The sequence below is a fragment of the Neophocaena asiaeorientalis genome, unplaced genomic scaffold, assembly GCF_003031525.2.
Source record: "Neophocaena asiaeorientalis asiaeorientalis breed wild unplaced genomic scaffold, Neophocaena_asiaeorientalis_V1.1 scaffold136, whole genome shotgun sequence".
NCBI lineage: Eukaryota > Metazoa > Chordata > Mammalia > Artiodactyla > Phocoenidae > Neophocaena > Neophocaena asiaeorientalis.
Genome location: NW_020185333.1, coordinates 5,330,865 through 5,402,953, shown reverse-complemented (window position 1 = coordinate 5,402,953; position 72,089 = coordinate 5,330,865). Strand labels below are relative to the sequence as shown.

The 72,089-nt window shown below is 38.6% G+C and overlaps 1 non-coding gene across 1 annotated transcript; it reads left to right on the top strand.

Annotated features, from left to right (window-relative positions):
- The first annotated feature begins 42,764 nt into the window (after positions 1–42,764).
- Positions 42,765–42,871, top strand: LOC112393273 (U6 spliceosomal RNA). The gene has a single exon (XR_003001873.1). It is a non-coding gene; the product is annotated as a U6 spliceosomal RNA (small nuclear RNA).
- Positions 42,872–72,089: the final 29,218 nt, after the last annotated feature.

Genomic DNA, 72,089 nt, shown 5'->3' with positions numbered 1-72,089 from the left:
ACAAGCAAGCCAATCCAAAAATGGGCAGAAGACCTAAATAGACATTTCTCCATAGAAGATATACAGACTGCCAACAAACACATGGAACAATGCTTAACATCATTAATCAGTAGAGAAATGCAAATCAAAACTACAATGAGATATCATCTCACACCAGTCAGAATGGCCATCATCAAAAAATCTAGAAACAATAAATGCTGGAGAGGATGTGGAGAAAAGGGAACACTCTTGCACTGCTGGTCGGAATGTGAATTGGTACAGCCACTATGGAGAACAGTATGGAGGTTTTAGTGGGAAGCAGCCCCATAGCACAGGGAGATCAGCTCAGTGCTTTGTGACCACCTGGAGGGGTGGGATAGGGAGGGTAGAAGGGAGGGAGACACAAGAAGACGACATATGGAAACATATGTATATGTATAACTGATCCACTTTGTTATAAAGCAGAAACTATCACACCATTGTAAACAATTATACTCCAAGAAAGATGTTGAGATGCAAGAGGGAAGAGATATGGGAACATATGTATATGTATAACTGATTCACTTTGTTATAAAGCAGAAACTAACACACCATTGTAAAGCAATTATACTCCAATAAAGATGTAAATAAATAAATAAAAATAAAATAATAGGCGGGCTTCCCTGGTGGCGCAGTTGTTGAGAATCTGCCTGCCAATGCAGGGGACACGGGTTCGAGCCCTCGTCTGGGAAGATCCCACATGCCGCGGAGCAACTAGGCCCATGAGCCACAACTACTGAGCCTGTGCGTCTGGAGCCTGTGCTCCGCAACAAGAGAGGCCGCGACAGTGAGAGGCCCATTCACTGCAATGAAGAGTGGTCCCCACTCCCTGGAAGTAGAGAAAGCCCTCGCACGGAAACGAAGACCCAACCCAGCCAACAATAAATAAATAAATAAATAAATTTATGTTTTAAATAAATAAATAAAAAAAACTCCAAAAAAAATTTGTGTGGGAAAATTGGATATCCACATGCAAAAAAATGAAATTGGACCTTTATATTACACCATACAAAAAAATCAACACAAAATAGATTAAAGACTTAAATGTACTACCTGAAGTTGTAAAATTCAAGAATAAAATATAGGGACAAATCTTCATGACATTGGTCTCGGCAATGATTTCATGACACCAAACACACGGATAATGAAAACAAAAATGGATACATCAAACTACAAAGCTTTGAAAAGTATAGGGAATCATAAACAAAGTGAAAAGCGACCTACAGAATGGGAGAAAATATTTGCAAACCATATATCAGATATGGGGTTAGTTTCCAAAATATATAAGGAATTTCTAAAACAATAGCAAAAAATTAATAACAGAATTTTTAAATGGACTAAAGACTTCAAGAGACATTTATCTGAAGAAAACATACAAATAATTTATAGATATATGAAAAGACACTCAACATCAATTGTCATCAGGGAAATGCAAATCAAAACTGGAATGAGATATCACCTCATACCTGTTAGGATGGCTATTATCAAAAAAACCAAAAGACAACAAGTGTTGGTGAGAATGTGGAGAAATTTGTACCCTCATACACTGTTGGTGGGGATGTAAAATAGTGCAGTCACTATAGAAAACAGTATGGAGATTCCTCAAGAAAGTAAAAATAGAACTACTGTATGATTCAGCAATCCCTCTCTGGGTATTTATCCAAGAGAATTGAAGTCAGGATCTCGAAGAGACATTAGCATTCCAATGTTCACTGCAGCACTACTCATCAAAGCTAAGATGTGGTAACAACCTAAATGCCCATGGATGGATGAATGGATAAGAAAATGTGGTATATATATTCAACAGCATATAATTCATACTTTAAAAAATAAGGAAATTGGGCAATATGTGACAACATGGACAAATTGCAGGATATTATGCTAAATAAATTAAGTAGTCACAGAAGGACTAATACTGCATGATTCTACTTATATGAGGTATCTAAAATAGTGAAACTCATAGAATCAGAAGGTAGAATGGTGTTCACTAGGGGCTGGGAAGAAGGAGGAAATGGAGAGTTGCTGATCAGTGGGCATAAAATCTCAGTTATGCAAGATGAATAAGTTCTAGAGATATGCTGTACGACATTGTCCCTATAGTAACTCTGTTGTATTGTGCATTCAAAAACTTAAGAGAGTAGATCTCGTGTCAGGTGCTCTTACCACATTTTTTTTTAGAAAGTGAATGTAGGCTTGTAGAAGTGAGATCTCACACACAGAGCATAGTGATTGCAATTTCTTCAGATTGAAAGCAGACCAATAAGTACCAAATCTCCAAAAATTTTCTTTTGAAGAGTTTTAGCATAGCATGATCTTTTTTAGAAAAATCTAAAAAGTCATAGGAATCTATGAAATAGAAATACACTATATATGAAAAGAATATACATTTTATAAATTACCTTTAATTTCATATTGGCACTTTATTAGTCTGCTCAACAAATATATCTTGAATACATAATATGTGCCAGGCTCTGTGCAAAGAAGTGAACAAAATAGACAAGGTTTCTGCCTTCATGAGACTTATAGTCTAGACTGGTGTTGATTAATAAATGTGGTAGCTACTACACACATGTGACTACTGAGCACCTACAATGTGGCTAATACAAACTGAAACATGATGTACCCAGGAGACTGGAATGGAAGACCCATCTGTCTCCTTCTCCAAATCCAAGAAAAAGAAATCTTTTTCCAAGGAGGAGCTGGTTACTAGTGATCTTGAAGAGACAGCTGGCAGTGGAACTCTTCCCAAGAGGAAGAAATCTTTCCCCAAAGAAGGACCAGTTAGTGACCCTGAAGAGTCAGGAAACAAGCGTGTCTCTAAGAAAAAGAGGAAATTCTCTTTCAAGGAGGAGCCACTCAGCAGTGAACCTGAAGAGGTTGTTGCCAGCAAGAGCAGTGGCTCTAAGAAAAAGAAAAAGCTCTGAAAGCTATCCCAGGAAAATTAGAATGGACATTTCCCTAGTGAGGCATAACTTGCAGAGATATTTCCCAACCCATCCCCTATAGCCCAATAAAAATAAAAACAAAACAAAGAAACGAAAAGAAATGCTATAAGTGTAAAATGCATTCTGAATTCCAAACACTTAATACCAAAAAAAGTTAAATATCTCATTAAATTTTTATATTGATTACCTGTTGAAATAATAATATTTTGGATATAATAGGTGAAGTAAAAATATTATTTTTTAACGTCATTTGTGCTTACTCTTTTGTCATGTACCTGTCTTCATCCTTTACCCATTTTTCTGCTAGTTTGTTGGTCACTGTTTTCTTACATATTTGTAAATGCTCTTTAAGCAATGAAGCAAAGAATCTTGGGGAAAAAATTAAGTCCGATTATCTCAATACTCTTCAAAATCTGCCTTTGGCTTTCCTTCCCCTCAGAGTAAAATCTAAACTTTACAGTTTCTTCCAGATCCTGTGTGATCTGCTCTTCCGGTTCTCTGACCTCCTCTCTCATCACCCTCCTGCTGCTAATATGTCCCAGCCACATTAATCTCCTTGCTATTCTTCAAACATGCTAGCTATCCTCCTAACTCAGCCTGCCTGAATCTCAATTCCATCAGGTAGCCATATGGCTGCCTCCCTCACTTCCTCCAGGACTCTGCTCAAATGTCACCTTATGCATGAGTCCTTCACAGACACTTTATGTTAAATAACATTTACCAGAACTCCCAATACTCCTAGCCTGCTTTATTTTTTTTCCATAGTACTTCTTTCCATTTGGCATAACACCTATACTTTTATTTATGTACTTATTGTCTAACTCTTCACAACTAGTAAGTAAACTCCATGATGGTAGGGACTTTGTCCTAAAATAGTGCATGGCACATAATAAGAACACAATATTTGTTTGTTGAATAAAAGAAAAAACGAAGAGAAATATGAACCAGCGTGGGGGCGTGGGGGGGAGATAGACTAAGCAAAGACACAGACATTACCTCTATACCAGGAGAACTGAATATGGGGATGTTTGTGAGGAACTGTGATGGGACTGATGGAAGAAAAAAGAAAGTTTAAGTAGTATAAGGAAATGAATATAAATGATTGCATACTGTGGTAAATAAATGACAGAGAGAGAGAACTCATATCTGAAAATGTTTAGCGAATACCGTAATTGGCATAATAATGGCTCTTCATCCAAGCCTATTCAGTCTTTATCCCACATGTCCTAGATGGCCAAGAGAAAGGTAACAGAGGCTGGATGAAGGAGGAACATATTCTGACTTTTGGATACTTATTTAATTGTGAGACAGCAGTTTTTTGATTGTGCTATCTATCCTGCCTCCAAATATACAATTCAGCACTCAGGGTTGTCTCTGGAAACCATCTCCTGAGTTGTTGGGTATTCAAGTGTAAAAAAGATAAACTAGCATTAAGAAAGGAGAAATTTCCTCTAGAAGGTCATGTCTTAATAAACGAGGGCTATAACACCAGGAAAAATCTATTTCAAAAATTAAAATCAGAAGAAAGAAGAATTTTATGCTAAAAAGGAGGGGGGTCAGAAGGGAGACTGGCCACCAACAAGATAAACTATAGAAAAACAATCACAATTGTGTGAATCATTTCCAGAAGCATGTGAGTCAAAAGTGATGTGCACGTCTGAAGAGCTAGGCACCTGCAGAGGAATCCTTCTAGAGCAAGGAAAAAACAATCTTAATAAAAGTTTATATTTATTGAACATTTGCTATGTGCCAGGTCCCTCCATAAACCTTTTATCCATGTTAATTCATTTAATTTTTACCATAGCCTTATCAAGTAAATATCATTATCTGAGAGACAGAGAGATTAAGTAACCTGTCCAAGGTTACATAATTACAAAATAGAACATCAAAAGAAGAAAAACACAGTTTCTGCATTTTAAGAGGCAATAATAACCCAAAAATATTTCTTTAGATACAGTTGTGACATCAGACCTGCTGCATGAAATACTCTGTGCCAGGTGCCAGAGGGGCAATGATTAAGAAAGAATATGCAGGAGACTGGCCAAGATGCCAGAGTAGGAAGAGCCCTAGGTCATTTCCTCTCATGAGCACACCAAAATCACAACTATCTGCAGAACAACTATTAATGAACAGGACCAGAATCTACCAGAAAAGATCTTCCCAAACTAAAGACATAAAGAAGGAACCACAACAACATGGGTAGGAGGGGCACCCTCGATATAATCAAGTCCCACATCCCCAGGGGGGCAACCCACAAACTGGAGAAAAATTGTATTGTAAAGGTTCTCCCACAGGAGGGAGAGTTCTGAGACCCACATCAGGCTTCCCAGCCCAGCGGTCATGCACTGGGAAGATGAGCCACTGGAGCATTTGGCTTTGAAGGACAGCAAGCCTTAAATTTGGAAGTCCCAAAGGACTGGGGTAAATACAAACTTTACTCTTAAAAGATGCACATAAAATCTCATGCACACTGGGACCCAGGGCAAAAGCAGTAATTTGATAGGAGCCTGGGACAGATCTCCATGCTGGTCTTGGAAAGTTTCCTGGAGAGGCAAGAGTGGCTGTGGGTCATATTGGGGACACAGACATGGTCGGCAGCCATATTTAGGAACGTTATACCATGGGAATACTGATTTGGGTGGGTGCCATCAGGGTATCCTCCCTCTAGCTCATTAGTGATAAGACCTGGCCCCACCCAATAGCCTGTAGGTGCCAGTGCTGGGATGCCTCAAGCCAAACAACTAACTGGGCAGGGACACAGCCCTACCCATAATCAGACAGGCCACCTAAGACTTCCTGAGCCCACAGCCACCTCTAGACATGCCTCTAGACTTGGCCCTGCCCACCAGAGGACCAACACCCAGCTCCACCCACCAGGGGTGCTCTCCAGGAAGCCTGCACTAGCCTCCAGACCAGCCTCACCCACCAGGGGGCAGACATCAGATGCAAGAAAACCACAATCCCACCACCTGCAGAACCAGCCTGCCCCCAGCAGGCCAGACCCTACACTGGGACCAGCTGGGCTCCTAGTTTGCCTACTAGGAAGCCAACACAAGTTTCTGGAAACCCCAGATCCCATACCCAACTGTGTCAGGAACAAGCCTCCCACCCTACCAGTGATCTGACACCAGTCCTGGGATCCATGGGCCCTGCAGCCAGGTTCCAGGACCTGGCTCTGCCTGCAAGTCATCCAGCACTAACTCCAGAACCTGGTTTCAACCACTGGTGGGTGGAAAACAGCTCTGGAGTCATCTGGACTCTGATTCCACCCACCAGTGAGCCAGCACTAGCTCTGGAGCTGCCTGGGAGTCTGCAGTCAGCCACCTTGTGACCTGGCCCCACCAACCAGCAACCAACAGCATGTGCACAAGGCAGGGCCTGGCAACCAAAAGGGCTAGAGGACAACAAAGCCTACAGACCACCCACACAGACAACTTGCAACAACAGAAGGACCCACACAGCCCTCTTATGAGGAACTCACATAGCATATAGCTTGGGTGATGAGAGGGGAGTGCGATGCTGGGATGCAAGGGACATCTACAGAAAGTCATTTCTCAAAGGTCAAGAAATGTAACTAACCTACAACATACATAAAAATACAAATAGCAAGTGAGACAGCAGAGGAACATATTCCAGATGAAGGAACAAGATAAAACACCAGAAAAGCTAAGTGAAGTGGAGAGAGGCAATCTATCCAAGAAAGAGTTCAGAGTAATGATCATGAAGATGATCAAAGAACTTGGGAGAAGAATGGATATACAGAGTGAGAAGTTAGAAAGTTTTTAACAAAGAGTTAGAAAATATAAAGAACAACCAAACAGAGATGAAGATACAATAACTGAAGTGAAAAATACACTAAAAGGAATCAATAGTAGACTAAATGTTACAGAGGAATGGATCAGTGAGCTGGAAGACAGAGTAGTGGAAATCACTGCTGCTGAACAGAAAAAGAAAAAAGAATGAAAAGAAATGAGGACAGTTTAAGAGAGCTCTGGGACAACAGCAAGCACACTAATAGTCTCATTATAGAGGTTCCAGAAGGAAAAGAGAGAGAGAAAGGGGCTGAGAACATATTTGAAAACATAATAGCCGAAAATTTCACTTATCTGGGAAAGGAAACAGTCACCCAAGTTCAGAAAGCACAGAGAGTTCCATACAGGACTAACCCAAAGAAGAACACACCAAGACACATAGTAATTAAAATGACAAAAATTAAAGATAAAGAGAGAATATTAAAAGCAGCAAGCGAAAAGCAACAAATAACATACAAGGGAATTCCCGTAAGGCTATCAGCTGATTTTTCAGCAGAAACTCCGCAGGCCAGTTGGGAGTAGCACAATATGTTTAAAAATATGAAAAGGAAAAACCAACAACCAAGAATACTCTACCCAGCAAAGGTCTTGTTCAGGTTACATGGAGAGATCAAACACTTTTCAGACAAGCAAAAGCTGAAAGAGTTTAGCACCACCAAACCAGCTTTACAACAAATGTTACAGGAGCTTCTATAGGCAAAAAAGAAAAGGCCACAACTAGAAACAAGAAAATTACAAAATGAAAAAGCTCACCAGTAAAGGCAAACATACAGTAAAGGCAGGAAATCATCCCCACACAAAGCTAGTATGGAGGTTAAAAGACAAAAGTAGTAAAATCATCTATAGTCACAATAAGCAGCTAAGGGATACACAGAACAATTAGATGTAAAATATGGTATCAAAAAAACAGCACTCTTGAGGGAAGGAGAGTACAAATGCAGGGTATCTAAAATGAATTTGAAATTAAAACACCTGGAAACTGCAAACCAAAAGTCTATTAATAGATATACACACAAAAAAGAAAAAGGAATCCAAACATAACACTAAAGATAGTCATCAAATCACAAGAGAAGAAAATAAAAAAAGAAGAAAGGGGAAAAAAATCTATAAAAACAAATCCAAAACAATTAAGAAAATGTCAATAAGAATATACACATTGATAATTACCTTACATGCAAATGGACTAAATGGTCCAACCAAAAGACATAGAGTGGTTGAATGGATACCAAAACAAGACCCATATATATGCTGCCTACCAGAGACTCACTTCAGATCTAGAGACACATAAAGTTTAAAAGTGAGAGGATGAAAAAAGGTATTCCATGCAAACGGAACTCAAAAGAAAGCCACCAGAGTAGCAATATTCATATCAAACAAAATAGACTTTAAAATAAAGACTGTTACAAGAGACAAAGAAAGATACTACATAATGATCAAGGGATCAATCCAAGAAGAAGATATAACAATTGTAAATATTTATGTACCCACCATAGAAGCACCTCAATACATAAGGCAAATATTAATGAGCATAAAAGGAGAAATCGACAATAACATAATAATAGGGGATCTTGCACCCCTCTTACATCAATGGACAGATCATCTAGACAGAAAATCAATAAGGAAACACTGGCCTTAATTACTCAATGACATTAGGCCAGATGAACTTACTTGAGTATTCCATCCAAAAGCAGCAGAATACACATTCTTTTCAAGTGTACAGGAAATATTCTCCAGGATAAATCACATACTGGGTCACAAAACAACCCTCAGTAAATTTAAGAAAATTGAAATATTAAGCATCTTTTCCTACCACAATTCTATGAGACTAGAAACCAACTACAAAAAATAAAAACAAAACAAAAATACCCCATAAACACATGGAGGCTAAACAATATGCTCCTAAACAACCAGTGGATCACTGAAGAAATCAGAGGACATAAAAAATAGCTAGAGACAAATGAAAACGAAAATACAATGATACAAAACCTATGGGATGCAGCAAAAGCAGTTCTAAGATGGAAGTTTATAGCAATATAAGCTTACCTCAGGAAACAAGAAAAATCTCAAATAAGCAACCTACCTTACACCTAAAGGAACTAAAGATAAAAGAACAAACAAGCCCCAAAGTTTAGAAGGAAAGAAATCATAAAGATCAGAGCAGAAATAATTGAAATAAAGACAAAAAGAAACAATCAGTGAAACTAAGAGCTGGTTATTTGAAGAGAAACAAAATTGATAAACCTTTAGCCAGACTGACCAAGAACAAAAGGAAGAGGGCCCAAATCATTAAAATCAGAAATGAAAAAGAAGTTACAACCAACACCACAGAAATACAGAGGATCATAAGAGACTACTATGAAAAACTATATACCAATAAAATGGACAACCTAGAAGAAATGGAAAAATTCATAGAAAGGTAAAATTTCCCAAGGAACCAGGAAGAAATAGAAAATATGAACAGACCAATTACTAGTAATGAAATTGAATCAGTAATTTTAAAACTCCCAACAAACAAAAGTCCAGAACCAGAAGGCTTCACAGATGATTTCTACCAAACATTTAGAGAAGAGTTAACACCTATCCTTCTGAAACTATTCCCAAAAATTACAGAGGAAGGAACACTTCCAAACTCATTCTATGAGACCAGCATCACCCTGATACCAAAACCAGACAAAGATCTCACACAAAAAAAGAAAATTACAGGCCAATAACACTGATGAACATAAATCCTCAACATTCTCAACTAAATATTAGCAAACTGAATCCAACAACACATAAAAAGGATCATACACCATGATCAGGTTGGATTCATCCACGGGTCACAAGGATGGTTCAACATACACAAATCAATTAATATGATACACCACATCAACAAAAGAAAAGACAAAAACCACATGATCATCTCAATAAGTACAGAAAAAGTTTTTGATAAAATTCAACATCCATTCATGATAAAAACTCTCACCAAGGAGGTATAGAGGGAACATATCTCAGCATAATGAAAGCTATTTATGACAAACCCACAGCCAACAAAATACTCAATGGTAAAAAAGCTGAAAGCCTTCCCACTAAAATCTGAAACAAGACAAAGATGTTCATTCTCACCACTTCTATTCAACATAGTATTGAAAGTCCTAGGTACAGCATCAGACAAGAAAAAGAAATAAAAGGTATCCAAATTGGAAGGGAATAAGTAAAATTGTCATTACACGCCAAGGACATGATACTATATATAGAAAACCCTAACAAGACTCCACATAAAAACTACTAGAACTGATAAACAAATTCAGCAAGGTAGCAGGATACAAGATTAACAAACAGAAATCTGTTGCATTTCTTTACACTAACAATGAAATATTAGAGATGGAAAGTAAAAAAAAAAAAGTAATCCCTTTTAAAAATCACATCAAAAAAAAACAACCTACTTACAAATAAACCTGACCAGAGAGGTGACAGACCTATATGCTGAGAATTAGGAAATTAAAGATGATTCAAAAAAATGGAAAGATATCCCATGCTCTTGGATTGGAAGAATGAATACTGACATATACATCAATGGAACAGAATAGAGATCCCAGAAATAAACCCACATACTTATGGTAAATTAATCTACAACAAAGGAGGCAGGAATATACAATGGAGAAAAGACAGTTTCCTCAATAAATAGTGCTGGGGAAACTAGACAGCTACATGTAAAAGAATGAAATTACAACATTCTTTAATATCTAACATTCACAAAAATAAACTCAAAATGGATTAAAGATCTAAATGTAAGACCAGAAATTATAAAACTCCTAGAGGAAAACATAGGCAGGATACTCTTTGGCATAAATTGAAGCAATATTTTTTTGGATCTGTCTCCTAAAGCAAAGGAAATTAAAGCAAAAAATACATGAATAGGACCTAATTAAACTTAAAAGCATTTGCACAGCAAAGGAAACCATCAACAAAATGAAAAGACAACCTACTGAATGGGAGAAAATATTTGCAAATGATAGGACCAATAAGGGGTTAAATATCCAACATATATAAACAGCTCATACAACTCAACATCAAAAAACAAACAACCTGGGCTTCCCTGGTGGCGCAGTGGTTGAGAGTCCACCTGCCGATGCAGGGGACACAGGTTCGTTCCCAGGTCCGGGAAGATCCCACATGCTGCGGAGCGGGTAGGCCCGTGAGCTATGGCCGCTGAGCTTGCGCATCCGGAGCCTGTGCTCCGCAACGGGAGAGGCCACAACAGTGAGAGGCCCGTGTACCGCAAAACAAAATGAAAAAAAAACAAAAACAAAACAAAAAAAACACAACCTGATTACAAAATGGGCAAAAGAACTGAATAGGGCTTCCCTGGTGGTGCAGTGGTTAAGAATCCAACTGCCAATGCAGGCAACACAGGTTCGAGCCCTGATTTGGGAAGATCCCACATGCCGTGGAGCAACTAAGCCCGTGCACCGCAACTACTAAGCCTGTGCTCTAGAGCGCGCGAGCCACAACTACTGAGCCCGTGTGCCACAACTACTGAAGCCCGCACGCCTAGAGCCCGTGCTGTACAATGAGAAGCCATCCCAATGAGAAGCCTGTGCACCGCAACAAAGAGTAGCCCCAACTCACTGCAACTAGAGAAAGCCCGTGTGCAGCAACAAAGACCCAACACAGCCAAAAAATAAATGAATAAAAATAAATAAATTTATTAAAAAAAAAAAGAACTGAACAGACATTTTTTCCAAAGAGGAAAGGCAGATGGCCAACAGGCATATGAAATGATGCTCAACATCGCTAATCATCAGAGAAATGCAAATCAAAACTACCATGAGATATCACCTCACACCTGTCAGAATGGCTATCATCTAAAAGAACACAAATAACAAATGTTGGCGATGATGTGGAGAAAAGGAAACCCTTGTATACTATTGGTGGGAATGTAAATTGGTACAGCCACTGTGGAAATCAGAATGGAGGTTTCTCAAAAAGCTAAAAATAGAACTGCCACACTACTCAGCAATTCCACTCTGGGTATATACTTGAAAGAAATAAAAACATTAATTCAAAAAGGTACATGAACCTCAATGTTCATAGCAGCTTTTTTTTTTTTTTGCGGTACGCGTGCCTCTCACTGTTGTGGCCTCTCCCATTGCAGAGCACAGGCTCCAGACGTGCAGGCTCAGTGGCCATGGCTCACGGGCCCAGCCGCTCCGCAGCATGTGGGATCTTCCTGGACCAGGGCACGAACCCGTGTCCTCTGCATCAGCAGGCGGACTCTCAACCACTGCGCCACCAGGGAAGCCCCCATAGCAGCTTTATTTACAATTACCAAGATATGGAAGCAACCTAAGTGTCCATCAACAGATGAGTGGATAAAGAAGATGTGATATATATCACACACACATATACATACAATGGAATACTACTCAGCCATAAAAAAAAAGAATGAAATTTTGCCATTTGCAGCAATTTGGATGGACTTGGAGGGCATTATGCTAAGTGAAATAAATCAGACAGAGAAAGACAAATACTGTATGATATCACTTACATGTGGAATCTAAAAAAATAAAACAAACTAGCAAATACAACAAAAAAGAAGCAAACTCACAGATATAGAGAACAAACTAGTGGTTACCAGTGGGGAGAGGGAAGAGGGGAGGGGTAATATAGGGATAGGGAATTAAGAGGTACAAGCTATTATGTATAAAACAGGCTATAAGAATATATTATATGACATGGGGAATATAGACAGTATTTTATAATAACTGTAAATGGAGTATAACTTTTAAAAATTGTGACTCACTATATTGTACACCTGCAACTTATATAATAATTGTACATCAAGTATAGTTCAATTAAAAAAAAAAAGAACATGGATTCCTAAAGAAGTTAAACGTTGAGTTACCCTATGACCCAGACATTCCATTTCTAGGCATAAACCCCCACAAAATGAAAATACATGTCCTCACAAAAACTTGTGCCTAAATGTTCACAACAGTGTTACAATGGCTGAAAAGTACAAGTAATTCAATTGTTCTTCAACTGATAAAATAAGGAGCCACACAGGTGTGAGGACTCCAAAGAAAAGTTAGAGCTAGGAGAGCAGAAGGTGCTGGAGATGAGAACAGAGGGACCAGATCACATAGAGCCTTATAGGCCAAGTTAAGATATTTATTTTTTAATATTAAATAAAAGAGGAGGCAAAAGAATTGAAAACAGGGACTCAGTTATATGTGAATGTTCACTGCAGCATTATTCACAAGTCAAAATGTGGAAACGAACAAAGCATCCTTCAAGAAATGAATGAATCAATAATTTGTGGTATATTCTTAAAATGGAATATTATTCAGTCATGAAAAGGAATGAAATTCTGATATATACAACATGGATAAATCTTGGAAATATTATGAAAAAAGCCCGATACAAAAGGACAAAAATTGTATGATTCCATTTGTATGAAACATCTAGAATAGATAAATTTATAGAGAAAGAAGGTAGATTATATGTTAGTAGACACTGTGATGAGGGGAAGTGAGAAGTTATTGCTTAATGGTTACAGAGTTTCTGTTTGTGAAGATGAAAAAGTTTTAGAAGCAGATAGTGGTGATGGCTGCACACTATGAATTTCACAGAATTGTACACTTAAGATAGTTAAAATGGCAAATTTTATGTTATATCTATTTTTACCATAATAACACATTAAAAAAAGAAAAAAAGGGAAGCTATTGGACTTCCCTGGCTGTCCAGTGGTTAAGACCCTGTGCTTCCAATGCAGGGGGCACGGGTTCAATCCCTGGTCAGGGAACTAAGATCCCAAGTGGCACATGGTGCCGCCGGAAAAAAAAAAAAAAGGAAATCCATTAACAAGTTTACAATAGGCTGTGTAGGAGTGTGGGGCATGACATGATCAAATTTAGGTTTTGCAAAGATCACTTTGGTTTTAGGGTTTTAGTATAGAAGAAGGATTGAATGAGTTCCAGGATATATGTGAGGAGACCAGTTAGATTTGCAGTGGGGGTGGACAGAAGTGGACAGATTTGAGATGTACAAATTTTATTTTTTATTTATATAAAGTTTGGCTTGGTGATTGGGTGAGAGGTAGGGAGGTAATAAAGATGTCAGTCTAGGCAATGTTGGAATAAGTCCAACTGTGAGTATGATGCATTGTGTGATGTCCGTGGAGTGACATCAAGTAGAGAGTTTGTCATATGAGTCTGGAGCCCAATGGAAATGTATAGACTAGAGATATAAAACAAAGACTTGAATCTCTCTTCTAAAAACTGTGATATTGTTGAGACCACAAGACACGACAATATGGACAAGTTAGGAAAAGATACAAAATTATAGTTGATTAAATACCAAAATGTTTGGTATCCAATAATAATTTTTTAAAACTATGGAAATATAGAAAAGCGAAAGACAAATGTAGTCCAGAATTAGTAGAATATATTACTAGAGGGATGGAATTAGTGGTCCCTGGGAAGATAGGCAAGATTTGGTTTATCTGAGAGAAGGCACAAATTTCAACAGGGCCAGTGGTGGAAAAGCTGTACTAATTAGTGAGAGACTTAAAAGGCTCAGCAAATATAGAACTAAAGAAACAACTGGGGCTACGATAGATGGTATAACACAGTTATACATCACCACCCATTGGGCACTTCAGACCATGGACTTAAGTCCAGGGAAGGCCAGGTGTGCTGGCCTCTCACCCCAGTGCCTCTGAAGCAGCCTGGCTTCCTAGCAGGACTCCAGCTCTCCTGCTGAACCTCTGTTCTGAGAGCCAACCATCACGCCCAACTTGGCGCTAAGAGCCTCACCACTCTGCAGAGCACTCTTGCTGTTCCCTGTAGGTGAGGCCACCTGGCCTTGGGAAAGAGCCATTAAAGACCCAGGGCTATCAATGACTGCCACAGAGTCAGCTAATGGAGGTGAGCCAATGAGAAAGCAATGTGCAAAGAGGAGCATCACTCTGGGGCTCTGAGCACAGCGGATCCCTTTCAAGCACAGTGATGCCTAATACATCCCTACTTCTGAATCAGTGTGTAGGTTATAATCCTAGATCCACTGCATGGAACTTGGCATAATGAAGGTCTGATGCAGTGTAACAGGTTTAGTGCCTCTATCCATACCTACCTGTTAAGACTTATGGTTTTGAGATGGTAAAATGCACTGAATCAGATGAAATTTCAAAAAGGAAGAAAATATCTATTGTTGAAGAAACTGTGAAACCAGCACCATATATATATATATATTTTTTTTAAAGCAATTTGGCAGTATAGTAAATTTTCCTTAAAATTGGCACAGTCATTCTATCTCAAGGAAATGATCCTTAAGAAATAATCTAAAACACAAAAATAAGTTTTATGCACAAAGATGTTCATTATAGAATTATTTAAAATAGTGAAAAGTTGGGAAAATCTTTTTTTTTTTACATCTTTATTGGAGTATAATTGCTTTACAGTTGTGTGTTAGTTTCTGCTTTATAACAAAATGAATCAGTTATACATATGTTCCCATATCTCTTCCCTCTTGTGTCTTCCTCCCTCCCACCCTCCCTATCCCACCCCTCTACATGGTCACAAAGCACGGAGCTGATCTCCCTGTGCTATGCGGCTGCTTCCCACTAGCTACCTATTTTACGTTTGGTAGTGTATATATGTCCATGCCACTCTCTCGCTTTGTCACAGCTTACCCTTACCCCATATCCTCAAGTTCATTCTCTAGTAGGTCTGTGTCTTTATTCCTGTCTTACATCTAGGATCTTCATGACATTTTTTTCCCTTAGATTCCATATATATGTGTTAGCATGTGGTATTTGTCTTTCTCTTTCTGACTTACTTCACTCTGTATGACAGACTCTAGGTCCATCCACCTCATTACATATAGGTCAATTTCGTTTCTTTTTATGGCTGAGTAATATTCCATTGTATATATGTGCCACATCTTCTTTATCCATTCATCCGATGATGGACACTTAGGTGTTCAGCAATTAGGGAGTGGTTAAGTGAATTAAGACATTACCATGCATTATAATACTAGTCACCAAAAATATTTTCATAAAGATTATTTTTATTTGTTAAAAATGTTTATATTTAGCATTAAGGCACAAAACCAAAACAGAAAAGCTGTATATAGAATGTGAGTTTAAATATGCTAAGAAGAAAAAAAGACAACGGTTAAACAACAAAATAAATAGTAAGTTATTTCTGTGGTTCATGGAATTACAAGTGACTTTTTAAATCTCCAGGACTTTACAGATTTTCGGCAATGAGCAGACGTTTATTTTGTCATTGTAAATAAATAAACACCTAATTAGAAAAAGCAGAAAACAAAAATGGGAGGGTAAATTATGATTGAATTATTTTACTTATATGGGATTCAGAATGATGCTACAATTTGTCCTGTCTGTTGACCACAAACACTGCCTTTCTTCTATGCAAAGTCATCCCCTTTCGTCCCATATCAAGTCAGTGGAATACCACTGTCAGAGGAAGCCCCAGGGCAGGCAATCTTTTTATGTTTGTCCTCAGGGAAGCTGGCTGGCCTGGGTTTGGGAGGAAGCTTTCCCGCCTCATGAGTGTCAAACTGATTTCAGCATGGTCCCTGTGCTATCACACCTAGTGTTGCAAGGTGCAAGGTCGGGGGGGCAGCCTAGACTGACAGCTGGTGTGTTGGGCTTTACCAACCTTGCTGAGTGGCTAGCCAGCTTGAAAAGGCAACAGGAAGCAGATGGCCAGCAGTCCCTTCTTTTGCTGGCCTGTGAGAACCATCTGGAGAAAAAGAAATTGATCCACCCCCTGGAGAGGAAGGTGCCAGTAATAAATAACTCTGATCCTCACATTTTACAATGTACAGTGTCCAGGGAGGAACTCAGGAATACCTGCTTCAGGAGCTGATGGGAAAACAATCCCAAGCATCACAACTCACAGGATATATATGGCAACCTTACTGGAGGGAGCAGCTTTCTGTGGGCCAGGAGCCCACAAGCCTCCACAACCTCACTAAAACAATCAGGGACTCAAAGTGGCATCGTGAATGCCAGTGAAGCAGACACAGAGAATGCAGAAAGTTCTTTCTTCTCCCAGGACCGCAGGCCGGACCATGACCACGCTATGTGGGATTCTCCATCCCCCTGCATTTGCCTCTCAGTCTCCAAGTTGCCCTCCATGCTGCTGACTTAAAGTAGGTTCAGCAAGGAACCATTTGCAGCCTCAGAACAGTCACTCCAAGTGGCTTCAGATGCTTTCCCTTTGATTTAAATTTCTGGCTCTCCACATGGAGGCTATAATCCCCAGTTCTTTAGTGGTGGGAGTACCTGTGTTCTGGAAGTTGAAATGTAAATAAAGGGGTGCTCAAGTGACGGCCAGAGGAACAGAGAGAAAGAGGTGAAATGAGATACTCAGTCTCCTGCTTCTGAGGGTCAACGTGATGTTCCTTCCTTGTGCTTTCCTGCAACTATGTAGCCCACAGATGGCCAGGTAGACACCGCTCCCTGGTTAAGGGCCTCCCAAGCCTCTTAGCCACCACCATGCGCAGCCCAGTGTAAGCCCATATAGTAACTCTGGGCAAACAGAAAAAATACCCCCTCCAGGCTGATGCAGCCCCTCTCCAGGGCACGTGATATGGGGGGAGGGAACAAGGCCTGAATTTCAGACCTCAGTCATCCCTCTGGTTGTGTTAACGCAGTGACCAACCAGCACAACCATATGCAGAGACCCTGCCTGTAAGGTTTAGCCAGACTGTCTTCATAACCAACACAAAAATAGGGCCCAAATTTTATCATTGGCATAACCTGCTCTTCACTCAAGGACCTCAAAAACCATGGTTTAATAATGCATGCATGCATGCATTCACTTATTCAAAAAACAATTATCAAGGACTTACTCTGTGCTAGATGTCAAGATAAAATGTTGAGTGAGCCATGATCTCTACCTATAAAGTCTTCCATATGGTAAGGGAAATAGAAGTAAAAAAAAAAAAATTAAAATACACACATATATGTATATATCATACATATATATATATATGTATCTCACATATTTGAGATACATAACAAGTGTTTGATAAGCATGGGAGGAAAAACCTCTGCAAGTTAGGGAAAAAGTAAAGGCATTTTAGTTGATTTTTAAAGCTGTGGGTTAGACTTTGCCTTTCTATCAGAAATCTTACATTTATGGGGGGTTGGAAAAAAACACAGCTCAAAATCTACATTTTGCAGCTTCTCAAGTAACTCTGCATGGCCATGTGACAAAGTTCTATACAATGAGATGTAAGAATATGATGTGAGACTTCCAAGAAGTTTCCTTAAAGGGAAAGGAAGGAATATTTCTTCTTGATGTCAGTTTGGAACTCAAATGTGATCATTAGAGCTCTGGAAGCCACCTTGGGTTCTGAGCATATTTAAGAAGTATGGAAGCAAGTGCTGACAATGGTAAGACAGAAAGAGAGGAGTCTGGGGCTGAGATAATTGTGGGGCTGCCACACCATCCTCAGACTGCCTATCTCTCAACTTCTTTTATGTGAAAGGAATTCAAATTTATTTCTTGTGTGAGCCACTTATAACATTTTTTTTCTGTCCCATAAGTCCAAATTTAATTCTAACGACATAGAGACTTAAAAGGGCATGTTGTGTTTTTTAAAATAACATAATATTCATAATGGTTAGCAAGAGTGGATAAGGAGTATAGTAAAAAAAATATAGATAGGTATTCTGGAAGTAGTTTGATTAGATTTGGGATGTCACTTGAAGGAATTTGGATGTCTTTGCATACAAAAGGGGCATAAGCATAATTGTTTCTTTGGAAACTGTATAAAATGAAGGTGGATTAGAGAGGGGAGAAATCTGTGGCAAGGAAATCATTTAGAAAACTGTTGCTAGAGTTCAGGTGACAGATAAAAAAGGGTAGAGGAAGGTAGAAGCAATAAGGATGGAAAGGATGTGACCAGTTCAGAAGATAGTTCTGAGGTAGAATTAAAAGACCTGCCCTCCCAACGGATAAGGAGGATGGAGTTCATGATTCCATCTTGGTGGATGGTCATAGCATTAGCTAGAACAGGGATGCAGTAGGAGAAATAGATCAGGAGGCAGGTTCTAGTTAAGCTCCCCTATTAACTATTTGTCTTATGATGTTAGGCAAGTCACTTAACTACCGTACCTCCAAGAGTTAAAGTCAAAGAAGTAACAAAATGGGCACTGTGATGAGGTAAAGACGGGAAGTGAAGCCTAAGGGGTTTCCCTGGGCTTGTTAAGGTGACTAGTAAAGTGTCTTTTCTGATGACTTGCTAGGTTACAAAAGCAGAGGATGAGGTATCATGGAAAGCTGCACAAACATCAGGGAGCTAAATTTTCTTATGTGTTAAAGAAACATCCACTTTCTACCAGATCTTTTTGTTTCTACCCTAATTTGAAATTCAGCTTATGAGAACAGAACAAAATAGAACTGACTTCAGGGACTGCTAGGAATTCAGTTCTGTTGAATGGTCTTCCTAAGAAAGATGTACTATTTTTCACATTTGTTTAGAATAAACCCAATACCCTTGTCCACAGATGAATTATGACCTCTAACAGTCACTTAGAGTGTGGTGCTGCAAGAGAAAAATACCCCCCTAGTGTTTCTGCAATTGGTTTCTGCCTTTTTTTTTTTTTAATAAGCCCATTCCATCATCCCATTCAGCCTAATTCCTATTGCTGACTGTGTTCTGCAATCAGTTCTCAACTCACAATGAAATTTTCATCAGCTGAGCCATTGCAGTTGAATGGAGGTAGTTGTGTCTCCAGGAAGTGGACAAGATGACCTAATCGGACTTTTCCATTTCTATTTCCAGGGATGCCATGAATACAACGCAGCCTGCAGCATGCTTAGCATTGTGAAAGAACTGAACTTTTATATTTAAAATAATCAGAGCTCATTAGAAGCAGAATAGTGTAAATTTAGTGACCCTATCACTGGAAGTTAGAACATGAACGTTTTATTCCTAGCTTTATTACTGATTTACCACAAGACTTTGATTGACATGCTGCATTTTCCTCGGCCTTATTTTCTGTACCTGGAGAATCTGAGCCTACTTTCATTCTGTACCTTCTGATTATTGGCACTATCAGAGATGAATGGGAGTATAGATAATCAGAAGTCATTTTCGGGACTTCCCTGGTGGCGCAGTGGCTAAGAAACCACCTGCCAATGCAGAGGACACAGGTTCGAGCCCTCGCCCAGGAAGATCCCACATGCCCGGGGCAACTAAGCCCATGTGCCACAACTACTGAGCCTGCGTGCCACAACTGCTGAAGCCCACGTGCCTAGAGCCTGTGCTCCACAACAAGAGAAGCCACCGCAATGAGAAGCCCCTGCACCGCAACGAAGAGTAGGCCCCACTCACCCCAACTAGGGAAAGCCCGCGCACAGCAACAACAAAGACCCAATACAGCCAAAAATAAATAATAAATAAATTTATTTTTTAAAAAGTCATTTTCATTTGGCTTAAGAATTATTAATTTATGTTTGTGAAACTGACTTTTGGGGAAGTCACACTTCTTGAAATCAGAAAATTAAGGCACACTGTAAAAACCGATTCAGGAAAAATTGGAATATATATAGAGAGAGAGATATAGATATATCTCTATATATCTATATATATCTTTTGTAGCTCATCTTCCTCCCTCCCTCCCTTCCTTCCTCCCTCCCTTCCTTCCTCCCTTCCTACCTTCCCTACCTGAAGTAAATTTGTCCTTCCTCTTTCTTTCCAAACAAGCATTCTAGATCTCACCTTGTCTAGAGGCTATAAAATAAATGAGTTCGTTTTTAAGAACAGAAGTTGAAACCTCCTGTACTTTAAAAACTCATGTTTATAATATGTGTTGCCAAGTAAGATAGCCTGTAAAACAAACTGGATCAGATTACAAGCACCAAGTCCAGGGTCAGAAAAATCCATGCACACTGATTTCAGAGGCTTCCTGCTTTGAATAGTCTCCAGGTAAGTAGCCAGAATGTGTTTCCACGATTGCCTGGTCACAGGCTTTCAACCAGTAATCCCTGAAAAGTTGGAGAAGAAACATGGCCATATGGCCACATGCTGTGTGCTCTGTGGCCTTCCTTGAGGGGGTAATCTGTCAAATTGTTAATGGTTTAGCAATTAGGAAATACTCTTCAGTGTCCTCTGGTCATCACTAACCTCAAAGAAAGTTTTTAATTTGATGTTATTGGGGCTATCAGATATTTTTTTCAGGAACTGTGAACTTTATGCTGTGTCTTTACTTGCCCATCATAATTAATAAAGGTTTGTCAGCATTAATAGTTATCAGGGCACATCCAAAGCCTTGCCCTTCCTAAATTTAAGAAGTCTTTGCTCTAGTTTTTCCAGAATCCTGCCAAAAATGATTATGTCATCTAAATAGATAAATGCCTCTAGGTAGTTTACCACCCCCCCGCCCCAGTTACCTTCTCCATTGAACTTTGAAAACTGGCAGAGGCCCTGGAAACACTTTTGGGCACCCTTTCAAATTGATAACCCACCCCATTTCGTACACAGGGCAGATGAAGCAGATTTTTCTCTTGATCCTCCTTAGGCCTGGGTATTTGACCATTCTTACTCTTCAAGTCCAGGTATGACCTCCAATGTCTCCCTGGCAGACAGTATAAGGTAGCTCAAACTCCAGGGACAGAATACTAGTTTATTTTAGTGCACGATTACTTAGAATGCCATAGTCCATGGAATTATACTTGGTCAGGTTCCTTTCATACCACCATGCTAGACCATACCTAAAGCTCTGGGATTTGGATATAATGCTGTTGATGAATAACTCTTTAGTATGCTCACATATGTGTTCAACTTCAGAACTTGCAATCTATCTAGAATGCTTCTGGAAAGTGAGTGGGTCATTTTTATCCTATTATTTGTTGTCTCTCTGAACATAACATATTTCTCATTCTTAGAAGAACAACTGCTGGTGTCTTAAAATTTTTTCTTCCTGGTCTCTTGTTCCCTTCCTCAGGTACTGAGATGTCTTAAAAATCCAAACATTTTAACTTTAATTTGGGAAACACTATGGATGCAACTCTAGTTAGAAAAGCAAGGGTTTTATGGTGTATATCTCTGTTTGGCCAATATGCCCATTCTCTCTTTTTTGAGGCAGCAGCAAATAAATATGAGGAGAAAAGTACATCTAAATATGAAGGTCAGCCTGTGCTGACACTGCTGGACTTGCCCTTATAGAAAATTGGAAATTGTTCTCATAAGTAATGACACACTCCACAGGCCTCCCAGATTGGTGCATATAATGCTAGATTATCTACCTGCTAAATGAGCCCATAGCCACTGAGAGAAATTCTAGTCTAAAATTAAAAATAAACAAACAAAAGCTAAGAATAATTCTCCGAACTTAAGACAGGCAGGCTCAAAACCAAGTACCTCTGCATTGTGGGATGGCATCAATACTCCCCCTTACGGCTGGATTCAGGTTTTTAGTGGCTTCAAACTTATGCAGTTTAGGATCTCTCTTTAAGAGAAAAAATACAAAATTACATATGCAAGATTTCATACAAGGATGTTGGCCGGGGAGAACAAAGATTAATATTTTAAGATATTTTCTCCCTACTCTTAAGCATCAAACAGGAAGTCCCTCATCTTCTCTCAAGAATTTTGCTCCTTAGTTACCCTTTTCTCTTCTACAATCAACCAAACTTTCCTCCCTGCTGAATCATTCCTCTTATGCAAAGATGTGCTATTATCATTCATCCTTAAAAGTGTCACCATAAGAGCCTATTAACAATTCTCAGGAAATAAAAATAGAATCTGGGTAATAAAATGAAGTCTAACCTTTTCCTTTGTCTTAGTCTAGTTTCACTTGTTCATAGGGTACCACATGCAGAGGTCCTGCACCCGGCACTTCAGACCAGAGCTCCTGGTGCAAAATGGCTGCAACTGATGCTTCAGCTCATCAGGCCATTTGCAGAGATGCTGCATCTGGCATCTCAATCTGGAGCATTGTGAGCAACAAAACTGCACCCCATCTATAAGAACTCTGCCTCCCTCCCTCCCCTCTCTGCAGACAAGAACTCTATAAAGCAGCCATGCTCCTCATGCCCTTTCAGGGAGAGCATGTACTCTAGGGTGCAAGCTCACACCACTCGATTCTTTGATCAAAGAATGAAGGCTTCCTTTGCTTCTGAACTGAACTTGGTCTTGTTTTATTGGCTCAAATGACACCAGGCAGAAGTAGCCTTGTTGGGCACCTGTAGGAGGGTTGGTAACAAAATTTGGGGAACCACAAAGGGATAGATCATGGCCTTTTTGCCTACATCTATTCACTGGGCTCACCAACCTCCAGGGTTCAACAGTCACATTCTCCATAGTCACTTTCGGTTTGGTAAAGGGAAGTGGCCAGACCTGTGAGCCAAGAAGTAAGACCAGGAAAAGGCCAGTTATTAAAGACCACTAGGCAAAATGGAATAAGGATGCACAATCTGAGTTCAAGGAAAGGCACTGAAGATGCCTGAGTGTAAAAGGGTCCCAAGGTAGATATGTGACAGTGGCTTGACCTCTTTCAGTAAGTGCCAGTATCTCTGAAGTGGGCTAGGGAGCTCTGTGAGCCACACACAAGACCAGGAACCCCATTATTAAGAAGCTGTGAGCTGCTGGCAAGAACAGGAAATACCCACTGTGCAACCTCTCCTCCCCATTCTGCTCGTGAGGTGAATCTTGGGTGATTCTTTATCAACTGAAGTTCCAAGGGCTCCCCTCCCAGTACCAGCACAGAATTCCAGCTGCTCAGCAATATGGTGAGTATCCTATTGGGAATCCCACATGCTTTTAGCTCTCACCAAGCAGGAAGTCTGCAAACTCCTCCTTTTCTGCAGAAAGGACAAAAGAGAAGACCACCATCTCAGACAGCTGTGCCACTCCCTAATGCACCAAGTTAGTCAGGAACTAATGTGGCTAACCTGTTCTGGCCCAGAGGCAGTCCCATCTAAACTCCTGTGGGATATTCTGACTGAGGAAAGACTAAATACAAATTCAAGGGGGAGGAGTCTGACATAGCCAATTGCAGGGAGCTCCGTGACCCGGCAGTACTGAACCACCCGCCTCGAACATGATCTAATTGATGTTCAAATTGATAGGTTCCTGGATCAGAACTAACCTTTAAATGGTAGCAATAAAAAAAATTTTGTGAGGAGTTGACCCAAACCCAATCCTAACTTGCAAAAGAAGGAAAGCTGAAATTGAAGGTCTCAGGCCATCAATCTTATGGCATATCTTAGATGGAAAAAATCAGCAAACTAGCCAAGAAAAGGATTACTGACCAAAAGTGAAGGAAAAGGGCTAAAAGGACTTATGTGAGATTGATTCATTATAAGGAATTGGCTGACTGGCTCATGCAACTACAGAGGCTAACAAATCCCAAGATCTGTAAGGAGAATGAATACGATTAAGAAATGGTTTATAATCCTCGTTCCATGGAGGAAAGACAATCTGGATAAGTTGTGGAGAGCAGGCATCATCCTGGACACGTTCAGATGGGTTCAAGGTGGCAGAGTAGAAGGATGTGCACTCACTCCCTCTTGTGAGAGCACCAGAATCACAACTACCTGCTGGACAATCATCAACAGGAAGACAATGGAACTCACCAAAAAAGATAGCCCACATCCAAAGACAAAGGAGAAGCCGAAATGAGATGGTAGGAGAGGAACAATCACAATGAAATCAAATCCCATAAATGATGGGTGGGTGACTCACAAACTGGAGAACAATTATACCACAGAGGTCCACCCACTGGAGTGAAGGTTCTGAGCCCCACTTCAGGCTTCCGAACCTGGGGGTCTGGCAACGAGAGGGGAAATTCACAGAGATTCAGTCTTTGAAGGCTAGTGGAATTTGATTGCAGGACTTTGACCAGGACTGGGGATAAAAGAGACTCCACTCTTGGAGGGCACACACAAAGTAATGTGCACATCAGGACTTAGGGGCAAGGAGCAGTGACCCCACAGGAGACTGAGCCAGACCTAAATGCTAGTGTTGGAGGGTCTCCTGCAGAGGCAGGGGGTGGCTATGGCTCACCACGGGGACAAGGACACTGGCAGCAGAAGTTCTGGGAAGTACTCTTTGGCATAAGCCCTCCCAGAGTCCGCCAAAGAGCCTGTAGGCTCCAGTGCTGGGTCACCTCAGGCCAAACAACCAACAGGGAGGGAACTCACTCCCAACCATCAGCAGAGAAGGAAATTAAAGTTTGACTGAGCTATGCCCACCAGAGCAACACCAAGCTCTACCAACCACCAGTCCCTCCCATCAGGAAGCTTGCACAGACCCTTAGATAGCCTCATCCACCAGAGAGAAGACAGTAGAAGCAAGAAGAACTACAATCCTAGAGCCTGTGGAATGAAAACCATATTCACAGAAAGGTGGACAAAATGAACAGGCAGAGGACTATGTACCAGATGAAGGAACAAGATAAAACCCCAGAAAAACAACTAAATGAAGTGGAGATAGGAAATCTTCCAGAAAAAGAATTCAGGATAATTATAGTGAAGATGATCCAGGACCTTGGAAAAACAATGGAGGCAAAGATCAAGAAGATGCAAGAAATGCTTAATAAAGACCTAAAAGAATTAAAGAACAAACACCTAGAAGAATTAAAGAACAAATAAACAGAGATGAACAATAGAATAACTGAAGTGAAAAATATACTAGAAGGAATAAATAGCAGAATAACTGAGGCAGAAGAACAGATAAGGGGCCTGGAAGACAGAATGGTGGAATTCACTGCTGCAGAACACAATAAAGAAAAAAGAATGAAAAGAAATGAAGACAGCCTAAGAGACCACTGGGACAACACTAAACGAAACAACATTTTCATTCTAGGGGTCCCAGAAGGAGAAGAGAGAGAGAAAGGAACCGAGAAATATTTGAAGAGTTTACAGTCAAAAACATCCCTAATGTGGGAAAGGTAATAGCCACGCAAGTCCAGGAAGTGCAGAGAGTCCCAGGCAGGATAAACCCAAGGAGAAACACACCAAGACACAGAATACTCAACTGACAAAAATTAAAGACAAAGAAAAATTATTAAAAGCAACATGGGAAAACAACAAATAACATACAAAGGAACCCCCCATAAGGTTAACAGCTGATTTCTCAGAAGGAATTCCACAAGCCAGAAAGGAGTGGCATGATATATTTAAAGTGATGAAAGGGAAGCAACTACAAACAAGATTACTCTACCCAGCAAGGATCTCATTCAGATTTGATGGAGAAATCAAAAGCTTTACAGACAAATAAAAACTAAGAGAATTCATCACCACCAAACCAGCTCTACAACAAATGATAAAGGAACTTCCCTAAGTGGGAAACACAAGAAAAGAAAAGGACCTACAAAAACAAATCCAAAACAATTAAGAAAATGGTCATAGGAATATACATATCAAAAATTACTTTAATGCAAATGGATTAATGCTCCAAGCAAAAGACACAGGCTCGCTGAATGGATACAGAAACAAGACCCATATATACATTGTCTACAAGAGACCCACTTCAGACCTAGGGACACATACAGACTCAAGGTAAGGGGATGGAAAAAGATATTCTATGCAAATGGAAATCCAAAGAAAGCTGGAGTAGCAATATTCATATCAGATAAAATAGACTTTAAAATAAAGAATGTTATATGAGACAAGGAAGGACACTACATAATGATCAAGGGATCAATCTAAGAAGAAGATACAACAATTATAAATACATATGCACCCAACATAAGAGCACCTCATACATAAGGCAAATTCTAACAGCTATAAAACAGGAAATTGATAGTAACACAATAATAGTAGGGGACTTTAACACCTCAGTTACACCAATAGACAGACCATCCTAACAGAAAATAAATGAGGAAACACAAGCTTTAAATGACACAATAGACCAGACAGACATAATTGATATAACTGTGACAAAGTGAGAGAGAGGCATGGACATATATACACTACCAAACGTAAGGTAGATAGCTAGTGGGAAGCAGCCGCATAGCACAGGGAGATCAGCTCGGTGCTTTGTGACTGCCTGGAGGGGTGGTCTAGGGAGAGTGGGAGGGAGGGAGACGCAAGCGGGAAGAGATATGGGAACATATGTATATATATAACTGATTCATTTTGTTGTGAAGCTGAAACTAACATACCAGTGTAAAGCAATTATACTCCAATAAAGATGTTAAAATGGAAAAAAACAACACAGCAGATTACACTTTCTACTCAAGTGCATAAGGAACATTCTCCAGGATAGATCACATCTTGGGTCACAAATCAGGTCTCGGTTAATTTAAGGAAACTGAAATCATATCAAGCATCTATTCTGACCACACTGCTATGAGGTTAGAAATCAATTATAGGGGGGAAAAAAAACGTAAAAAGCACAAACACATGGAAGCTAACCAATACAGTATTAAATAACCAAGAGACCTCTGACGACATCAAAAAGGAAATCAAAAAATACCTAGAGACAAATGAAAACAAAAACACAATGATCCAAAACCTATGGGATGAAGCAAAAGCAGTTCTAAGAGGTAAGTTTATAGCAATACACTCCTATCTCAAGAAACAAGAAGCATTTCAAATAAACAATCTAACCTTACACCTAAAGGAAATAGAGAAAGAACAAACAAAACCCAGAGTTCGTACAAGGAAAGAAATCATAAAGATCAGAGCAGAAATAAATGAAATAGAAACAAAGAAAACAACAGCAGACATCAATAAAACTAAAAGCTGATTCTTTAAGAAGATAAACAAAATTGATAAACCTTTAGCCAGGCTCATCAAGAAGAAGAGGGAGAGGACTCAAATCAATAAAATTAGAATTGAAAAAGGAGAAGTTACAATGGACACCGCAGAAATACAAAGCATCATAAGAGACTACTAGAAGCAACTCTATGCCAATAAAACGAACAACGAACAACCACAAAGAAATGGACCAATTCTTAGAAAGGTATAGCCTTCCAGACTGAACCAGGAAAAAACAGAAAATATGAACAGACCAATCACAAGCACTGAAATTGAAACTATGATTAAAAATCTTCCAACAAACAAAAGTTCAGGACTAGATGGCTTCACAGGTGAGTTCTAACAAACATTTAGAGAAGAGCTAACACCCATCCTTCTCAAACTCTTCCAAAAAATTGCAGAGGAACACTCACAAACTCATTCTATGAAGCTGACACAGACTTACTAGAGAATGGACTTGAGGCTATGGGGAGGGGGAAGGGTAAACTGTGACAAAGTGAGAGAGAGGCATGGACATATATACACTACCAAACGTAAGGTAGATAGCTAGTGGGAAGCAGCCGCATAGCACAGGGAGATCAGCTCGGTGCTTTGTGACTGCCTGGAGGGGTGGTCTAGGGAGAGTGGGAGGGAGGGAGACGCAAGCGGGAAGAGATATGGGAACATATGTATATATATAACTGATTCATTTTGTTGTGAAGCTGAAACTAACATACCAGTGTAAAGCAATTATACTCCAATAAAGATGTTAAAATGGAAAAAAACAACACAGCAGATTACACTTTCTACTCAAGTGCATAAGGAACATTCTCCAGGATAGATCACATCTTGGGTCACAAATCAGGTCTCGGTTAATTTAAGGAAACTGAAATCATATCAAGCATCTATTCTGACCACACTGCTATGAGGTTAGAAATCAATTATAGGGGGGAAAAAAAACGTAAAAAGCACAAACACATGGAAGCTAACCAATACAGTATTAAATAACCAAGAGACCTCTGACGACATCAAAAAGGAAATCAAAAAATACCTAGAGACAAATGAAAACAAAAACACAATGATCCAAAACCTATGGGATGAAGCAAAAGCAGTTCTAAGAGGTAAGTTTATAGCAATACACCCCTATCTCAAGAAACAAGAAGCATTTCAAATAAACAATCTAACCTTACACCTAAAGGAAATAGAGAAAGAACAAACAAAACCCAGAGTTCGTACAAGGAAAGAAATCATAAAGATCAGAGCAGAAATAAATGAAATAGAAACAAAGAAAACAACAGCAGACATCAATAAAACTAAAAGCTGATTCTTTAAGAAGATAAACAAAATTGATAAACCTTTAGCCAGGCTCATCAAGAAGAAGAGGGAGAGGACTCAAATCAATAAAATTAGAATTGAAAAAGGAGAAGTTACAATGGACACCGCAGAAATACAAAGCATCATAAGAGACTACTAGAAGCAACTCTATGCCAATAAAACGAACAACGAACAACCACAAAGAAATGGACCAATTCTTAGAAAGGTATAGCCTTCCAGACTGAACCAGGAAAAAACAGAAAATATGAACAGACCAATCACAAGCACTGAAATTGAAACTATGATTAAAAATCTTCCAACAAACAAAAGTTCAGGACTAGATGGCTTCACAGGTGAGTTCTAACAAACATTTAGAGAAGAGCTAACACCCATCCTTCTCAAACTCTTCCAAAAAATTGCAGAGGAACACTCACAAACTCATTCTATGAAGCCACCATCACCCTGATACCAAAACCTGACAAAGACACCACAAAAAAAGAAAACTACAGACCAATATCACTGTGAATACAGATGCAAAAATCCTCAACAAAATCCTAGCAAAGAGAATCCAACAACACATTAAAAGGAGCATACACCATGATCAAGTGGGATTTATCCCAGGGATGCAAGGATTCTTCAATATACGCAAATCAATCAGTGTGATACACCATATTAACAAATTGAAGAATAAACACCATAGGATCATCTCAGTAGATGCAGAAGAAGCTTTTGGCAAAATTCAACACCCATTTATGATAAAAACTCTCCAAAATTGGGCATAGAGAGAACCTAGTTCAACATAATAAAGGCCATACATGACAAACCCACAGCAAACATCATTCTCAATGGTGAAAAACTGAAAGCATTTCCTCTAAGATCAGGAACAAGACAAGGATGTCCACTCTCACCACTATTATTCAATATAGTTTTGGAAGTCCTAGCCATGGAAGTCAGAGAAGAAAAAGAAATAAAAGGAATACAAATTGGAAAAGAAAAAGTAAAACTGTCACTGTTTGTAGATGACATGATACTATACATAGAGAATCCTAAAGATGCCACCAGAAAACTACTAGAGCTAATCAATGAATTTGGAATGAAGTTGCAGAATACAAAATTAATGCACAGAAATCTCTTGCATTCCTATACACTAACAATGAAAGATCAGAAAGAGAAATTAAGGAAACAATCCCATTCACCACTGCAACTAGAAAAATGAAATACCTAGGAATAAACCTACCTAAGGAGGTAAAAGACCTGTACTCAGAAAACGATAAGACACTGATGAAAGAAATCAAAGATGACACAAACAGATGGATATACCATGTTCTTAGATTGGAAGAATAAACATTGTGAAAATGACTATACTACCCAAAGCAATCTACAGATTCAATACAATCCCTATCAAACCACCAACAGCATTTTTCACAGAACTAGAACAAAAACTTTTAAAATTTGTATGGAGACACAAAAGACCCTGAATATCCAAAGCAATCTTGAGGGAAAAAAAGGTGCTGGAGGAATCAGACTCCCTGACTTCAGACTATACAACAAAGCTACAGTAATCAAGACAATATGGTACTGGCACAAAAACAGAAATATAGATCAATGGAACAGGATAGAAAACCCAGAGAGAAACCCACACACCTATGGTCAACTAATCTATGACAAAGGAGGCAAGGATATGCAATGCAGAAAAGACAATCTCTTCAGTAAGTGGTGCTGGGAAAACTGGACAGCCACATGTAAAAGAATGAAAATAGAACATTCCCTAACACCGTACACAAAAATAAACTCAAAATCAATTAAAGACCTAAATATAAGACCAGACGCAATAAAACTCTTAAAGGAAAACATAGGCAGAACACACTTTGACACAAATCACAGCAAGATCTTTTTTGACGCACCTCCTAGAGTAGTGGAAATAAAAACAAAAATAAACAAAAGGGACCTAATGAAACTTAAAGGCTTTTGCACTGCAAAGGAAACTATAAATAAGATGAAAAGACAACCCTCAGAATGGGAGAAAATATTTGCAAATGAATCAATGGACAAAGGATTAATCTCCAAAATACATAAACAGCTCATGCAGCTCAATATTAAAAAAACAAACAACCCAGTCAAAAAATGGGCAGAAGACCTAAAAAGACATTCTCCAAAGAAATGTACAGATGGCCAAAAGGCACATGAAAAGCTGCTCAGCATCACTAATTATTAGAGAAATGCAAATCAAAACTACAATGAGGCATCATCTCACGTCAGTTAGAATGGCCATCATCAGAAAATCCACAAACAACAAGTGCTGGAGAGGGTGTGGAGAAAAGGGAACCCTTTTGCACTGTTGGTAGGAATGTAAATTGATGCAACCACTATGGAGAACAGTATGGAGGCTCCTTAAAAAACTAAAAATAGAATTACCATGTGACTCAGCCATCCCACTACTGGGCATATACCCAGAGAAAACCATAATTCAAAAAGACACATGCACCCTAATATTCATTGTAGCACTATTTACAATAGCCAGGTCATGGAAGCAACCTAAATGCCCATCGACAGACGAATGGATAAAGAAGATGTGATACATATATACAATGGGATATTACTCAGCCATAAAAAGGAATGGCATTGGGTCATTTGTAGAGACGTGGATGGACCTAGAGACTGTCAGAGTGAAGTAAGTCAGAAAGATTAAAACAAATATTGTATATTAACGCATATATGTGGGATCTAGACAAATGGTGCAGACTAACCAGTTTGCAAGGCAGAAAGAGAGACATAGATATAAAGAACAAACATATGTACACCAAGGGTGGAAAGGGGGGGGGTTGTTGGTGGTGGTGGGATGAATTGGGAGACTGAGATTGACATATATACACTAATATGTATAACAGAGATAACTAATAAGAACCTTTTGTATAAAAAAATAAAATTCAGGGCTTCCCTGGTGGCACAGTGGTTGAGAGTCTGCCTACCAATGCAGGGGACACGGGTTCGTGCCCCGGTCCGGGAAGATCCCACATGCTGCAGAGCGGCTGGGCCCATGAGCCATGGCCACTGGGCCTGCGCGTCCAGAGCCTGTGCTCCACAACGGGAGAGGCCACAACAGTGAGAGGCCCGCGTACCGCAAAAAAAAAAAAAATTCAAGGGGGACCTCCAGTTATATCAGAGTCCACACCATTTGGATGCCTTCTATTTTGGTCTTTTGAGGAATCCATTATTATTTTTGTGCCAAATTTCCTGAACCAGAAATCTTATTTGGGTCAAATCTTGGGGTATTTACATGACTAATTATCATCCAGGGTCTAACAACCCACCAGGAAAAGTACTCCCTTTCAAGCAGGTCCCGATGGAGAAGAAGGGCTCATCTAGGTACACATCCCATTTACCACTTCTGACCTGTATAGCTGTAAAAGTCATAGTAAGGGGTTGTGGGAAAATCCAGAGGCGTCCTGTATCTGAGTAGGGGAATCTTTCAGACCCATGACCCCACCTGGGTTGACACCCAGAACCTCCTCAAAGTACTCCTAATGAGGCAAGAAAAACCAAAGAGAACAGAAACAATGTAGGTCATGCTGTTTTCAGACCACGGAATCAAGTGATCCCAGATACCAAAACCAAGTGGGACCATCAAGACAATGGAGAAGGGGGTGGAAGACAGAGACTGACTTGTTATAAAAATATGATCCTAAAGGGAATCCAAGGAGGAGGACAGAAACCTGTCAGTTGGAATAACATAAAGGAAATCAATCAGGAGCCAACGGAAGACCCTCCAGGATTCCTAGAGCACCTCTTGGAATGCCTCTAAATCTACTACCACTGGCTCTGAGTCATTGGAAGGGAATGCAATCCTGAGGTCATATTTTATTTCCCAAAATGCCCCCAACATTAGGCATAAACTTCAGAAAATGGAAACACACCAGATGCCCCTACCTATCGCCTGGTCAAGGTTGCCTACTGAGGGTTGAGGGTGTTTAATAACCCAGATACAGAGGAAGAAAAGTCAGAGAATAAAAAGGCCCAGAGGCAAGCTGCTGCCCTCCAATGTCAATTGGTTGGCATGGGAATCTGAACTAACTGTCCACGGAGACACTCAAGTCTGGTGAGTGGTGCCCAGCTCCCACTGAGGGACAGCAAGCCAAGGAAACTAGGACCCAATCGTTGCACCATATGTAAACCAGAGAGACACTGAAAAGGAGAATGCCCTCACTGCCCCCAAAGGGAAATGTCAGATCCTGGCCATTACCCTCAAAGGCAGATGGTCCAAAGAGATGGAGAATGATGGGGCCAGAGGGCTCCTAAGCCAGGACTCCAACTGATCCCCAAGGAGCCCTGGTTGACATTGGACGTAGGAGGGAAAACTGTCAAATTCTCAGCTGACACCAGAACACCAGATCAGGTAAACTCAGTCATAAGAGGTGTAAAATTACGGGGGTATCAGGGCAGGCCCAACAACAGACATTCATAGAGCCATTAGAATATAAATTGGATGAACACATGCTCACCCATTCCTTCCTGTATGTCCCTGAATAGTCTATATCCCTTCCAGGAAGAAATATCTTACATAAATTGGGCGCTACTATCCACCTAATAGGAGACAAACTGGAGACTGGCATTCCCTTAGACAAATGGCACAAGATGATAATGTTAATGGCTGAGGAAAAAACTTCCCCAGACAGAGCAAGTTGATCTCCCTGGAGTAAATCTCTAATAAATCAGGGACAGGTGGAACGAGCTGTAGGAGCCAGTCCTGTGACAGTCCATCTAAAACCTGGACATACATGGCCCAATAGAAAACAGTATCCTGGAGAGGACTTCTTGGGCATTGCCCCCATTATACAGAGCCTAATTGACCAGGGCTTTATTAGACCACGCTAATCAGTCTGTAATACCCTTTTCTCCCTGTAAAGAAACCCAGTGGGGAATGCCGGATTGTACAGGACCTCAGGGCAGTCAGTGAAGCCACCTGGGATATACCTCCAGTAGTCCCTAACCTTACACCATGCTGGCCACTCTACCATCCACCAGGACCTGGTATTCTGTATTAGATTTTAAAGATGCCTTCTTCTGTATTCCATTAGCTCCACAGTCATAAGAAATATTTGCTTTTGAATGGCAGGACCCAAACACACAACAGAAACAACAACACTGCTAGACAGTCCTGCCCCAAGGATTCAAAAATTCCCCCACCATCTTTGGGGAAACTTTAGCTAAAGACCTGAAAGATCTACATCTGGAGGGAACAATCCTCCAGTATGTAGACAACATTCTGATTGCCAGCCCTACTAAGGAGGTTTCTGACAAAAATACTGTAATCACTCTGAACAACCTAGCCCATAAAGGATATAAGGTGTCCAAAAAAAAAAGGCTCAAATATTATAAACTCAGGTGACTTACCTAGGCTTCATTTTTTTTAATTAATTAATTTATTTTGGCTGTGCCAGGTCTTAGTTGCAGCACGCAGAATCTTTGTTGTGGCATGAAGACTTCTTAGTTGCAGCATGTGGACTCAGTTGCAGCATGCATGTGCGATCTAGTTCCCCAAACAGGGATCGAACCTGGACCCCCTGCATTGGGAGCATGGAGTCTTACCCACTGGACCACCAGCAAAATCCACAGTCTTCATTTTTATAGAAGGCCAGAGAAGCCTACCCCAGGAGCGAGAAGAAGCCATTTGCTGCCTCACCCCTCCTCAAAGTAGAAAACAGCATTCGGGGGTGGCCAGGTTTTGCCCATCTGGATCCCTAACTACAGCCTAATAACTAGACTTCTATACATAAATTTGAAAGGAAAGGATAATGATCCTTTTGAATGGAATTCAGAATATGAAGAGGCCTTTCAAGAGTTGAAAAAGCAATTACTTCAGGCCCCCGCCCTAGCCCTCTCAGATTTAGCTAAACCCTTCAACCTTTACATTCATGAGAGAAGGGGAACGACCTTTGGCACATCAGCTCAAAAACTAGGACCCCTTACTCCAGTTGTTGCTTATTTCTTTAAACAATTAGATCAAACTGCTAAGGCATGGCCTCCTTGCCTACGGGCAGTAGGAGCTACCACAACCCTGCTAAAGGAGGGTGAAAGTTAGTGTTTGGTCACCAGTCACTATATGAATGCCACACCAGGTTCAGATTTTAGTTAAGTTCTAAGGGAACAGAATGGCTATCCCCTGGAAAGTCGATTCAAATTCACCCTATGCTTTTAGACAACCCAGTGGCTACCATAAAAACCTGTCACACGCTAGATCCTGCCACCCTGCTACCCACAGAAACAAGGCCCCAGAGCATGATTGTATAGAAACCATAGACGTGATCTATTCCAGTCATCCCAATCTAGGAAGTGAACCTCTCCCAAATGCCAATGAGGAATGGTTTACAGAGAGGAGCAGTTTTATGAAAGAGGGGGAAAGGCTGGCAGGATATGCAGTGACCTCCCAGACCCAAGTCAAAGAAGCACAAAACCTATCCCCAGGGACTTCTGCCCCAAAGGTGGAACTGATTGTCCTCACCTAAGAGCTCAGGACTGGGAGGATCTTCAATGTTTATACAGATTCCCAGTATGCATATGCCATCCTACATGCACATGGGCTATTTGGAAGGAAACAGGTATGCCTACTGCAGAGAATAAACAGTTGAAATATGGCTTAAGCATACTGAAGCTCTTAGAAGCAGCACAGCTTGCAAAAAAGGTGTCATTGATTCATTGTAGGTGCCACCAAAATGGGAATGCAGAGGTAATAAAGGAAAACAACAAGGCAGATGCAACTGCCAAAAAGGCGGCCCTAGAACCAGTAACTTGGCAATTACCCCTCATACCTTGAAGGCCAGATCCATCCAATTATTACCCAATCTACAGTAAGGAAGAGTTAGACAAAGCCCAAAAACAGGGCTTCAGTAGAGAACGAAGAGGCCATGAGTGGCTAGTTGATGAACACGGGCAATACTTCTTTTCCCCAACCGCAGCTTGTCAAGCCATCAGAAAGGCTCATCAAGGAACTCATTGTGGGAGGGAAGCCCTATATAATTGGTTAGTTAAGGTCATGGTAACTCCTGACATGAAAAGTATAATCAGTTGAATTCTTGAGATATGTCCCATCTACACAATGAACAACCCCAATACCAGATCTCCCAGAGGCCCCCAGATAAGGCCCATTCAGACGAGAGGGACATATCCTGGAGAAGATTGGCAGGTTGATTTCACTGTCATACCCAGAGTACCAGGCAATTTCAGGTATATCTCTTGGTACAAGTAGACACATTTTCTGGTCAGATAGAAGCATTCCCCACTAGTCCCAGTTTTTGAGCTAATACCCCAAGGGTGAGTCCCCTTTTCTCATTCCTCATTCAGCTGAAGTGACTAGGGCATTACTAAAAGAAATAATCCTCAGGTTTGGGCTCCCAGGATCCCTACAAAGTGATAATGGTCCAGCATTTGTGTCTTAAGTGACAAAGGGGCTCACAAGTGCCCTGGGCATAAAATGGACCTTGCACTCAGCCCAGAGACCCTATTCACTGGGGAAAGTAGAGAGGTCCAATCAGACCTTGAAAAGGGTCTTAGCCAAACTATGTCAGGAAACTCAAGAAAATCAGATTAAGTTGCTTCTGATTGCCCTGCTCCACATGCAGTTAGCTCCAAGGAGTAAGTTAAAGTTAAGTGCATTTGAGCTCATGTATGGTAGACCCATTCCCAAACCCAAGAGAAGGGACACTTTAGCCCCCTTGAAATGGAACAACTCAAGTATGCCCTCCAGGTAGGAGAAACCGTGATAGCCCCTATGGAATATGGTAACCAGGTGCTGCCTTCACCCACTGACCTGGCCCTGCACCCCTTCCAGCCAGGAGACTGGGTGAACCTAAAATCCTGGAAAACTGGCAGCCAACAAAACCAACTCACTCTAAGTGGAATGATCTCACTTGGTGATCCTAACCACCCATTCTGCCCTGAAGTTTCAGGGATCATTCTGTGGGTATATCACACTCAAGTAAAGAGGGCTCCTGAGCCCCAACCTCTGAGAGACAACCTGGGGCGATGGAACCCCTTGACTACTTATGTGAACCACTCTCTGCCCTGAAGCTTCTCTTCTGAAAAACAACAAAAGTGTGACCAGGGATATTCAGGCCAAGGCAGTGAGCCTCAGCATCAGGGCACACTTTTGCCTACAAGCGAAAGACCTAGATACCTGCATTTTTAGGAAAACATTTGTCATGTGACCATAATTCTCTTGTTAGTATTTGAGCCATGTATCTTAAATTGTCTGGTGTCCTTTGTCTCCAAAAGGTTAGACAAATGGTGGGTGCTCAGGGGTATGAACAGTTAGTGTTAAGGCCTGGTGACAATCAAACGTATCTACAGGGAGCTGAGGAGAAGTTCTGCTCCTCTAAACAGGGTTATGGTGACTGACACCCAAAATCAGCAGGAAGAAGTTACAGAACATGGACCTTTGCCCCTCAGCGCCCCTCAAGAGTGAGGAGCAGGTCAAAAGACAGAGGAGGGATCTTTAACTGGCAATGCTCATTAACAACTCCCAGGAAATAAAAATAGAATCCGGGTAGTAAAATAAAGTCTAAGTTTTGTTTTTTCCTTTGCACTTCGTCTAGTTTCACTTGCTCATAGGGGGCCGCTTGCAGAGACCTTGCGCTCAGCACTTTGGACCACAGTTCCCAGCAACGGGTTACGTGTGGAGATGCTGTGCCTGGCACTGCTAGCTGGAGCATGAGCAGCACAGCTGTGCCAGCCCCGGGAGAACTCCGCCCTTTCCCTCCCTGATGAGGAGATCCTTATAAAGCAGCCCCGCCCACAGCCTGTCGGGAAAAGCACTAGTTTGCGCCTCTCCATTCTCTGATCCAAGAATAAAGTTTTCCTTTGCTTCTGAGCCAAACTTGGTCTCGTTCTATTGACTCAAACGACACTGCACAGAAGGACCCTTGTTGGGGACCGACTCAGGATGGTTGGTAACAAAAGCAAAATGAAATAAAACATCTCCTGACCTTACAATTCCCTCCAGTTACTGTACCAATTCTCTTTTCTCCCTTACAGTAAAATATTACAAAAAATCTCTACACACGTTATTTCCACTTCTTCACCTTCCATTACCTTCTCAATCTACTTCAGTCTCAACAATAACCTGAAAGTTCTTCATGCTAAGATTACCAAAAACATCCACTCCTCTGACATCATCTTACTTGACCACGTAGTAGCACTGACCCCACTGTATACTGTCTCATTCTTTTTTTTTTAATAAATTTATTTATTTTACTTTATTTTTTGGCTGTGTTGGGTCTTCGTTGCTGTGCATGGGCTTTCTCTAGTTGCAGTGAGCGGGGGCTACTCTTCGCTGCAGTGCGCGGGCTTCTCACTGTGGTGTCTTCTCTTGCTGTGGAGCACGGGCTGTAGGCGTGCGGTCTTCAGTAGTTGTGTCACATGGGCTCAACAGTTGTGGCTCGCGGGCTCTAGAGCGCAGGCTCAGTAGCTGTGGCGCACAGGCTTAGTTGCTCCGTGGCATGTGGGATCTTCCCAGACCAGGGCTCGAACCCGTGTCCCCTGCATTGGCAGGCGGATTCTTAACCACTGTGCCACCAGGGAAGTCCTACTGTCTCGTTCTTGAATTGCTCTCCTCTTAGTTTCCCTGACATCATCTTCCAATGTGGCCACTCTATTTCAGTCTCTTTTGCCTGCTCCTCATCTAAATGTTAGAAATTCACCTGGATCAGTTTTCTCCCCACATTTTCTTCAGGTGATCTCATCTAATTATGTAGCTTTTAAAACCATCTATGCTGACAACTCCCAAATTTATGCATCTGTTTCACACTCTGAACCCCCACGGTTGTATATCCAACTACCTACTTGACACCTCTCAGCAATTTTACATGCATCTCAATATACCAAAATAAAACTTGAAGATGGCATATTAAGGAGGGTAGGCAAGTTGACAAAATTCAGTAAGACATTTAACAGCTTCTGATGCATTCTGACCCAGCGTTTCTCAGAATTAATATTCTAGCATCCATGGAATTTTGTATTAGGCTTTAGTAGATCTATTTGATTTGTTAGAATTCAAACAACACTAAATGCAGCATGGCATTTAGACTGTTAATTTCAGCCCCTCTTTAAATTATTTAAATTATTCCAAATGACCTATCATACTGAACAAAAATTGTCTTCTAAGACATTTTTTAAAGCTTCTCACTAGTGTCTAGTGAATTAGTGGTCAAATATTAAACCATAAAAATCATCCATTAGTAGCTAGGAAACATACAATCCAAGATGGAATAAACTTGGTAATCATTTTGACAAGGGCAAAACTGAAGTGAGAGACCTTACTTCATCCACAGAGCAAAGTGTGAGGAAGTGCGATAAAGACACTGCCCTTCATCACTGTGCTCCACCAGACACTCGTGTCTGGGGTTGAAGAAGCGGAGCCACCAGAAGCAGCCTCACTCCATGTGGGTATCTGCAGTCGGCTGAGCTTTGAACAAGCTGGCACCCAGTCCCTACTTCGGCACGGGCACACAATCTAAAACCTGCTCTTCGGCACAGATGCATTGGCATAAAATCTGTCCTTAGGCCCAGAAACTGGGAATTTTGGCTATAGTTAGATAATGTGTCATTCCAACAAAGTGATTGAAACTGCATGGGGTGGGCAAATTTGATAAAATGCAGCAGGCAGAGCAGGAAGAATTCAGACATTTGTTGGCAACAGATCCAGAATTTTAAGGAAGAAAAAAATACTTTGTGTGGAAAATTTCTGGAAGAATGTATGTCAAACTCTTAAGAGTAGTTATCGAGAAAGGATTATTGGAAAATTTTAAAGTATATATTTCTATTATTTTGACTTTTTAAAAACATAGATATAAGGAAAAAATACAAATAATTGGAAAGCAATTTAAAAATGCCACACCCATAACCTATTCACCAGCAATCAATTCCCAGATCTTTACTTTTAGATCTCTGGAAGGGAAATTTGGGATTTCTTCCTTGGGATAGTATATAATTTCCTTCACTGATGTAAAAAGATTCCTTTTTTCCTTTACGGAGCAAACTTCCCACAAAGTTTCAATGTGAGGCTGAATCATGCGTATAAAATAAAAGACTTTTAGTTCATCTCCAATAAAACAGAATATTCTTTAAACCAATTATTTTTACTAGGAGGGAAAATGATTTCAGTAACTGAAAAGTTTAGCCAAGATACTGATGGTGCTTTATACCTGCCATAGCAATTAAAATGTCTCTAATAAAATACCACTGAGATAAATTAGAATCCTTTATTCAGAGCTCATCACAGAAGATCTAATTTATAGCATTGAGTATAACATGTTAAAAAGTCTCTATGTGAAAGTTAATTCCATGATAAATTTTAATCATGTGGATAAAACTAGCCTCAAAGCTGTATTAATTATACATTTAAGCTCTACATACAAACTCACACATTACAGTACAGCCAGAACATGTAAAATATAGTCTGAACCAAATTAAAATATGCCAATTTCCTCAGCAGTTATTTGCTTTCGATATACTATAGTTATTTCAGCCCATTCTTTATAAACATTAAATTACTGCTGTGTTTTCTTAGCCATTTTGCTTCCTTAGAAAGAACTCCAGGCTCTGGTTAACTCCATGGCCTGATTTTCTACTTTCACAGAGTACAAAGCAGATAACCATCCAAGATAAATATCTTAATAAAAGGGGTGAAAATTGCTGGCAAGTTTCACCTCCTTAACCCAAAGTCTGTTCACCCCACCCACTGTAATTCCTAGGCTCACCCTCCTATTACTCTCTCTCTAGGTTTTCATCTCTGGCATCAAAATCACAGGGCACGTCACCAGAGTCCCTGTTAAGTACAGGCATGCACTCCCTGTTTCAAAAGCAGCCTAAAGCAGCAGCCAGTCAGCAAACTTACCAGTCTTCGACAAGATAAGAAGCTTGTTCCATATGTAAATGACCATTTCATTCTCCATCTAGAAAGTCTTGGTACCAAGAAAAGATCAAGTGAATTGAGTAGTGTGCTTAGTGCTGTCACTGAGTATTACATGTATGTAATACCTCACGCAGTAAAAATTCAAATGAAAATTTGTAGATTAAAAATTTAGCCTATTTCACTTCTCCTGTCCCCTAGTTTCCTACTTTCATTCCCTGGAGGTACCTTGATCATTTTACAGATGTTCAATGCATATAAAAGCACACAAGTGTAAAACAAACAACAACAAAAACTTGTACTATACACCATATTCTTCCCTTTACTCTTTTAACATTATATATTGGAAACCGTCCAAAATCAGTACATATAGAACAGCTTCATTCTTTAAAAGGTTGCATAGAATCCCATGCCATACAGGTACATAATTTACTTAACCAGTGTCCTAATATAGATATATATGCTGCTTCCAATCTTTTTATTTCAAACAGCCCTATAAGGAATATACTTGTATATTTGTCACTTAAGACGTGACAAGCATAGCTGTAGATAAATTCCCAGAGTAGTATTGCAGGATCAAAGAATATATGCATTTGTAATTTTGATAAGATATTGTTAAATAGCCTTTTATAGAGTTTACACCAAATTATATAACTAATAGCAGTGTATTGAATACCTATGTTCTCACACCCCTTTCAATATAGCATGCTATCAAAATTCTTTTATCTTTGCCAAAGTAACAAGGGAAAATGGCACTTCCTTGTAGTTTTAACTTAAATTAATTTTTTTCCTATTATATATTAAGTGAATACCTTTTCATATATTAAGACCCATTTATATTTCTTTTGATACCAACTGTTTTGATCCTTTGTCCATTTCTTGTAGGATTATTGGTCTTCTTCTCACATATTTATTTATATATGCTGAGAAACATATCCTTTGGTCTATGTCATGAGTTGCAGACAAAATATTTTCCCCTGGCTTGTCATTTGTGTTTTTTCCTTTGTTTATGGATTTTAATGACAAGATAATTTTAATTTTATATGGTCAAATTAATCTATCTTTTAATTTAAGATTTCTTAGTTTTGGATTAACCCTAGAAATGTCTTCTTAACCTTGAAATGTTTTACATACACACACAGACACACACACACACACACACACACACACACACCTGTGTGTATACATACATAATATTTCTATAGTATAGTTTTTACTTTTATTTTTAAATTTAAATCTTTGAAACATTTGGAATTTAGGGATAAAAAATGAGGTGAGAGTCCAAAAATAATTTTATTTTCCAGATTACTATCCAGTTGTCCCAATACCATTTATTAAATAATTCATCACTTACCTACTGATTTGCTATGCCATTCTTGCCATACACTAATATCCAACACATATTTGTGTCTACTTACGGACTTTCTTTTGTATTCCATTTATCTGCATGTTTATTCATGCATTATTATTACATTAATGCAATTACTATAACTCTATATTTTAAAATATAGGAGAGACTGTAACTTGTTACTCTTCTTTGCCCAGACTTTTCTTGAATATTTTTCCCTATTTTCCATGTGACTCAACCCTTCCAGTTCAAAAAACAAATGAACAAATAAATAACACTCTTATTGTATTTACTGATATAGAATTTATTACTTACATTAGGAAGAGCTGATATCTTTATAACATTGGATCGTCCTATTTAAGAAAATGTATGCTTTCCTTATTTGTACAGATTTTGTAAATTTCTTGTTAAATTAATTTCTATAAATTTTTTTCTATTGTAAATGTGATATTTTCTTCCATTATAGCTTCCAGTTCATTATTGTCTATACTTATGAAAGTTGCTTGCTGTTTATTATTATACTCAGCCATTTATAAATTCTTCTATTGTTTGTTACAATTGTTCAGTTGATTCTTTTGTATATTCATGTAAGCAAGTATAACATTTGCAAATAATGATAATATTACATCCTTTTTAAAACATATATGCCTCATTCTCTCCTCTCTAATTGTACTGGCAAGTACCTTCAGAACCATGTTAAAAAAGTAGTAGTGAGTGCTCACTTGGGCAACACATGTGCTAAAATTGGAGCAATACAGAGAAGATTAGCATGGCTTCTGAGCAAGGATGACACAGAAATTTGTGATACGTTCCATATATTTTCTTCTCAGGCATGGGACACAAAAGCAAAAATAAACAAATGAGACTACATCAAAATAAATAGCTTTGCACAGCAAAGCAAACTATCAACAAAACAAAAAGGCAGCCTACAGAATGAGAGAGGGTATTTGCAATATCACATATATCCAATAAGGGGTTTATATTTAAAATACATAAATAACTCATACAACTCAATATAAAAAAACAAAAAAACAACCCAATTAAAACATGGGCAGAGGCCCCGAATAGAAATTTTTCTACAGATAGCCAACAGACACCTGAAAAGATGCTCAACATCACTAATCATCAGGGAAATGCAAATCAAAACCACGGTGAGCTACCACATCATACCTGTCAGAATGGCAATTATCAAAAAGACAAGAAACAAGTATTGGCAAGGATGTGGAGAAAAGGGAACCCTTGTCTGTGGGATTATAAATTGGTGGGGTCACTATGGAAAACAGTATGGAGTTTCCTCAAAAAATTAAAAATAGAACTGCTATATGATCCAGCAATTTCACTTCTGGGTATTTACCCAAAGAAAACAAAAACATTAATTTGAAAAGATTTATGCACGTTATTGTTTCACTGCAGCATTAAATAGCCAAGACATGGAAACAATCTAAATGTCCATCAATAAATGAATGGATAAAGAAGATGTGGTACATATATACAATGGAATATTAGTCATAAAAAAGAATGAAATTTGCCATTTGTGGCAACATGAATGGATCTAAAGGATATTATGTTAAGTAAAATAAATCAGAAAGAAAAAGACAAATACCAGATGATTTCACTTATATGTGGAAGCTAAAGCACAAACAAACAAAACAAATGAAAACAGAGAACAAACTGTTGGTTGCTAGGAGGTGGGAGACAAAATAAGTAAAGGGGATTAATAGGCACAAATCTTCAGTTATAAATAAGCCACAAGGATGCAACATACAACATAAAGAATATGGTCAATAATATCTTAATAACTTTGTATGGGGACAGAAGGTTACTAGATTTGTCATGATGATCATTTCATAATGTATGTAAATGTCAAATCACTATGTAGTACAGCTGAAATTAACATATTATTCTATATCAACTATATTTCAATTAAAAAAAGGAAAAAAGGTAGTGACAGTGGACACTCTGGCTTTATTCTTGACATTATGGGGATTTTCTCATTGTGTTTTCACTGACATAATACTGGCTTTCAGGTGGTAACTATTAATTTAAAATGTGGCCATACAGTCCCTAGTTTATTGAGTTTTTTTCCAATACTTGATTGGTAGGATTACATGATTTCTCTTATTTGTTCTCCTCTAGGTGAATTATATTAACAGAGTTACTAATGTTGAATTATTTTTCCATTTCTGGAATACGCTAGTACTATTATCCCCACCACACTCAGTCATTGTCCAGAGGCAGCCGAGGGGAAGGAAGTATGGTTTGGGTATGAACACCACGGTGGTTTTAAAGGGGTTGCCAGCTGGAGTCTGTCATCAGCTACGCTCCTCACAGCAGATTCTCTTGAAGGAGATTTGAGCAGCACATTTTTACGCCACCACATCAGTCAGTAAAGGACTAGAAGTCAGAAAACTTGAGCTCCAGAACTATGACACCAACCAGTTATCACTGTTATCTTAGACAGGTAATGTGCTTTCTGAGCCTCACCTTTTCCTTGCTTGATAAAGACAGACATAATAACAGAGCACATGCATTTAAAGTGTTTGAAAGGGATTCTGGTACATACCGCGCTATAAACATTAGCTATGATTATTATTATTATTACCAAAAATCCCTTCAGAGAGGAGCCCCAGAACCTGGAACACAACAGTAGCTGCCATTTCTTGAGCACTTATTACATACATGCCAGGCAGTCAGTGTTGGCAAAGAAAGGATCAGAAGGGAAGAGAGAAAGAGAAAGGAAGGAAATGTGGCACTTAATTGCTGTTACCACCTTGAGCAACTTACACTAAAGGAAGAGGCTCTCTTGCATTTAGAATTTGCTAGAACAAAAGAGAGACTTATAAGGAAGAAATAAAGTAAGCCAAAAAATTCCTTCCTGGATGTGTTAAGTTTACTGAAAAGGAAAGGCAGCAAGGATTTAGGGTGTCAGCAAAGTTCAGAATAGAGAAGGCCCTCGGCTGGAGCTTTCATTTGGCTATATCCCCTGGGTCCCCCTGGTGGCAGGATGCGTGAAGGAAGATGAGCAATATCAACAGATACAGAGCAAGGATTTAGCACAGGCAAAGGTGACCTCTGATCCTGCATCTTCCACTTACCAAATCTGAACAAAATCCTTAACTTTCTTGTCCTCTCCTTTAAAGGGACTGTTCTGAGGAGTAAATGAGATAATTATGTATAATTTATGTAAAGCATTTGACATAGAAGAGCTGCTTAATAAGCATGGCTATTATTATTAAAGCATAACTCATATGTTTTATAATGACCTAAGCTTTACTTGTAAAACTACTTTCTGTATGGGGACATGCGTATGCATATGGCTGATTTGCTTTGTTGTGCAACAGAAACTAACACAGTATTGTGAAGCCATTATACTCCAATAAAGATCTATTAAAAAAAAAAACAAAACTACTCTCAGAAATGATGTTAATTTGGGAATTCCCTGGCAGTCTAGTGGTTAGGACTCTGCTCTTCCACTGCAGGGAGTACGGGTTAGATCCTTGGTCGGGGAACTAGGATCCCGCATGCCACATGGTGGGACCAAAAAAAGATGATGTTAATTTTTAATAAGTATTGATAGCCACCAAAAATATTTTTCATGAAGTTTAACCTTAGAACTTTCGGGAAAAATCACATAACCTACAATGTTTTTCAGTAATTACACTTATGCTCTAATTGCAGTTTTGACCTTACACTCAAAAAAAATTTTAAAGAACATTTTTTTTAATAAATTCATCTCTAATGGACAAACTAGCTGAAGCGATCATTTTAAAATAAATACTATCCAAAAGCTACTCACTTTCCAACTCCTAAGTCATGTGCAATAGTTAAAAATATGAAAACCTAAGGCACAAATACCGTCATTATATTAAGATGGTCTTCTACGTAAACATGAATCAACACAGGCCTGACAGATTATAATAGTCAATTTGGAGACATGGAAGTTCTTGTTTCAATGGATGAAATATGCATGCTTTTGAAAAATTCAAATGTGAGCTTTTTTTTATCTAAGAGATTTCTTCTGACCTGAAACGGTAGCAAAAATCAGGTTAAAAGTTTGCATGAAAACGTACACCAAATCTTTAAAAAGCAAAGATCACAGTTGATATAAGATGGTTTCTAGAGAGAAAGCATTTATTGTACAGCCTTGTAATTGTTTCCATTCACGTGGAACAACTCCAGCTGCTTTCAAAAATCAACAAGTGATAAGCAGAAGGAAGATGGGAAGAAACAACAGCATTTTTGTTATGTCCAACTGATAAACACTGGGCTGCAAATATATTATGCTAAGCATAATTAAGCACAGAATTATCATCATTTGTAATGCAGTGCAATAAGGCAGCTGAGGCAAATGCAAAAAAAAGGTCTCCAACACATTGCTTTGATGATCTAAATTGACACTGCCAAGTTATGTATTTACAAAAAATATGGACAAAGGGTCAAATAAATAATTTTTGTCTAGATGTATGTGCATAGGCTATGACTAAAGGTCTGAAGCAATTTTCATCCTGTTATTCATCTAGTTTGATAGATCTTAACTTTCCATGAACCATGTCTCTCACAGTGTATCTAATTACCTAGAATGGATCCAAAAACAGTCCTAACTCTGCATTTTAGTAGTTAAAGCATCATAAACAAAAGATAAATCTTTTCCTTGATAAAACTTTGGAGATAAAAATTTACAAAAGAAGTCAAGAACAAATTATTGAATGTTTTTAATGTTTTAACTACCGGGCAAGCACTTGAAATATGTCATTAATTCACTCAACAAACATTTACTGAGTTCATACTCTTTGATGAGCAGGTACTCTATTTAAGTGTTGAAGACATAAAGGTTATAAGGATATCACAATCTAGTGGCAGTGACAAGTATATATAGATGCAATTTCGATACAATAAGAAATGCAGTGATAGCAGAAGGTCCTGGTGTAGAGTGGGAATAAATGTAGGGGCAGGAGGAATGCCCAGAGACAGGGTATTTTACCTAATTTTGTGGGAGAAGAGAGTCAAGAATAGCTTCTCAGAAGAGATGATCACACTGGGACTGCAAAAATGAATAACAGTTGATTTTCATCATAATCTCTAACAATCCCCATAAGTAGGTAACATAATTATTCCCATTTTATAGATGAGGAAACAGATATACTCTGACTTAGAGATAAGAACTGGTAGGACCAAGTCTACCTGATCCCAATATCATACCTTTTCTATTGTCTCTAAAGATCGAGAAAAATACTCTGTATGTCTCTCCAAGTCACAGAATTTTTTCACCATTACTTATTTCATTTAGCAATTCCAGCACACTGTTCCCTTCTTGCAATTCTCACCATGCTCAGCTAAAAGAATATATAGCAATTGCTGGCTTGTATTTCTCCCATATACTCTTAGAAATTGTCATGAAAACCCAAGATATTACAGTTGTCACAAAGAATAGATATGAAAATCTAAAACTGTCACTGAGAAGAATGGAAGCCCTGTTAAGACTTTTATAATAAATGTCTGGAAACATTTCCTTTAATTGATCAAATAGTCTCAGATTTAATCAGAGGGAGAGGCAATAGTCTAAAGATCATCTAGAAAAAGAGTTTATTTATTTCTTCTCATGATGGGATACAGTAAGATTTTCTTGATCTTTTGCCTACCTCAACCTACTATAGTCTCCAATTGCAAGAGACTGTGTAAGAGCTGTAGGAATTTAAGAGCCATCCTGAGTAGGAAAAACTCACTTTCTTGTGTATCTCCCCTTTACTACTCACACGGAACACTTCACTACTGACACTTCTGGTCACCAAATGTGTGGGAATTTTTCCCACACCAAGAAATTCTGTGACACCAGCTGGGCATCCCACAATTTAACTCAACCCTGACACTATCAACCTGGAGATAGAGCCAGATCCATAGTTTACGGGCTCAGTCCCACAAGACTGCTCCCCACCCCAATTTCAAATAGCAAGTCCAGATTGTCACCTGTGTTTCTGACCTATCAGCTATAAATCCCCAAAACCCTCACCTTGGGTTCAATTAATTTGCTAGAGTGGCTCACAGAATTAAGGAAAACAGTATACTTGCTGTTTACTGGTTTATTATAAAATGATATGCTAAAAGATACAGATGAACATCCAGATGAAAGAGATGTGCAGGACAAGCTATGTGGGAAGGGGCACAGAGATTCCATGCTCTCTCCCAGAGCACTGCTCTCCTAGCACTTCCAAGCAGTCACCAACTCAGAAGCTCTTCAAACCCATACTTTAGGGATTTTTATAGAGGCATTATCACCTAGGCATCATGGATCATTAACTTCATTTCTAGCCCCTCTCCTTTCTCAGGAGGAGGGCTGAAAATTCCAAGTTTCTAATCATGGCTTGATCTTTCTGGTGACCAGCCTCCATCCAGGAGCCCACCAAGAGTTACCTAATTAGAACAGAAGGCAGAGACCAATATATATTTTTTTTTCCTGCTATCTCACACATCCTAATCACCTATTGCCAGCAGTTCATGATACTTTATATTTAGCTATCTATGGAAGCACACTAAGATACATCATCATCATCACTGAGCCATAAAATAGGAGATCTGGAGGGAACCACAGATGTGTTAATTTAACAGATATTTATTGATGATGTACTATGTGCAAGGCAACATGCTATCCACTAAGTAATTAAAGTTGAGCAAGCCATAGTGCCTGACATTAGGGGTTTGCCATCCATGGTGGGAGACAACCAGGCAAGAATATAAGTGCATGTGCTCCGGTCCGCTTATTTAACACATGTGGAAAAGAGGATAAGAAAATAAGTAGTTTATCAAACTCTGATTATGCATTGTTAGTGGGAGTGTAAGCTGATATAACCTTTTTTGGAAGACAATTTGGAAATGCCTTTTAAATTTGCAAATGTTCTTATTCTTTAACATAGACATCCTAAACAGAAATTTATCCTTCAGATGTACTTGCAGAAATTCCAAAAATAAGTGCTTGAGAATATTAATGCAGTTTTCATTGTATTAGAGAAACACTGGGAACAATCTAAATGTCTATCAACTGATTGAATGAATGAACTATAGAATACTGCATAGCAGTTTAAAAGATGAAATAGATTCAACATAATGTAAACACAAGAGGTTATTCAAGAGCTATTGGTATGTGAAAAAATACATGGATGGTATAGTTCTATCTTTGTTTAAAAAGGAGAAAATCACCACAAGTAAATGTTTAGAAAAATAAATAGCAGAGAAATGTATACTCAACTATAAACAGTGGTTAATACAATGGTTTCAGGTACTTTCTATCTTTTATGTTAATATTTTGTAATGCTGGATTTTTTTTCTAAATAAAAAGTGTGTTTGACTAAGCTGATGTGATTTATAAATGCTGTATCTTTCAAAAAATTTGACTTTTCTAGGTTTTTACATTTATGAAAGTTATTTAAAAACTGTAAAGGCTTAAATAAATTATGGGATTATCTATTTATATTAATGCTAAATAATATTAGACATTATTTTGAGGTACTCTGAAAGAGAATATACTTAAACAGAAAAAAGATTTGAAAAACCATTAAAAATAACATTAAGAATTAGGATAATGACATAGTTTCCTAGTTTCTTTCAAGAATTCCTGAACTATAGGTCCCTGGAGTCCTGGTCTAGTTCTGTTTCTATGCAGTTATCTCTTGCCTATGGGTAATCTCTTAAAACTCTTGCTCAAAGGCAAAAACTCTTCTAAGCAACACTAATTCTCATTACAGAAAACGCAAATACTGGAGTGTTTCTATGAATGGAAAAGAAAGCTGCTGTTATTGCTCATAAGCACTTTTGATGATACACTGTGGAAACTGTAAACTTTATAACACAAGAAAGTAAAGCTGAAACAACCAGTGACTTAGCCTGTCAACACAAAGGCCTCACAGTTGTCTAGAACACATAGCTACCATAGCATTTGTCAGCTATTTTTGTACAAAGTAATCATAATCTTATACAAATAAAATCTTTATATTCGGCTGGAAGAAGATGTAACATGAGGGTCCCCTCTTGCCCAAACAGAAAACTATCAAACTGAGATCAGAAACTCTATGTGTAAGAATGAGAGGAATGACTGAACAATTGAAGTTCCCATGCTTCTGGGCAAACTGCAGCCAGGTTCTGAGCTCACTTAAAGAAGAAAAGTTTGCTTGAATAGCAAAATCAAGTGTAAAACCATCTAACAGGGACTTTAATATATGCTGAATGTTCTCTTTGCAAATTCATAGAATTCATACCATAAATTGAAGAAGGTAAATTTTAAGGAATGTAAAATTTATCAGTCTTCAGATTTAGCTACTTCAGTGTATAGAAGTGAAAAGTGAATATATAATTTTATTCAACTCAGGCTTTGAATTGCCCATTTGGGTGGCTGAGTATATAAGGGATGTTAAGATAAAAATTTCTGCTGAGACTTTAAGACAAGAGACATGAGATAACAAAAGCACTTGTGGAACAGGCCAGCCACTGTGTGTTCCGATATTTACAACTGAAAACACTCCTAAATTATATAGGTGTCTAAATCTTATGTCTCCAGCTTTGAAGGCAAGAATCATTTGCTTGGACTCATTCAGTGTTGGACTTCGACTAAGTCATTGACATGACTCCTATTTCCCATTTTCCATGTACATTTCCCTAAATTTACCTTTAGAGAACTGCATGGAAAACTCCATTCTAGTGAGCCCTAAGCATACATTGAGGCAGAAATTGGCACCTTACTAGAGGGAGTATGGGAGATAGTTTTTGCTTCCCCACAATGGCTGAGACTTAGAGGAGTCAAGGACATCTATAAAACGACCATATCCATTTCTCTACTTTCCAACAATAATGATCAAATTTATAAGGCTATATGACACTTTCAGTGTGCTATTTGTTCCAAGTTTAATTGTTATAACAACGTAATGACATCAATACTTTTAATTCCTCCATTTTACAATGATAAAACTGAGGCACAGAGAGGTTAAGAAACTTGCCTGAGGTCACCCAGTCGATAAGTATTAGCAATGACATTTGAATCTAGGCACTTTAAAACAGGATGCTAAGTTCGGACAGTTACAGAAACACTTCTCATTTGCAGGCTCCAGTTTTGGGTAACTAGTTTAACCAATATTTCCTTTCACCCAAAAATACATATTTAACAGTATTTTATTAAGACAATCTATAGGGACTTCCCTGTTGGCGCAGTGGTTAAGAATCTGCCTGCCAATGCAGGGGACACAGGTTCGATACCTGGTCCAGGAAGATCCCACATGCTGCGGAGCAACTAAGCCCAGGCTCCACAACTACTGAGCCTGTGCTCTAGAGCCCGCACACCACAACTACTCAGCCCATACGTCGCAACTACTGAGCCTGCGTGCCACAGCTACGGGAGCCCGTGAGCCTAGAGCCCGTGCTCCACAACAAGAGAAGCCACCGCAATGAGAAGCCCATGCACCGCAATAAACAGTAGCCCCCACTCGCCACCACTAAAGAAAGCCCATGCGCAGCAACAAAGACCCAATGCAGCCAAAAAATTTAAAAAAAGAAAAAAGAAAATCTACAGCACACATTAAAAAAAAAAGAATTAGGGAGCATTTGTACATGATATATTTGCTAAATATTGTGATCAGTGCTGCTCAAAACATAATTTGACATTACATTTTATAATTATTTTGATGAGCTTTCATGATGTTATAGCATCATCTTAAGAAGTACATCACTTGTGAGAGAAATATAATAAAACCTATTTTATCTTTATTCTGCCTATAACTAAATTTTTGCCTTAGGATAATTCAAAGGGTCATAAATATTGTCTAGAAACACAGAAAATACAATTATTAATGAATAATGGAATCTAAGAGCAAGTATCCACAAATGTGAAGGGAAATACTATCTGTGACATTTTTCAGGGTTCTATCATTATTTTAGCATTTTTCACTTTGATATAAAGCAGAAACTAACACACCATTGTAAAGCAATTATACCCCAATAAAGATGTTAAAAAAAAATTGTTCAATGTCACAAACAAAATCTTTACACTGAGAGTCTCAAATTTTCTGAATTTAAAAAAAGTACTAAACATACACCAAGAAGCCAGAGAAACCAGCTTTACCCTAAACTAACAATATCACATTTGGAAAATCAGTTGTTTTCTGATTCAATCTGGAAAGTTAGGATAATGACTCAGCTTCTTGAAAAATACCAGAAGCCTAGTGGCTGTCAGGAAACGTCAGTGGTTACATATGATAGATGGGAGAAACTTAGTGTGCATAGAATTATGTCCTTTCCTCCAGCTTTGGTCTGTATGCTGTTTTCCTGTTCAGGAGTGTGGGAGTTTTAAAGAAACCTCCTTAAAAGGAACACAAAGACTCTATTCCACTATGCATGATATTGAGAAAAAAAAAGTTCCAATAAGCCAAAGAGCTTTGGTTATGTGGAAGTGAGGCCAGTGGGTTCAAGAGTCATTGGTAAATGGCCTTCTGAACTAGGATGAGGCAGGAAAATAAATGCTGCCCCTGATTCTGGACCCTAGGAAATAACAAAATCCATTCACTGCCTTCCATGCACATCGTAGCTGACTCTGTTCATATCAAATGTTCGTTTTCCACATAAAATATTCCAATAATAATTTTGAAAAGAGGGTCCCCCTCAAAATGGATATTCCTAGCCTCCCGTGCAGCTAGAAGTGGCCACATGTACAGTTTTGATCAACGATACATAGGTAGAAATCTGTTGGGTCTTTCTGGTAAAGTTTTATTTTCCTGGCATAGACATGAGTCTTCCTTGCTGTTGCACCTTTTGCTTCTTTGTCCCACCTAGAATGCAGGTATGAAGTTGCACTGCGACTATGAAGTAATACCGGGGTAACGCTGCTTACTAAGGATGCTGGAATAAAAAGAGGAAGGCAGACTCGGATGTGGAGGACTCAGCCCTCAGCTGCCTATATCTAGATTCTCATTTAAGAGGGAAAAATATTCCTGTTTTACAAACCACTGTGGTCAGGCTTCTGTTACCTGCAGCTGAAGGGCATCCTTAATGATATATCCTTAAGTGGGATCAGCTTCCAGGGAAATTGTAAAGAAGACAGTTTTCAATATCGACAATTATTTCCCTTCTTACCCTCTGTGCCTCTGTTCATGTCATTTCTTCCATCTGGGTACCTCTGTCCTCTGACCATCTCTGCTAGCATGCATTCATTTATTTATTAGTGTAGCAAATGTGTGTCAGGATATGTGCTATTAAAAATCACATATATACACTCAAAGTTTGGACAAAGTCTAATGAGGGAAGTAAGATGTGCAAATAAATCCTCAAGATTAAAGGTGCTAATTGCTGAAATAGAGAAATCTCAAAGTCTCAGGTCACAGAAGACTGGGCAGCCAGCAACAGGGGGTCAGAGACGGCTTCCCAGTGGAAATGGTGATTGACTTGGCTCTTAATTTTAAAAAAAAATCTTTCACAAAGCAGCATTGCAATGGCCTCCATCAGAAAAGATTTTTCCTATGGAACCTTATTTGTCTTTGATAACATCAATTCCTTTCTTCCCTGAAGGTTGTTTAAGATTGTGTCTTCCCTCCTTTACAGGAGGGAAGAAGGTAGGGACTACATCTGACTCTAACTCTTAGTCTCCCATGGTGCCTGGTTCATCTTAGATCCATGGTAAATATTAGTTGAATGGCATTACTGATCTTCCCATGACTTTAGACACCCAGTGCCTTAGCTGCAGCTTCCCTGAGATCAGGCCTTTTCCTCGGATGAAGCCATCTAACAGACATTTGTTAAGTTAATAAAAATTTGTCAAACTAGGAGAAAAGTTTAAGAAAATACAAAGCATTTTTGTAGCATATAAATATTTAGAAAACTGTTATCTGTTGGCTGACTATATATACTCTCTCCTGAAGAGAACTGGACAGGGGGCAGGGAGACAGCAGACCCAGCTGGGTGAGGGCTCTGCTGAAAACAGTCAGACTGGAAAGGCTGTGTATCCTTTTCCTGTAATCCTTTTCCTTTTCTTATGGTAATAAGAAATTCCCACAGACTGGGTGTCTTGAAACAATAGGAACTTTTTTTTTACAGTTCTGTAGGGCAGAAGTCTGAAATCAATGCCTCAGCAGGGTTTGTTCCTTCTGGAGGCACTTGGGAGAAACTGTCCTATGACTCTCTTCTAGTTTCTGGTGGCTGCTGGCAATCCTTGGTATTTTTTGGCTTGTATGTGCATTGCTCCAATCTCTGCCTCTATCGTCACATGACCTTCTCCCCTGTGTGTCTCCTCTCTTTCTCTTCTATTCTCTTCTAACGACACTTGTCATTGAAGTTAGGGCCCCCTAGAATCCAGGATGATCTCATCTCGAGATCCTTCACTTAGTTACAACTCCAAAGACCTTTTTTACAAATAAGATCACATTTACAGGCCCCAAGTGGAAATATCTTTCGGGGGTACATGATTCAACCCACTACAACTTCTGTTGCTGCCTTCCCTCCCCACAAGAAAGGATTAACAAGACTGGCTGGGAAGCAAGGTTTTTTCTTCAAAAATCACGTTTCAAGTCTCTTAAGGGAAAAACTAGAAGGCTCCTAGGATGTAACAAAGAAATAGAACCATTTTGGAAATGGATTCCTAGCCCCGTATTAGGTCTCATTTCTGTAGAAACTCAACCAGGCAAGATTGTTTATTCCAGAGAATAATTTTCTCTATCCAAATTTATTTCACCTCCACAACTAAGCCCCACAGACATAAATAGGCTATGGGAAAATTATCTCCTGCCCAAGTACAAACTGTCTGATGGCACTCTTTCATTTTTTAACAGAAGGAACTTTTTACACTAAAGTTCTCAGACCTGGGACTTCCCTGGTGGCGCAGTGGTTAAGAATCCTCCTGCCAATGCAGGGGACACGGGTTTGAGCCCTGGTCGGGGAAGATCCCACATGTCGTGGAGCAACTAAGCCTGTGCACCGCAACTACTGAAGCCCCCGTGCTTAGAGCCCGTGCTCCGCAACAAGAGAAGCCACTGCAATGAGAAGCCCGCACACCGCAACGAAGAGTAGCCCCCGCTCGCTGCAACTAGAGAAAGCCTGCTCGCAGCAACAAAGACCCAACGCAGCCAAAAATTTAAAAATTAATTAACTAATTAAAAAAAATAAAGCTCTCAGACCTGAATCTGGGGGCAGTTGCTTAAATCTAAGTCTGTGGGCTTATAGTCTTGGATCTGTGTTACTACCATCCTGTGACAACACTTCTATAATAGCACCATACACAGTTTTCTAGGTATGTTATAACTTTATTTAATAGGTCACCTCTGCTGTATGACTTTTCCTTATTAAAAATAAATTCTGTAACATAAAAGCTATGAAATTACAGAGTTCTTCAGAGAAAGAATGATTCTCCTCAAAGGGCTTTTAGTAAAAGAGAACACATTTTCCTACAACAAGCTTGACTATAACCCACAATATATGTTTATTATGAAGAAGATTATATTAAGAATTCAGTCTCTGGGGAATTCCCTGGTGGTCCAGTGGTTAGGACTGGGCACTTTCCCTGCCGGGGCCAGGTTCAGTCCCTGGTCAGGGAACTAAGATCCCCCAAACCGGGCAGGGCAGTCAAAAAATAAATACATAAAGAAAGAATGTGGTCTCCGAGAGGTCTCTGACTTTACCACCAAGACACAACTGCAAATAGCCCTGAAAGCTATATTATGATACTTACCAGCTGAATTTTCTTAAGGGCAGGTAACCTTTTTTTCCGGTTAGGTCTGGCTATGGTCACATCATCACCCTCTGAGATTACATCAATTGACAGACACTTATTTTTATAAAGATTAAATACAAAACTCTCAAACTTTCCACCAATTCTTTTTAAAACTTTCCCACATCGAAGCAAGGGTTTTGGCATCAACACTGAGAACCCAGTGTTGAGGACTGAATTGTTTATGTTAATGTCATTGTTTAACCTCTCTTCTGCCTAATTTTACTCTTTTTAATGTACATTCTAATGCCAAATACTTCTATATGGTTTATTACGAAAATAAGTAATCACTTGACCCCTCCATTATCTTCCACAGAGGCGACCATTCCCAACTATTTTGGTTTTTTCTTTTAGCATTTAACTCCTTATCTCTAAATAATATATTTATAATGCTACTTAATTTTTTCAGTTTTAGTCATTTTTAATGAATTTCCTATGTATAATAGAACATGAGAATTTAGTTCCCTTTCATGCTTATCCCTTCCCAAAGCACAGACTTTTCCCTTTCTTTAATCCTTCCAGGAGAGTTAACCATAATTTTAATTAAATAAAACAGTATTTGCATTATTATGACTGTGTGAACACCATCTACACCTGCACCATGATGCTCTTTTTTTACATCTTTTAATTTCACCTCTATTTAATAACTATCCCTTCTTAATTAATCTGGATTTCTGTGTACCTATCAGACTCATTTTCCTTGGTAGAAGTACATTCCACCAGATTCATCTTCTTGCAGCGCTCTGCCCTCCTGGTCCACTCTGGACTGCTCATCCCTGGGCCTGTTGCCCAGCCATCATCATAGCGTCTCCCTTATCCATCTTCCAGGAGACTTCCTTTTCCTCTCACTTGTGTCGGATCTACTGGATCTCATGTTTTTCTCCTTCTTAGCTTATTTTCTCCTTTTGGAATAGAACATTCTCCCATAGCTTCCTAAGAAATGGTACACTATAGGTTAATTTTGTAGGAACACGCATTTCTGGAAATGAACACTTTATTTGTTCACTAGACACGTCTTGACATATCTCTCAAGACAGGTCAATTTTCACCTTCTTCAGAAAAATTTTTCTAACTGTCTCAGGCAAAATTAAGCTCTTCTACCTATGCACATCCATAACACTTCATTTATTAATTTATTCATTTATCTATCCATTCACTTCTTCACTCATACATCCAGCAAATACTGATTGAGTGCTCTTATGAGCTAAGCGCTGGGATAGGCACAAAGATGAAGAGAACAAACTTAATGTGAGTTTGTTCATGCAGGAGAGGCCAGGAAAAAAGACTGAGAAAGAGTGACCAGTGAGAAAGGAGGCCAATCAGACAAGGATGATGTTACAAAGAAAGGAAGGAGTGTTTCGTGAAGAAAATAATAATCAACTTCACTAGATTATGTTTAGAGGTATAGTAAGATAAGAAGCAGAAATATCTATTGGAGATGACAACAAAGATATCACTGATGGCTTTGGCAAAGGCAGTTTCTGTGGGAATACTGGGCAGGAAACCTGACTGGAGTGAGATGAGAGGAGAAATCAAGGAAGTAGAGATAGTAAGCATAGGCAGCTCTTTGGGGGATTTTTTTTTTTTTTTTCTGGCAAGTGGAGCAGAAAAATAGAGTGGAAATTAGGAGAGGAATGTGCAGTTTAGAGAGGGCTTTAAATCATGAAAGGAACTGTGGCTTGCTGAATGCTCCTGAAACTGATCTGACAGTTTCTGAACTGACACAGCCAGAGAGGCTAACATGTAGGAAGACCAAGATGTAGCTCTTGGTCTCTGGCACTCTCTGTTTAACCTTATCCAACTTCCTTTGGTAATTTTTTCTTATTTTGTTCATTGTTCCAAATTAATGATAAGAGGAACATTTAATAGATTTCTCAGTATCTAGGAATTCCCTGGCGGTGCAGTGGTTGGGACTCTGTGCTCTCACTACAGAGGACCCAGGTTCAATCCCTGGTCAGGGAACTAAGATCCCACAAGCCTCGCCGTGCGACCAAAAACCACCACCAACAACAATAGATTTCTAGATATCTAAATTAGGTTCATTTTTACTAATTCAACCTTCAGTTTTGTTTTGTTTTATTTTTCTTGTCTGTCATGGCTCATACTGAAAAAAAAAAAATTCCCAGGCTGATGAGAAGTTATCCTTAGGATAAAGTTCTGACACTACTTGAAAATTATTTTAATTTGGAAAAATTACACAAGTTGTTTTTGCTACAGTTTCATGAAAATCTGTTTAATAGTAATACCCAATCCACAAACTGTTTTAAGGATTAAATGAAACACTAGTAAAGCATATAGGATAATGCCTGATACACATTAGAGACTTCGGTAAACGTTAGCTGTTGTAACTATTGTTGTCACCATCATTTTATTTTCATCATGGTTGTCATCACCATCATCACCATTTGATGCTGAGAGGGGAGGAGAAAGGATGGCTCCAGTGAAATATCATTTTGCTTAAAACCTGGCCCCTTAGGTGGAGGTAAGGGTACACTGTCACTTTGACCTCCATGCAAACACAAGCCGATACACACATGCACATACATGCTCACACTCACACTTATAGGATGCTCACGTGTGGCACAAACTCTGATGTCAGAATGTTAGATTTTTTTATTTATGTTGGGGTTTTTGTTTTAAAATATTAAGCCAGATATAATCTTCTATGAAAAATATAAAAAAAAAAAAGAAAAAAAAATATGTATTAGCTATTTCTGAAGTCTATAAATTTTTCATATGCAGTAAAAAATTAAACTTTGAGTTTATTACTTTCAATTATAGCTGAAGAAACTAACAAAATAGAAAAACCACCTGCAGTTGTGGGTCCTTTGCTGACTTTGTGGAAAACCTACTTATTATATCTGTGCACTTTGCCTGTACGAGTTTGTTTCAGGATGCCCACTCAGGCTCCAACCCTCTTCGATGGTTCACTACAATTCTATCCCCTGCCAAAGCACTTCATTTTTTCACAATAAACAAAAAATATCAATCAAGAAATGCTAATTAACAGTCACAGACAAGTTAATGTTTGCAAATGTGAGAAAGGAAAGTTTGAAACAAAACACAGGATGTGGAATATTTCAGACTGATACACGACTTAAAGCAATTCAAAGAATGAAATTTTATAATGTTTCCATAAGCCAAAAAACTACAACAGAAACATGAGCTAAGGGATGAGCACCTGATCCCCAGTAAAACTAGTATCCTAATAGATTTGCTTCCCAAACGGTAAATGCCTCACATTAGCAGTACCAGCAAATTAAAGTTTAGTTTCCTTATTTGCAAATGGTAGTTTTAAATAATGTTTACTATCTCCATACTATTGCAGAGTGTTTAAACACCCTTTAAAGAAGTCAAGTACAAAAATTGTTGAGTTCTTCTATGCCAATGATGAAAATGACAAAGTCAGAGTATTAGAATATCAACGATGAAACATGAAAGGAATGTTAGAAATAATCTCACTCTAATCCCTAAATTACATTGAGATGTTGCCCTGCTTAGCCTGATCGCAGTTTCATAGATGCTGGTAGAAGACAGGAGACATTCGGGTCAGAGACAAAGGACTTTAGTGCCCAGGGCACAGCAGGCAACATGAGCTTCACGTTCAAGTCGATACCATTTACTCCCCAAGTCCCATGGGGGTATGAGGATGTGAACTCAGGTGGATGCTGGACATGCAGAGGATTTGTGTCACAGCTGAGGAATTTTGAGTTTAGAAAACCCTCAGTTTTATAAGAAGGATGCTAGCAAACCTGCCTAATGTTTTACAAGAAGGAAAAACTATCTTTATCACCCGGGTCAGGAAACAAATCTGTCATCTGCCCTGGAGGGAGACAATAGCAATACAAACATCTGTGCAAACAGAACAAGGAAGTTAATGCCTCTTGCTCAGAAGATGTGCAGAAATGTGAGAGACACATAGAAAACTGTGTCCTAACACTGAGATTTAGTGAAAAGAAAGAGATTATTTAAGGTCACCAACTAAAGTGCTGAGTTGTTAATTAGTGCAATAAAATATGGTAGAAATATATTATTTAATATTTGATAGTTAGGTGGACACACCCTAAGGTGAGACCTAATGAGTTAATCTCCCTTCCTTAAATGCAGGAAGAACCTGTGACTTGTTTTTAACCAAAAGAATATGCCAAAGGTCACAGGATGTCACGGCCATGATTAGGTTACCCTATCTATCTATCTATCTATCCATCTATCTATCTATCTATCCATCTATATCTTAGGAGACTCGTGGCATATATATATAGATTATATAGACAAATAGATGAATATATCACTTAAGATCATAAACATATGACTCTTAGCCGACCATGTCCAAGGCCTGCTGGTCCAGAAAAAGCAAACTGCCACAGTGTAACTGCTTGTGGAAAGGTTCATGTAGTAGGAAATTATGAGTGTCCTTTAGGACCAAAAGGCAGCCTCCAGCCAACATCCAATAAAAAGCCACGGTCCTCAGTCCTATAGCCAAAGGATCAGAAATCTGCCAATAACCTAAATGAGTTTGGAAGCAGATTTTCCCCCACTCGGGCCTCCAGATGCAGCCTGGTCAACATCCTGACTGCGGCCTTTTGAACCCTAAGTAAAGAACCAAGTTGAGCTATGCCCATAGTTTCTCTTGACCCAGAGAAACTATAAGTTAATGAATATGTGCTGTTTTAAGCTGCTACATTTTTGGTGATTTGTTATGCAGTAATAGAAAACTAATACAATAGCTTAGCACAGCCCAGAATTTAATCTGTTGAACACCTCTTCTCTTTTATCTCAATGAGATAAAAATCAGATCTTCTTGAAATTTATCTTGTATCTTTATTTGTCCACGCCTGTAAGGCTTAAACTGACCCTACTTAGATCATTATAAGTCATTTCTACCAACAAATCTGGTTGTTTGGTTATTTATTTATTTTGCTTTACAGTCATCCCACCCAGGATAGAACCAAGATTAATAAGCATACGGCTAATTCCCCATTTCCTTTGGTAAAACCTTATTAATTATTCCAATCCACAAAAAGTGTCTCTTTATTGAACCTACATTTGTATATTACTACAAAATTTAGCATTTAATTGTTCTTAACAATTGTATTATTTCTCCAGCATGATTGTAGATCCTCTATTTGTCTTACAGATATTTTTATATTTCCCACAGTATTTGCAACAGTGTCAGGCAAAAAAGGAAATGCTCATTAAATTCTGTTGATTGATAAACATGACCTGATTTTTCAGAAGTTCCTGCTAACAATCAATCTGCCTGGATACTGCAGAATTTACTCAGTATGAAATTGCTCCCTCACCCCTCCCATTGTGAGTTGTTTTGACTCATCCCCAAAGTCTGGGACTGAAATAACCTCTGTAAAAAAATGAGGTCTTATGTCAAAATCACTTTCTGGGTTAATTCTATTTTCAGTCACTATGTGGCATAATTTATCCCCACGTCAGAGGACATATCCATCTGATTCCTCAGGATCAGTCTTTATACATAAATTAAATTACAATGTCAACATATTTACTCTAAAAATAATAATGGAATGGTGGCTACTTCTCTGGTGGCCCAGTGGGTAAGATTCTGCGCTCCCAATGCAGGGGGCCCAGGTCCAATCCCTGGTCAGGGAACCAGATCCTGCATGCATGCTGCAACTAAGAGTCAGCATGCCGCAACTAAAAGATCCCACATGCCACAACGAAGATCCTGCTTGCTGCAACTAAGACCTGGTGCAGCCACAAATAAATAAATAAATATTTTAAAATAATAATAATGGAATGGACAATTGGATATATCATAAAAGTGAGGAGAAAAGAAATTTCAAAGATACTTCTAAAAATACAGACCCTGCTGTAAATAAATGAACATGTGCCTATGATTATTGGATGCTGATAAATCTAGGTTATAATTTCATTGGCCAGTTACTTCTCATCCCTAATACTTTCTGTAATGGCAAGCAGCCAGCATTCTTGGGATGATGTATTATAATACTTTTGCATCATAAATCTTTGCATTTCACCTTAAACTGTAATATATCTGACAAGACAAAATAACAAATAGTGCCAGGTTTAGCTTTATGCCTAAGAAAGAACTAATTAGGCCAAAAAGATTGATAGTAATTGCTATGATTCTTATACGCTTGTTCATTTTCTACAGTGACTAGGAAGGGACAAAAGCCATACATTTGAAAACATCATTTATTAAAACAACAATACAACTTTCTTAACCTAGAAATAAGGTGACATAGGGACATTTTTTGACCCACTTATATTTGAGGAGAAGTCTCCCTCCTCTCTTTCTCTCTCTCTCTCACACACACACACACACACACACACACAATTTGAAATTTCTGCTTATCTCTTATTTACATAAACTTGTTTGAGAAATTTTTAAATTGTGAAAACACTGAACCAATCACCTGCCACTCTGGCCTTAAACCAGTAGCTATTTACTGCTTCCTTTTGTAAATAGCTTTGTTAAAACAACTGTTATCTGGGAATTCCCTGGTGGTCCAGTGGTTAGGACTCCACGCATTTACTGCCAAGGACACGGGTTCAATCCCTGGTCAGGGAACTAAGATCCCACAAGCTGTGCGCCACACCCCCTCGCCCCCCCAAAAAAACTGTTATAATTCTAAATCATAAAGTGTAAAGAAAGTGATAATGTCAATAACTTAAATAGGATTTTTTTGTTACTTACATTTCTTTGAATGAATCACCATTCTCTTCTATGAAATTACTTGAATTTCAGTTTCTTCGTGGCTTTTAGTTTTAGTTGATCCTGACTTGCTGTTGCTATCTATTTTTCAGTCTATAATAAAAGCAAAGTATTTCAACATGGAAACTGAAAACAGTATCAAAACAAATGACTTTCCTTATGAAGAATACATTAGACAATTAGTGTCTTGCTCATATTTTGTGCTCAGTATATTTTTGGAGAATTAACAATAGCAAAACAAACAAACAAAAAAATCCTAGGAGAGTTCATTACAAGCAGAACTGTCCTAAAATAAATACTGAAGAAAAGTTTTCAGACTAAAGGGCAATGACACCAGATAGAAAGTTAGCTCAGTAGGAGGAAAAATGAAGAGCACTGGAAATGCTAATTTTAAAAAGACAATAGATTGTTTAATACAAATATTATAATACTGTATTTTGAGGATTATAACATATGTAGGTTTAAAATATGTGACAATAACACTACAAAGAATGAGTGGGGTAAGTAGAAATATAGGATTACATGATTCTGACTACACTTAACTTAGTATAAGTTATGTATTAATTCAAGGTAGACTGGGACAAGTTATAGATGCATAATGTAAACCCTAAACAACCACTAAAATATAAATAAGTATTTAAAAACCAATAGTGAAAACAGGATGATGTTAGCAAGACAGCAGTACAGGAATTTCTAGCACTTGTACCCTCCCAGAAACTATATTGAACAACTATATGGTAAGATATATACTAATCTTATACACTGTTCCTGAAAAATAAAGGAAGATGGAATGTGTCCCAACTCATTTTATAAGGCCAGTATAATGCTCTTACAAACATACACAAACATCCTTAATAAAAGAAAGGTAAATTAAAATTAGCAATATATAAAAAGGATTATATATCATGACCTAATTGGAGTTATCCTAAGAATGCACGGAAGGTTTAACACTTGAAAATCAAAAAAAAAAAAAAATCATCTCAATAGATATAGTAAAAACAGTTGACAAAATTCAGCAACAAGTTATGACTAAAAAGCAAAAAAAAAACACTTCAAGCAAAATGGTGATAGAAGGAAACACTCTAAATTTGGTATCAGGGTTATGTCAGCCTTAAAACCAGACAAATTTATTATCTTACAGTTCTGAAAGTCAGAAGTCCAAAATGGGTCTCACTGGGCTAAAATCATGGTGTTGACCAGACTGAGTTCTTTCCTCAAGGCGCTATAGGAGAATCCATTTACTCGCCTTTTCCAGATTCTAGAGGCTGCCCACCTTCCTTGGCTTATGGCTCTCTTCCATCTTCAAGTAAGCAATGACCAGTCAAGTAAGTCTTTCTCACAGTGCATCACTCTGACACTGACTCTGCCTCTCTCTTCCATATACAAGGACCCTTGTGATTACATTGATCCCAAATGGTTAATCCAGAATAATCTTATTTTAAAGTCAACTGATTAGCAATCGTAATTCCAACTGCTACCTTAATTCCTGGGGATTAGGACACAGACATTTTGGGGAAGCCACTATTCTGCCTACCACAATCTATACCTCCACATAATATCCACTCACCCTCTGGATTATTTCAGAGAAAATCCCAGACGTCACATCATCTCATTCATAACTACTTCAGTATGGATTTTTAAAAGATAAAAATTCTTTTGAAAAGAAAACAATCACACCTAAAGAATAATAACAATAATTTCTTAGGATCATCAACTATCCAGTAATTATTTAAATTTCCCGGGACTTCCCTGGTGGTCCAGTGGGTAAGACTCCACACTACCAATAGAGGGGGCCTGAGTTTGATCCCTGGTCCGGGAACTAGATCCCATATGTATGCCGCAACTAAGAGTTTGCATGCCGCAACGAAGATCCCGCATGCCACAACTAAGACCAGGTGCAGCCAAAATAAATAAATAAATAAATAAATTTCCCTTATTTTTTTTAATTGGGGTATAGTCCCTTATGATTTTTAAGATACTTTACAGTTTGTTTGAAAGAGAATTCAAATAAGATCCATACATGGCATTGAATAATATTCAATAGCATTGAATAATATGAATTATTCTTTTAATAATATTAAAAGGATAATATTGGGACTTCCCTGGTGGGTCAGTGCTTCCGTGCTTCCACTGCAGGGGGCCTAGGTTCGATCCCTGGATGGGAAAGTAAGATCCTGCATGGCGCACAGCGCAGCCAATAAATAAATAAATAAATAGATAGATAAATAATAAATAAAAGAATAATATTTCTGAGGATCCCTAACATTACTTTAAATCATTTTAATTATATTGTCAGTTAAATACATACAAACATGAAACTGGATATAAATTCCCCATGTGTATGTCTCTCATATATCTACAAAATAAAAAATATTCTTGAAGAAACCTGTGGGCCCAGTTTGAGAAATATTGTTCCTATATCATTGTACACAAAGTTCATTTTAAAATTAGTTGTTTCATGTCCTGTGAGAGTACTTCACTGTTGCCTAAAACTGTTGCTTAATTTCATCATTTAATTACCATTCTTCAGTAACATTTTTGTCACCTACTATCTACCATTCACTTTTCCTAGGTAGGGAAACACAAAGGTGAAAAAAACTTGGTCAGTTGCTCATAGTGGATTTTTCAAAAGATTATGTATTATCCAAACAACTAGAATGTAAGGTATGTGAAGGTGGGAACCAGGTCTTACAAATCTTCATGTCCCCCAGGGGCCTAACAAAGTGCTTTTATAAAGTTGGTACTCAATCAGTGTTCAATAATTGATTAGACTTCAAAGCCTATATTTTAATTGCTCAGTTAAATTTAGCAGGCATACCTAGAGAGAACGAACCATGCCACCATATTTCTCTTTTTTGCTTTAGGATGAAGAAGCAGTGAGTGTGTGTGTTTGTGGGTTGGCAGTTATGATGAAGAGAAGGATGCTTGGTGATAGTGACGGTGCAACAGCCACTGTGGTAACTTGGAGCTAAGCAAGTCATAAAGCTGACCTCGGCGGGTGCAGAGCCTCACCAGTCAGTGTTATAGATGGATAGCTATTATGGGTCAACAGTGATAGATGGAATTTGCTCAGAATGGCACAACACATTCAGCTCTTTGAAGACAATGAACATTTATCACTGATGATTAATCCTTTCATGAGTCCATTTCGAGGTTTAACAGCACTCTTTTCTTGCATTTTTTTTCCTTGTATATCAGTCCCACGGTCCCGCTCATTCAGGAATGTTTACTTTCTGGGACTATGCTGTGTATATAGCTCCTGAGTATTTAATCATAGAACTACATGGCAGATTTCTCCCAGCTTCTAGGACTCTCTCACAATCTACTTTCCAGCATGTGCACAGTCCTTATAATTTCTCCTACCATCGAAATTTTGGGCTTATGTCGTCAGACAACCTGGTACAAATCTCAATATAATATCTGAAAGGGATTAAACATTAACATATTTTAAAATAATGATTAATATGTTAATTCTCAAAGAGCAAAAATCTCAGGGAGGGTATATTAAGGGAATGCAGGTGAGTTTTGAAACACATGGCACATGCTGCTAACTGTCCAAGAGGGTAGGCAAAATTTGGTGACCTTGAGAAGAACAGGACTATGAAGACACTAAAAAAGGAGAGCTATATCACAATTACATAAATCTGGGGTATTCTTTTCACGCCCATGCTCATCCCTGATGACATTATAAATCCTTTAAAGGTGGAGGCCTGATTATGCACATCTTTGCATTCCAACAGTAGAACTCAGTGTGCTTCATAGACCAACATCATTGCCATCACCTGGGAGCTTATATATTAGAACTACAGAACCACAGGCCTAATCCCAGACATAATGAGTTAGAATCTGCACTGATTAATTTTAAAAAAAGAAACACTACAGTACTAGCATAGTGTCTTATACACCTTAAGATTGAACACGTGAAAACATCTTTTAAAAAAAAAAAAAACTTTTTATCCGTGTAATAAATAAATTAAAAACATCTTAAAAAAAAAAAAGATTGAACACGTGTTAATTACCCTCAAAACACAAAGGCTTCATAGCTTGTAAAAATACCAGGTGTGAAGGTCTGAGAGACAAAACATGGTAACAGTTTAAGAGAGAAAGATAAAATGCAGGCACTATATTAACATGCACATACCAGGAACATTATACTTTTTGGGGAACCTGCCATAATTATATGCCAAAAGAATAGGATATTCTGGAGGACCTGTCTTCAGAGTGAGGTGTTTGCCCCGGGATGTGTGCAAAACAATCCAGTGGAGTATAGGCATAAAATATTAGAATTTTTATTTTTAAAAGGAGCTATACTAATATTTAATATTCAGGTTGACATTGTTACCTATGCCCAGTACGCCAGATAGCTCATGAGATTAGTAGCAGCGCTCTCAGTTTATTGAAATTTTCTGCACTTTATGTGTGCCTTGTCAAGTGACTGTAACTAAGTGAACAAACGACTTCAAAATGTTCCTTCAAGGGATATGTAGATTGAAGATAATACACAAGGAAAGCAATGGCAAAAAAAAAAAAAAAGCAGAATAGGCATTTATACCCTTATGCAGGCTCTTTGTCAGTCACATTCAAGACAAAAGCAGTGGCAATAAAAACAAGTGTGACCTGAAGTCAGCCCAAAATTCCTACATTTTTTTAAAGCTTTATTGAGGTATTATTGATAGACAAATAACTGTAGAAATTTAGTGTGTACAATTTGTTTCTAAATTTTGTTTGTTTTTAAGGTTTGTTTCAAACAATTTGTTTGAAAGGTTTATCCTTTTCTTTTACTAAATATATTAAACATTTTGAAAAATTATTTAAAAGTACCATATAACCCCACTATCACTCATGATGGAGCTTGCCCTAAGAGTACATTGCCATCTCTGTTTACTATGCTTTGTGAGACAGGCTTTCCAGTAAGGACAGCTGATATGCTGAGATCTGAGGATATACTTAGTGAAAAAAAGCAAGGAGCAAAATGGTGCAGAAAGTGACAAATTTCTTTTAAAATTTAATTACACATCACTGTGAAATTGTAGAAAACTAAAGTCAAAGAGAAGGACCTACAGTATTCTAGAAAAGGGGGGGGAAGTCATATTTAAAAATAGGAATTAGCACAGCTTTAGACTTCTAAATGGCAATACTGGAAACGAGAAGACAATGAAAAAAATGCCTTCATAATTCTGAAGACAAATTACTTTTCTTTTAGAATTATATATCCAATGAAACTATTAATTAGTGTAAGGATAGAATACAGACATTTTCTGACATGCAATTTCCTTAAAAAAAAAATTACTTCCCAGAAAACTCTTTCTCAGGAAGCTATAAGATATTCTTCTTTAAAATAGTCATAGGCCAACAAAGAGGAAAATAAGGAGTCCAGAAGAGAAAGGATCAAAACCAAAAACAAGGGAAGTTGAAGGTAAAAGATGTTGACAAAAAATTAATCAGCCAATTTAAGAGAAAGAAATGGAAATTTTTATTCTATCCAAACTGAGGATTATAACCTGGGAACAGTCTCTCAGAAAGCTCTGAGAACTGCTCTGCCCATTAGAGGTCAAAGCACAGTTACATAAGATTTTGAGACAGAGGGCTGTACATTAAACACGGTTTACACCATCCAGATCTACAGGTATAAAGTGAGTAGAGGGTCGTGGGTCATTCGTGGCCCCGTACAAGATTAAGAAGAAAGGCTTATCTCCTGAGGAGTTGTGACCCTTGATGAGATTAAGAAAAAAGGTTAGGAAAGTTATTTCCTGAGGAGGTCTGGTTAATGTGGATGCACAATGCACACTAAAAGGGAGGGAGGAGGCCCAAATGAGCAAAGAAATTTTATGTTAAATTTTTCTTGTCTTGCAATAAAATGTGAATTTTATTTCACCAATGGAAATTCTGAATAAGAGTTTGCACTGTCCGTCCTAGGTTGGGTGAACACTACTGCGTGGGGGCAGGTTGGAAGAATCTGGGAGACACTTCCCCAAAGATGAAATTGACAGACTCACTGTGGTGAGTGAACATATTAAGAGACTCAGACAAACTGACAGTGTTGGGGTTGAATTAGTGACTAATAATATAGGTAACATTTATGGAATGCTTCCTATGTGGGCAGACACTCTTCTAAGCACACTGCATCTAAACCTTATGCAATGGATGTACCTATTGCCCCTATTTTACAGATAAGAAAAAGAAGGCAAAACCAATTAACTAGCTAGCTCAAGGTCACACAGCTAGTAAGAAGGAGCACTGGGACTGAAACACAGGCAACCTGACTCCAGAGACTTTCTTGTAATCCTTATTCCACTCTAGTTTTCCAAGGGTACAGAAATGCCACCAGTTAAGAAAAAACAAGAAGAATCAACTTCAGGAGAAACAGAAAATGGCATAAGGAAAAGCAATGATCGTTTTCTATATGGTTGTGATGTGAATGGCATTTTCACAGTCATAATAATGTGGATATTAAATACTGATATTATGGTACAGTGTTATTTAAAGCACTGAGGCATTTGGAAGGTGCTTATGCACAGTGGACATAGGAAGGAAGAGGAGAGCAAAATCCTTATCTTTTCGTAGTAGAGAGCCAATAAAGTCTAAAATAAAAAGTCAACAAGCAGCAATACAAGCCTGTTAATTAGCAGTATAGAGGCTAAAATCAAACAAAATCAACTTAAAGTATTAAAAGTATTTTCTTCTGGGGAAAGAAAAATGGAGTAGAAGAACTAGAGATTTCTGTTGATCTTAGCAAGTCTTTTGGAACTGGTTGATTCTTAATGTACATATGTTTAAACTATGTGTGTGCATTTAAACTACACAGATGCATGATTAAGTAAACAGTATAAAAGAGAAAAAGATGAAGTAACAAATTTTAAGAGAAGGGAGGAATCGTCTACATTTTCTTCCAGTCCTGTCCTTGTCCCTGAAGGAGTTCAGGACATGCACCCCAAAATATGTCACTTTGACATATTAATTATTCTGAGTTCAAAGCATTTGAGAAACAGTAGATGCAGGAAGGGCTCTCTGACCTACCCTTTTCTACCTAAAAACAGGCCATAAAATTTCCCATGAGGGTACAGGTGCCCTCCCAGCACCAGGAAGAGAAGAACATCCTTATCCCCAGAGACTGGGAATCGACGCTGAAATGCATCTGTACAAACTTGCAAAATGTACAAACCCTAGTTTTGCACCCCAATATATCTCCTAGTCACTTCCCCACAATTTACTGGCCCTGCTCCAAACTCCTTTGTCTTGCCATTTCCTCACACATTTATCATTTCTTTGTTTAAAAGTTATAAAACCTTTCTGCTCTGGCCACTTCCTCAGGTCTTCATTCTCTAATAAAGGTCTCCATGTACATGTAAAAACAATAAAACTTGTATGCTTTTCTCCCATTAATCTTTCCTCTTATGTCAGTTTAAATCTTAGGTGCAGCCAGAGATCCTAAAAGGGTAGAAGAGAATTTTTCCTCCTCTACATCCTTTTGAATGTATGTGCTGGTTCAGTTTTTTGGGAAGCAGGAACTGAGAATGAATTAGGAATGCAAATGGTTATTGGGAAGGAAAACCTGTGAAAGAAGAATGCAGGACACAGGATTAGTCAGAGGGAGCTGGGAGACTGTCATGCAGACCTGACAATGCCATGCAGAATAGCCCAGTGGGAATTCTGGAGCAAAGATTAGAGGAGACTGACATTGGGAGGAAGTGGCCTGGCCCTTGTTCCACCACCTCACTCAGTCATTAACAGGGCGCGTGAAAAAGAGAATGAGCTCAGCTTGAATACTTGGAGGCTGTCAGCTAACTTCTCTACTTATAGATGGGCAGTGAGATTTTTCTTGAAGGAATATTTGAGCTGTGCCTTTTAGTGTCAGCCATAATATATTTCTTAAAAAGCAACAATTTGCAGCCATAGTGAACATGTGCTGCTTGCTGTTTTTCTACATACCTATGTTCTATTTCTATTTTCATATTCTTTTAATATTAATGAAGTTTTCATTACATTAAAATTAAATACAATGCAATGTGTATGTTAATTTCAAACCAATAAAAAGGGATTCAGTGAAAACTAAATCTCTAGGTCAGATTCTAGTTGCTCCAGACACCCTTTCCAGAGGAACCACGATGACCAGTTTCTTGCATATCCTTTCAGAGATAGCCTGTAGATTAAATGACTTAATACACATGAACAGTTTAGAACATTACCTAACTCAAACCAACTGCCATGCAAATTTTGCTACTAGTAACAATAATAGTGGAGGTGGAGGTGGTAGTACTGGTGGTAGTGGTGGTGGTAGGTAGGGTGAATATCTATCTACCTCAATCTTTTTTAGTGGCTGCATGGTATTATAAGATAACAAGGTAAGGCTTCCCTGGTGGTGCAGTGGTTAAGAATCCGTCTGCCAATGCAGGGGACACAGGTTCAAGCACTGGTCCAGGAAGATCCCACATGCTGTGGAGCAACTAAGCCCACGTGCCACAACTACTGAGCCCACGCTCTAGAGCCCGTGAGCCACAACTACTGAGCCCGTGTGCCACAACTACTGAAGCCTGCGCGTCTAGAGCCCATGCCTGCAACAAGAGAAGCCACCACAACTAGAGAAAGCCCATGCGCAGCAACAAAGACCCACTGCAGCCAAAAATAAATAAATTTTTAAAAAGCCTTTAAAAAAAAAGATAACAGGGTAATACAATTTTTTAAACATTTTCTTTACACAAGGGACACTGAATGACAAAATGTTACTATAGTTACCATAATCTGCTAAAATAATGTAATAAACAAATACAGAAATTAGATGTGTCAAAAAACAAATTATCCATATAAAACTCTGCATGCCCTAAGATCTGAATTAGAGCATTAGAGTGGGAACTGGGAAAACCTGTGCTAATGTGATGCTGAGTGTGGAAGAGAAACGGGAGTCATATAATTGTTCAATCTCACCTCTAGTTAAGTGTATGTACTAGAAACTTAACACCTAGTAAAAGTGCTTATTTACAGAGATTTTATAAGCAGGGCCATGAACGAAAGAAATTTTTAATTAAATCAATTCCATTAGAGGGATAACTACTTAAGGTCTCTGCTCAAAAGATAAGGTGACACCAGCAGCCTCCATGTTACCTTTGCATAATACACTCTAAACTGCAGGGGTATCTTAATTTCAGTAACTTATCTCACAAACAGATATGCTCTCTTCCAGAATAGTTTTTAAGATAAATAACTGGGTTCACAGTGTCTTGGGGTTTGAATTGTGGCTCTACCATTTATAGTTGAGTGACTTAGGGTAAATTACTTAACTTTTCTTTTCAAGATTTTGTTTTTTTTTGATGTGGACAGTTTTCAAAGTCTTTATTGAATTTGTTACAATATTGCTTCTATTTTATGTTTTGGTTTTTTAGCCACGAGGCATCTGAGATCTTAGCTCCCTGACCAGGCATCGAACCCGCACCCCCTGCACTGGAAGGCGAAGTTTTAACCACTGGACCACCAGGGAAATCCCAATTACTTAATTTTTCTGAGCTTCAGTTTTTTATCAGTAAAATGGGGAGAGGGGGGTGATGTGAAGGACCATATCAGTATTTGCGGCTATTAGCAATGGTGTAAAATTTAATCCAAATTTCCA